Source organism: Sipha flava, unplaced genomic scaffold (genome assembly GCF_003268045.1).
Source record: "Sipha flava isolate LNK unplaced genomic scaffold, YSA_version1 225_pilon_pilon, whole genome shotgun sequence".
NCBI classification, from domain to species: Eukaryota; Metazoa; Arthropoda; class Insecta; order Hemiptera; family Aphididae; genus Sipha; species Sipha flava.
This window is the reverse complement of record NW_020272859.1, coordinates 481618-553706: the sequence shown is the minus strand read 5'-3', so window position 1 is coordinate 553706 and position 72089 is coordinate 481618. Positions and strand designations below refer to the sequence as shown.

The window sequence follows — 72089 nt, the reverse complement described above, 5'->3', positions numbered from 1 at the left end:
TGTGTTCATTCTATGTGACAAGGGCGAAAATAGTAATTGTATGATACTTATAAAAAATTATAATATAGTATATTATAATTATAAAAAATCACTAATACTGATGTTATTTTAATCATTGTGTTCTTTTATCAATTTTTTTAAAATTTAAACTCCCGAAGAAGTCTAATAGAAAAAAAAAACATTTTCTAATGAAGAAATTTAGAAAAATGCTAACGTTTTTAAAAGAAATTTTTCTACAGAACAACTTAAATCAGACATTGATACCTATGCCAAAACCTACATTATCGTCAGAGAAGAAAAAATATCTGTTGATTATAGTATACTTTTTATAAAATATTACATCATAAACTGTAAAATTTATGATAATGTTATTAAGTTCAATCAAGAGTTTTATTTTAAAATATATGTCGGTTCTTTAATTTGTTTTGAAATCTATAATATTTAAAAAATGCACCGTTTATTTTGTATTACATTTATAATTGTTTATTGTTTTTCGATTGTTGTGGTATTAATGACTTGTACACTTACTTCAGTGTTTGTGGCAGTATTGATTAAACAATTATATATAGTAAATCAGTAAATTTAATAACTTTTTTGAAATCACCAGTAGAAAAAAATCAAATTTCTGGCAAGTTAAATGATATTCATATTCTGTATATATATGTTGTACTAAGTTGGTTATTACTTGAAGATAATAAAAAATTATCAAATTTTACAAACTCCTAACCTAGTAAGAAATATAATTTTTTTGTTTAGATTTTAATTAATGTAAGTCTTGCAACAAGACTAAGACTTGAATTGCAAGACCAAGACTACAATGGCTCTGCAAGAGAAAGACCAAGAATGAGTCTGCAAGAATAAAACTACCATAGTCTTGGTTTTGGTTTGCTCATCACTAGTTGAAGTAGTAAAAGGGCTGTTAAAAATCTTATTAATATTATAGACTCTATAATATAGAGCAGTGGTGTCCAACCCGCATGTGGCCCGTGAAGTTATTCTGTATGGTCCCTTACAATTTTCTAAAATAAAAAAAAATTTTAAAAATGTATGAAAAATTTTTTAATTTAAATTTATGAATTCGTTTAAATAATTATTCTAAAAAATACAATTATAATCATATTTGGAGTACCGTCTGTTGTTATGCAACTTAAATTTCCCCAATCAAGCCTAAGATTTTGAAGACAAAGATTTACTTTTTCAAATATATCAGCTCCTGTTGTTCGATCATGCATACTTTCCAAAGAAGCCAACTCCTCTGTTACATTTAAATTAATATCAATGCCACGAATAATTATAAACAGTTGAACAGTATCAGTAACATCGGTACTCTTATCTAGTGCTAGCGAAAAATATTTGAATTCTCGTGATTTGTTCTGTAATTGTGTAACTATGTTATTTCCTATATTTTCAACACATTTGGTAATTGCGTTTTATGATAAACTTATATCTTTAAAAAGTTCTAATTTTCAGATATTATTTCTTCAACCACAGTTAAAATACATTTTTTTATAAAATCACCATCATTGAGAGGTTTTTTTTTTCACTAACTATTAAATTCACTACTTTATAGTTCGCTTGTACAACATTTATTTTAATCGAATTTTGTTGTTTAAATAAATTTAAAACATTTTGTGTGTGGATATTTTTTTTTGAATGCTTCTAATTTAGTAACACGTAATTCTCCTAATAAAATAATATATTGGTACTATATTAAGTTTTTATAACTAAATTATATTGAAAATAATTGCTTACCTTTTAAATGGGCAAATTTATCTTGATGTTTTGATTCATAATATCGTTTGATATTAAATTCTTTAAAAACTGAAACCGTTTAACGACATACAAGGCAAACGGCTTTTCAATTAATTTCAATGAAAAGGTAATTTATAGACCATTTTTCATCAAAAATTGGGCAATATTCAATATATTTGTGTTTTTTCTGTCTGATATTTTCATACGGAAACTTTACAATTACATATCGATATCACCCATGTATTTAAAATAACGTACTGATCAAATTAATGTGTACATCAATTCATATTTTTTTCTATAGACAGTAAAAGATTAGAAAACAAGTCCAATATATATGATTATTTTTGTACTTTTATACTTTGTGGTACGCTTGAAGATAATTATTTACCAAAGTGGTCCGCCAAAGGAAAAATGTTGAGCATCATTGATATAGATGATCATGTTCTTAAAAAGATTGAGAACCGCTGTTCTAGTTGGTTTTTAAAATATAAATTTTTAAAAAAATTTAACATTTACACTTATTTAATTTTTATTTGTAACACATTAAACATTGTAACAAATTAAAAGTCGGTGGCTAATGATTTTTTATATGCGTTTCTTCATAAATTATGAAAAAAATATTAACTCTATAAATGACCAAGCATTTAATTTAAAATATGTGTCCAGGTATACGTTAGACAAAAAGATCCATTGAAGGAAAGTACTTTTGACAGGAAGATGAATTTTATTTCGGCATTTATTTTATACAAAAAACTAATTTTAATTTAATTCAAATGCGTCTTCCTTACTTTGCTACATCCTTGGCAACCACCCATTTCGTTAACCTCTAGTTGCGACGCTGATTATTAATATCGTAATACTATTCCATTAGTAATTAATATAGTTCGAGATTAATAAATTATTATTGTCAACTGATCAATGGACTTCTTACGGATCATTGATGTGGTCTCTTGAGAACTGTTTACACATAGTTATTTATTACTGTATACTATAGCCGATATTACCTTAGTATTACGGCTATACAAACTCTGGGGTATTTCAGAGGGCACAAAATCCCTTTTGGAATTTACTTCTTTGAAAATAGTTATCTTTGGCCTACGTCCATCAAGTGTTCGTGCCTTGTGGGTATGTGTCAAAGCGAAAGTATTGTCAAAAAAAAAATTCAGGGAGGGTATTTTTATAATTAGAATTATTTAATATAAATTTATACTCATAATTCTGAATAAAATATTGTACAATTATGAAACAATCTATATTTTATTTATATATATTTTATTTATATATATATTATTTATATATATATTTCTTATGTATCTATATATTTGTATATACAATTAACATCGTATAAATTGCGGTACAATAGTAAAACATAACAGTAAAAAACTTAAATATCAATATTGAATTATTTTAACGATATTTTCTTCAATATACAAAGTGTTCCAAATTCAAATTTCCAGAATATTTATGACTCAGTTTAAAAGCACAAAACCGCAAATGTAAATTATATTTTCTGTCTATGTTATCCGGATATTTATTTTTAGGCTAAAATAATAAACAAATTTATATACATACATATATTATTACTTATTATATTATAACTATTGTTTATTACGGAATAAGTTATCATAATTTCTTATTTTTGAGACCGTTTAAGTTAAACGATTACCTACTCACAGATAATTAGACAAAATATTATAATTATTCATAAAAAACTTTTTATTGAAAAATATTCATTACATTCTCCCAAGTTGTCAGTTTATTTCAGAGCATGATAATTAACATTTTTTCTATGTACCTATACGTTTAACATTAATATAATATTAATACATTACACATGTTTTTAATCGGTATTTTTGATTGGATAATATTGATAATACTCCCATTGATTATTTTGATGTATAAGTGGTCTGCTTTTAAATAAAATTAACGTTAATCCATTTCGAATATTTATGAATTCAATACCTATGTTATAGAAATATATCAGCAATAAAAGCAGTTAGCTTAGCATAATTTGTTAATTATTATTTTACATATGTATAGAGTGGATTTTAATTTTGTATAATTAACCACTGCAGCTTACAGGACAGAAATGTCTGAACAAATATAAAATGTTATATTTCATAAAATTTGCAGTATCTGATAAATTAATATCATTGTATAAATAATTAAAAAATATGGCAAAGGATAATTTATTATTAATACTGTAAGTAGTTTTGAGTAGTAAAATAGATTGTTATAGGAACAACCCTCGCCATTCTATAGGATTTCATACAGCCCGGTTTATAACTTGTCTACTGAACTTTATAGTGCCATAGTAATATATAAGCAATTAGTGTAACATTGGTTGTCGCAACATTATTTAAAGTCTTAGTTGCTAATAGTCCTTTGTACTCTATAAGTCTAGATGACGGAACTCAGTTGTATGCCTTCGCTAGATATTAGATACTATTGCCAATGATACAAATTATACTCCTGCCAATGATTTTAATCTTATATAATTTACTATCATGTTTTCATTTTTACGTAAAATCATAAGTTATAGTTTCATAAAAATAAATATTTTTTTACCTATTTTTATTAATAATACGAATAAAATACTTTTTTAAATTCATTAGATAGTATACTTTAATAATTATTAAGGTTTTACTTGACTGTGTTTAGGTGTTATTTAAAGGTATACTAATATAATTACTCAAATGTATACCTTATGTATAAGGTATCGTTGGTTTATAAATACATATAATCAAATAATTATAAATTATTAAAATAACAAGTTGTACATATAACCTATAGAATATATAATTTATAACAAAAATTCCACTATTTATTTTATTTCATATAAAAATACTAAAAAAGAAAAATTGAAAGGAAAAACTTTGCTATGTTATTAGGTTATTACTAGGGCTGAGGATTTCTTATGTATTTAAAAATCAAGAAATATGTATTAAAATATGCTCTTAATAATCATTTTACTTCATCATTTTGCCTAATTATAATATTTATATAAACATTAAAAAAAAAAAAAATGATATTATTATTAGTATATTAATCGTCGTCTTTTTGGTCCTTTTGTTTTGGTTTTTCGTTTTCTTCTTCTCCATCTTAAAATAAAATAAAAATCTTTTGTAAACTTTATTTTTATCAACGAATTTGTTCTAAGTTAACCAAATATTGTATAATTTACCTTTAATATTGCATTAAACGACAAGATATTTCCTTATATTTTCAAATCAAAACGAATTTCTATTACCTGCCTACAATGTTTTATATATTGAGAAAGATCGTTTTATATCTACGGAAATTTGGGAGGCATATTTAAAAAATAACAATTATTTGATTTTAAGTCTTTGGGTAAGCTATATATTAAAGTAATTTCTTCATTCATTATTTTTGAAATATTATTTAATGTTTTATAGTAATTTTTAATTTTTTTTTTTAATAAAATATCGTCTATTTTTTGTTGCATTAACTTGCACTGAATCTTAAATAGGAATTTTTTATTATATCAATTCCATCGGATAAAGGAAATTTCCTTGCTTCAAGGAGAGTAATAAAGTTTGATTTTAGATACACCAGAGTTGGAGCAACATCTGGATAATTTAAGTACTTTTGAGAGTTTTCAACATAAACAGAATATTTTTTATCAAAAGGTGTAATAATATCTAATATTAGTTCGTAATTATCGCAATAATAAATAGCTGCTTTCAACCAGGGTCTCCATCTTGTAATGATTGGTTGAGGGAGAAGTGGTAGGAGAGGTGATTATTCTTTTAAACAATTAATGTGATATGAAGCCTTATAAAATACTTTTTTCACGTTTGCTATAATTTTATCAACTTTTGAGTAATGCCCTCTAATTTTTCAGCTACTCTATGAAATGCATGAACTATATTTTAACATGAATCATTTTCGTATAATATATATCAAGCGTTTTTCCTTCTTTTACCATATATGGTACCACGTTCCATAAAAATAATAAAATATCATCATGTCGTACACCTCAGGCCATATATTATGCATATAATTATTATAGAATTTAGTGACTGTAAAATGACTCGATTTCTCTAGTTCTACACAGTTAAATAAAAACACGCGACCTGGGTCGATTTGAGCGTTCCTACAATGACATTTGCGATGTCTTGCGAAAAGTGTAATCTTATCGATCAAAATCCTGATTTTTTTACCGAATTTAAAACTTCTAATTTTCAGTAAAGTGTCTTCATAAATATCATTTATAAAGATTCTACAAAGTATAATTTGATTTAGAATTTTTTTCAATGTATATTTTTCCAAAAAACGACTTAAAAAATGACGATTTAGCTTATTAAATGGAATGTTTGTAGATAACAAAGGATAATATAAATCTTTATTAAAAGAAGACTTTTTTTTGTGTTACCTAAGAGTTGCTGTTGAGTTTTTTGTAAATCAAATTTATTTTGATTTTGTTTCATTTGATAGCTGCCTTATGTTTAGCTGTATCAATGTGTTGTTGAACGTTGAATTTTCTATCTCTACCAATTTTTAACAACATTTACATTTATAATCTTTCCTTGTGTTGTAAATACTAGATCACTATAATCACTTAATTCTGTCACATAACTTTTTCAAAGAAATTTCAATGATTGTTTTTTCCTTTGGCATATTTGATAAATAAAATAATTACACGACGAAAATATTTCACGCAGTGCGTATAATAATAAAATGAATAGGTACGTGACAAAATATGACGGACAACTGAAGTTCAATTCCATTGCGTGTTTTAGTATTATCGGTTTTATCGGTCAATAGTAAACTAACCGTTAAAGAAAATATGATTTTTAAATAATACATTTAACAATTTGTTCTTTTTCGTCTAAGCTTATTTAAGAATTTATTTCGAAAAACGTCAAATATTGTTCTTAATTTTTTTAATATACTCAAATATGCATGTGCATTATGTGCATGTATATTTAATAATGCATAAATGTGTTCTTAATTTGTTTAATATACTCAAATATGTATTTGCAATAATAAAAAAATATGCAAATATATGAAAAATTAAGTTTTAAATTTGATCTCATTCTGAAAAAAAACTCATTTGTTGATCACTAAAATTTTTTTACGATCTTTCTAAAAAAATATAAAAAAAAAAGAAGTCCTCAGCCCTAGTTATTTTGATCATTGTTATTAATATAATTATCGTGTAAAAAATATAGCGTACCGTATATAGTTTATAAGTTATAAGACATAACTGTACTTGGTTATGATCTATACAATTTGGTGTTAATATCAAGTTTATTTTGATAACAGAAAAAGATCAATTTATTCGAAAAATGACATTCCCTATGCAATTTTTGATCTTAAAAGTAATGTAGCATTAAAGTTTAGGTATGTAATTTAGTGCAGATTACTTTTATCACAAAATAGTAATAAAGAGAAGAAAAAACTCGTCTTTGTTGAACAATTAACTAATAATATATTTCTTGTTTTGTTCGGAATATAAAGTTCTGTTAAGATATTTTATACTCGGATTCGTACGTTGATAATATTTTTTTTTCCGAGTAAAACGTAGATATTAATAAAGTGAATGGCAAATAAATGTTGTACGAGTAATTATAACAAATCTACGGGTTTTTTAAAAGCAAAAGGTATCGTATGAGTAATGAGCATAATTTTTTCGGTTTTCAAATTTTTAAATATTGCGCTATTACAAAAAAATAATAAATAAAAAAAAGCTGCACAGACATAAATCATGATTACAAACACACGCATGCACATCTTCAGGACGACGGTGACGCAACGTGCTCCACGAACTCCCTCCGCCCCCGCAGTCTGAAGGCACGTTCCGTAAGCGGAGTTGTGAAGTATAATCAATCGAGGTACCGGGCGTGTGAATCATAACAATTTTATGCGTACACCCATCAATTCACTCTGTCGTGGTAGTAGTCACACGCAGGCAATATCCACAATGCGTGGAATTTTTTTTTTAGTATTCTTGTCTACGATTTTTACGGAAATCTCCGGACGGCCGGGCGTTTGAACAATTTTGAACTAGAATTGGTATTCACCACAAACAAGACTCTAGATTCGACTACATTACGTGCGTTAATGATTCGTAATCATATTAATATTCATAACAGGTTTTTGAAAAATCGTTAGTTAAATGGTGCTATTATAACAGCTGTTGTTACGTAACTAAGCTCTGGAAAAGTATTCGGGCATACCGAAAACATAATATGTATGAAAATATTTAAACCATAAAACAATCGTAAGCCGACCGCCGTTTATAACCATTAATTCGAACCAATCGGTCCTTTAATGAATTTCAAAACAAAACAAGAGGCCATGCCCTGACCTCGATTGGGTAACGGCGCCACAGAATGTCTGTGCGTCGTGTATTATAAAACAAACCACATGGAGTATTAATTTCATAGTTCGAAAATGTTAAGTCGATGTCGCACTTGACAAATTAATTTTCACTTTTTATCGAAAACTCTGAAAATGGGACGTGGGTTTGACGCCACTTTACGTCGAGTACAGAATGTATGTTCCACTCGGGTCGTTTCATCTATCCGATGGTATTCATCGGTTTCGTTACGACCGCGGACAATACTCCGACACCTGCGACGACGGACAAATGATCAAATGCCGACACGCGTGTTAATAAAATACCGGCTGTACGCGTTGGTCATGAAACACGCTGCGGGAAGGCTATGCGGATCGGTGGTATGCGGCGTTCTCTATTATCGTGTGCATAGCAATTCGGTACATTTTAGCGAGATCGACCGCATTTACATTCCGTCATTAAAAAATGACGAATAATAACACTGCGCTTTGTGGTAGGTAGGTACGTGAAATTCGAATGAAAAATATCGTTCCATTGTTCTGGTTAGCTGCTGCGTACCACGCGACTGGATACGGCGCGTGTTGAAAACATCAAACCGAATAATAATGATAAAAATAAAACAATAAGAGAGGGACAATAATAATAACAATAATAATAATAATAATAATAATAATAATATCGTCCTTCTTATATAATTGTTAATATGGTGAAACAATGGAACGGGGCGACGAGTCACCGGCGGCGACGATCACACAATCAGATCGTCCACACACACCGAAAAAACATGTACAAGTGTAGCGCGCCGTCAACGCGACGGTATAATAATATGCGGCACGCATACGTCGCGATCGCTGAGCACCAAGGGAGGTGTGTGTGTGTGTGTGTGTGTGTGTGTGTGACGACGATGACGCGACCCGACCGATAGGAATCGCGTCGTCAAAGGTAAAATTCCGTGGGCGGTAGCGGCGTGCAGGTGTATAACCACGACCACCACTCGGTACCGCCGGCGACGACGAACGATAACGACGGATCATTTGGCCGCCGCCGCAGCCGCCGCCGTCGTTTAATAACACTGCCGAAACACGCGCAAACGCGCACTCCCGCCCTCTAGCCACGGCACGACAGGGGTGACCAGTTTTTTTTCCTCCCCCCCCCCCCCCCGATAGTCTCGTGACGGGACATTGCCGATGTCGACTCGATGTAATTTCAATTATTTCGATATACCTGCCGTACGTGCGCATCGGTCAACGGCAGTCGAATGTCTCGCACGCGTATACCTAGAACAGCCGTCATCGCGCGGTGCATTTAATATAAATTCCGATCGGTAAGCGCGTGTGCGTTTTGGTCACCCCTGGTATGCGGCGATGCGGACACGCGTAGCGCGGCGGCGGCGCATGCCATCGTTCTCGGCAAATACCTACTCCACCGTGTCGGGCGCCGCGGTCCGGGGGGGAGATACTCGCGTACGGTGCGACGGGAAACTAGCCGTGTTTCTGCACCTCGCCGCGCTCGTATTCGGCTACGTTGCCGTCGGTCGCTGTCGCCGGTACCCGTTATTCTTTTTGTTTCTACGGTTTCTCTTCTATGGAATTTCTTTTTTATTCTTCTCCCCGCCGCTCACCTCACCGCTCACCGAAACCGACAGAACTCCACTGCGGTGCATAACACACTCCACGCGTGTGTACTACTACTACTACTACTACTACTACACACACACACACACACACACACACATATCTCGTATTCGTTTGTACATATATTTACATACACACACACGCGCATAAACTATTATTATTATTATTATTATTACTGTATATCATACACATATATATATATACATTATATACGCATAGTACGGGAACGACTACACGCTCGCACACACGCACACGCACGTTCGTCACGGAATGGTCGGACCGTACGCGTAGTACCTATCGTGGTGTCGCCGCAGCTATCTTATTGTTTTTTTTTTTTTTTCGTTATTATTGTTATTATTTGTTATTATTATTATTACGTGTGTGTCGTAGCCGTGTGTGTTCGCGCCGCCGGTACAAGAAAATGATGTTTTCTCGTTGTCGTCGTGTCGACCAGTGCGATCGTCGTCGGGTGTAGTCGGATCACCGCCGCGTTCTCTCGTCTCGTTAAATGATATCGCCGTCACCGTGCAGTCGCCATCAACGTCGATCGCAACAACAACGGCCGCAGACGCATCAAATGCGAGAAACGTCTTTTGCCAGTGACCGTCGTCCGAAGCGATTGTTGACACAATAACAATAACAATCGTCGTCCGCGAACCCGTTGCCGCCGCCGCCGCTGTCACGACGGTCGTGTTCGTGTGCGCGTGTGTTTCGTCTTCTTGGCTTCACCGTCGACTGCGTGTATTGTTTTGTTCGGCTTGGGCCTGTGACAAGTCGTGTCCATCGCGCCGCTGGCGTGTGTCCGAGACGATCCAGTGCGTTTTGGGTCTGATGTCTAATGTCGACATCACCACAGACGTTGTGCAAACGCCTTGCCGGGGAACAAATTTTTGAGTCCAAAGTTACCAGTGGCGTAAGCATCAGTGATGACCCGGGCTCATTGGACTATTACGTAAATGTCCACTGATCGTGATCTGCAGCCATTCGCTACTGCACACTTACTGCACACTGTTCGGACAATGTGCCAGTTGCTATTCGTCTGTTGATGAAACGACAATCGAGCGACAGTGGCTACATCAATATTACCATCAACGGAAAACAGTGAACATGGATTTACAGCACATATTGTTATAGCAAATATAAAAGGTAAACTTTCATGTCTATTCGTTCTTAAACTTAGATAAAATGTTTCACAACTTGTTAAAGAAGCAATGCTATTTAATAATTTTAACTATTATTAGTTAATAGTATTGTTTGTTATTGACATACAGCATTGTAAACCAACATTTTTAAAACTAAAAATGTAATTAATAAAAATTACTATTTCAAACCTAATTATTGATATATGGTCCATAATATAATTAAAGAAGTCTAGTATACATTTTAAAATTATAAATACTCATACAGTGTATGGGTATATATATATAAATTAAAGTTCATAAACCCTATTTGTATTGTGTTTTATACCTACATTAACTAAAATAATGTATATTATTTATTAATGACATTTAAGAGTTTAAGTATTACAAAAATTGGCATACTCTTAAATATTTTAATAAAATTAATCTACTATGTAATTTATCTAAGTATGTTTAATATTGTATAGTATCTTTTAAATTTCAAAATAGATCTACTATTTGTTATTAAATAGGTAGTATATGTAGTTATTTTTAAGAAATATGAGGCCTAGGGTTTAACATATATCAGGGGCCTTTAAATACATAAATTGTGATTTGACTATTTTTTTACAATATTGATTTTTATTATTAGCCTAATTTTAAAAAAAGAATAAAATGTAAAATGATGATATTTTGTATACATATAATTTTTGTAAATTCGAGGCTGTCAAATCCTGAGACTCTTCAAGCCCATTGCTTATAATTTCATAACATGAGTTATTGTAATACTGAAATATGTGATAAATAATATTAGATTTTTTAGTATAGTTTTAATCAGGGATGGAAAACGTTTTTAATTTTTGTTAATTGATTTAAAAAAATATTGTTTTTGTTTAACGTTTTTAAATGTTTTTGATAAAAGTTTTTAAAAACCGTATTTTTAAATAACGTTTTTCAAAATATTATTTTTCTTTATTATTTCCAAATAACGTTTTTGAAAATTTTATTTTTCTAAATTGTTTCCGATTAACATTTTTGATAATTTTTTTTTTTTTTTATATACTTATTTCTTATAGGTACCTAACTAATAATAGTTACAATGAATATTCAATATACTGAATATAGGAATGCACTTAAGTTATAATTAATTATTCTTAATATTTAAAATTTAAATTTCAAATCAAAATTATAGTTTATATTTTATATGAAATTAAGAAGATTCAAAATTTTAAAATAAAACATTTTTACAAAGTGCATTGGTGAAGAGTAAAGACTAAAAAGTAAGTAAAAATTAGTGAAACACTAATTCAGATTTCTATAAAGTCATGTTATTGTTACTATTAAATATAATAGCCAATAGGATAATGAGTAGGCATAATAAATTATAAAACAAAATCAATTCCTAATCAACTGCTAAAATCAATAGATAATAATATAATCATATTATAATAATTGAAGCGGCAACTATGGTATAGATTACACTATCACCATGACCGTCATCGTGAAAGATAATATCATTTTATCGTCTCCACTGCAATGTGTATGTGCCATGTGGACTATAATTAATTATTGTATTATGCTATTAATATATTTTATTTGTTAATAATTACCTATTAGTTATCAAAATTATCAATTTTTTGATAACAGATATATTTTTTTTTTTCGTAATAAATAATAGTATAATACTATAATGTATTTTTGTTTTTATTTTCGATTTCGTTATGATATTTTTTATTTGTTTTTGTTTTATTGATTTTGTTATTATATTTTTTTTGTTTTTTAATTATTTTTGTTTTTCATTTTTTTCGTTTCATAATTTTTTTTAAAAACGTTTTCCATCCCTGTTTTAATATATAAAGAAATATTCCAAAATGTTATATTTCAGTCAGTACCTATTTTTTTTTTAAATATTCAATGTTCTAGGATTTTTTAACCATTATTTTTGCATAATGATTTTTAAATGCATTTATTACAGTTAAATACAAAGTAATTTGATTTATCTTGTAAATATAACACTTAATTGTTATATTTTACATTTTTTGTATAATATACTGGAGTAATATTATTTAATTATTGATAACTTTAGTGTTTTAAAATAATTACCAATCTTAGAGTAAGTTAAAATACTTTATATTAGGTATTACAAATAACTTTATATTTTTTAAACATTATTGCTGTTATAAATATATAGGTACAGTACATTTTATTATTAGTAATAAAAATTATTTTACTCGTTTATGACTAGTGTATAGGCAGATGTATAGGTATTTAATATTGTTATATTGTACACTTCTCTACATTTAATTTTTATCTCTAACTTAATATGATTAACTTATAAATATATTAAATGAAATAATAAAAACCCTTGTTTTTTATTTCTCAATTATTGGAAATAGATTAATTTAGATTATATCTCTGATTATATCATTCATTAATTCCTGAAGTTATAACGGGGTGGTCATAACACGGCGGCAACGAAATCAGCTGCCATTTTAATTGAGGTACTTTTGTTATCAAATTATAATCAGTGATAACTGATATCCGTTATTAATTGTAATTTCAACTATGGTAATTGTTCAATATGTGATCTACCAAACAGTGTGAAACATGGTGACCTACTGGGTACCAAGAAGTTTTTACTTGTGGATCATTTTTTAGATACTATGTCTTCCATAATACAGGACCATGTGCAGAATTTCAAAATGGGAAGTATTTAAAAAAAAAAAAAAATATAAAATAGATTCATCGATGATTAAATAGTATTATATAAATTTTTTAAGTGCATTAAAAACGTTAATATCGATATAATACTATAAAATGCAAATCATTGTTGTAGTAAATTTACTAATAAAATTGTAATATATTTACAAAAACACAATTTATATTATTTTGGTAATGATGGGAGTTTGGGGGTTGACCCATGGTCATACCATAGTATAAGATTTAAAAGCCCCCCAAATCTCAAACTCTTATTGCACCTAATACCTTGAAAAATAATACTACTATTAGTAACATTTGAAAATGCGCAGTAGCTTATAGTAGTTACAGTAGTTTATAATGAATATTACTACAATTTCATGATGGAATAAAATATTACTGACTTCCTACTGTACCTCAAATAAAATGGCTGACCGATTTCATTATTGTCCTATGCTGCCCATGTAATTTGTAGTCAGTGTCCATTCTGTTTTATTCTGTGATTATAACCAGATTTAGGGAACTTATAAGATTGTTTTCATTTTGTTATCTGTTTTAAGTATATATATTTTTTATCATTCCATTATGGTTTCTATAATCCTGTTATATTTTAAAATATGTATTTGATTTAATTGATTTTATTTATCTTAATACCTGTTTAATACATACAATTTATAAGTTAATATCTTGTTAAGTTATGTCATTAAAATAAAATGTTTTAAACAATATTAAGTATATATAATACCTATTTATTTAATTTTCTTATGTAAGATTTTTGGTTGAGTTTTTGGAATTTTTGGTACTGTAAAGTTATCCGTTAATTTTTAAATAAATGAATTTAGGTAGTACAGTGCAAAAAATATTCTGCAGAATTTTCTGTGGTCTCTCTCTCCTGCCATTGTTCTGGTTGCCTATACTTTCCCCCACCTGACCCACTCCATTGAGAGTGTGGACTACACACATGAAAATTCTCTTGTTAGAAAAGGACGTACAAGTAATGATTTTGTTTTTATGGATATAACATTTTCATACAATCATATCAGATATTAATTAATAAAAGTTAAAGTATAAATCTAAACCTGTTAAGAAATGAGTAGTTGATAAAGACATGAAATGAGCTTTTTTTAATTTGTAAGCGTGATATATTTATGGGAGGGAATAGTGTTAGAGATGATGATTATTCAGGGCATAATTTTTTGAACCAGTATTATTTTACAAGACCGATCTCCTGTTAATGACTAATAATGTAAATCGGATTTTTTTAATCAGAAATATTTGTATACCATGGAATCAGAAAGGGACTACTGTACGTATACTGTACCAACTGTAAATAATGTTTTATTTTAATATACTTTATATGCTAATAAAAGAATAATTTGTCTGAATATTTAAGATATTTTAAATAAAATTAAAATATGATAACAGTAACATTTTCTTAAAATATCTAGCTTTAAAATATTTTCTATACAGGTATGAAATTTTATTAGGGAGCAACTAGTTATCAAAACATGTTCAGTATTATTCATTAAAAGTTTTTTAAATTTTTACAAATGTAAAATATTTTATCTTATTTTATGATCATTAATTCTAATTTACGAGACAAATAAAAAAATAAAAATTATAAAATATTAAAATTATTTATTTAATAAAAATATCTATTTACAGGGGCATTTTTACCATAGTTTAAATGCTGGAGTAGCATTTAAAAATTATTCAACGTGTCTAGTTCTACTATTTATAACAGGGGTCGCCAACCAGTTGATTGTAATAAACTGGTCGATCTTTCTAGGATTATAGGTTAATTGCTGTAAAAATTAATTTTACCACTGTTGGTCGATCACATAAAATAATTGGATAATGAATACATTAGATTATTAAGAAAAAACAATAAATATTTATTTTTTGTGGCAGACCTTTTTTTTTTGTCATCAAAAAAGTCTATTCCTAAAGACCTAAATTCTCCTGGATGTCGATCACCAAGGACTTAAATATCAAATGTAGCTCATTTGTTTGAAAAAGTTGGTGACCCTTGATTTAGAACATTAAAGTTCAAAAAAAGAAAAAAATTCTCGGCAGTTAATATCTTCATTCATTAATTTAAAAATTGAGCTTAAATCTAATCTTTTCCTTTTATTATCAAGTGTTTACTTAACCTTAAATATACATACTGATGCATTTAGAAAATCCCTGTGTCTAAAAATTATTCAATATGATTACATGTTTTTCATTTTATTTAACACAAAATAAAGATAGGAAAAATAAAGCACCTATTTATCTAATTAAGTAATGAAAAAACAATTAGGTGGGCATAAAAGTTTGAAATTGTCACTAAAAGTTGATTTTTTGAAAATAACAATGCAAATATTTTGATAACTTACATTGAAATTAAATCAATTTATTATAGTTTGTTATAAAATTATAAACATGTTTATTGAAGTTGTACTTTTAAAAATATTAAAAAATTTTAAAAAAAATAAATAAATGTTTAATGTTTGTTTTTATTAGTTATAATATTTTTATAGGTATAATTTTTGTGTTTGTAGGAATTTAATGAGTAGTCCAATTTCCTATGACTTATGTTAACCTAACCATCATAAAAACAATTTTGTTCTATGAGTATTTTAATATCTTAAATAGGTATATTGAATATAATTTAATTGTATGTAAATAGTTTTATATTTTTATTTTTGTTAAATTGTTTAGATATATTAGATTATAGATTTTTGTAAAAAAAAACTCTTAATATTTTACTAAAATGTAGTTGTTAATAAATATGTTAATGATACAAAATTATAATTAATTATATATATATAATAAATTAATGATACATTATTATATCATGAATAATTTAAGCTATTAATTTCTTACTATTTTCTTTAAGAGTTTTTAATGTGATATTCACTTAGTTATCTCCTCCACATATTTCAAATAAATTTTCAGTTGATGTAACTTTATAGAATGAAAACGGTTCCATTTTCTGCCATTTATACAAGTTATAACTATAAAAAGGTTTGGAATTAAGTATTTTGTAAAAATAAAATATTACACATAGTTTCATAAAATAAAATAAAGACCACACATTTAAGAAATTAATAATTGAAATAAAATAAGAATAGCAGTACAAATATACAATTCATCCTTATAAAATTTTGTAAATAGTAGCATATTATCTTATATTGATTGCATATTTGTTAGAATTTAAATTATACTATTGTAATAAAAATATATGTTAAGAAGTTAAACCAAAAGTTGGCAATTAATTTCTATAGCGGTCTAGATAATTTAAATAAAAAATTTAGAAGGCCAGAAAAAACTTAAACATAATTTTATCAATAATTTTTTTATTTTTGTATTAAAAACACATTTATACTAATAATAACAAAATTGTGTACTTAAGTTGAATGAGAGAAATTACATTTATTTTTTGAGCTAATTTTTTAAATTTTGATACTCTTGGAGAAAAAATGATATGCAAAGTATTTTCAAAGTGGTGATCAGTTAATCTTGAACGGTATTTATTTTTTTAAAAACGTCATTTTGGAGAACAAAGTTTCACTTATATATGTGGAGTCAAACATAGTAGCTAATTTATAGCCAGGGTCTTACAGTTCATGTATTTATCCTAGACATACTTTGTCCAAAAATCTTTCATTATATTAATATAATATATATATATATATGTATACATATATTTAAATTCATTTTATTATATTTTATATAACCTATATTTATCATAAATATAAAATTAGTACATCAATCTATGGAAGTTCTATTTGATGCATTGATAATCATTTTCATATTAGAAAACATTTAATTTCTTATTATAATTGAATTATATTATTTCATTTAGTAAAATTACTTTTTATGTGTTATATTAAATTAACAAACTGAATAATTATAAATAGGTAGTGCTTTATAAATGCACAAGTCATAAAGCTTAAATGAAAAAGTATAAAAATACATTGTTGTTTATGATTAGGCTGGGATATTGAAGCAAATGCATCTTTTTTTTTTATGTCCCAACTTATTGGTCTGTAAGAAAAAAATGTATTTCAAGTGGTAATGATTAATTTAATGCAGTTTTTATTTTGCAATTATTTGCATTTTATGAAAAATTTTATTTTTTTTCATATAGGACATATGTTGCTGTTTTTAGGGCATTTTTCAGAATTTATCTTTATATTTTTAAATATTTTAATAGTTTACTCAAAATTTGCACGTTTAGTATATAATTTACTAAATTAATAAACTAATAAATATAAGCATATTAGACCATGCAAGTATTTTATCAAATATTAAATAATATTAAAGTATTTGAAAGAAATTTTTCTATTTATAAGATTCCAACGACGATTATAATAACAAATTATGAAATAAATTAAATTTAAATAAAGTTAAATAAAATGTAAATAATTATAACTAAATAGTTATATTATTAAATAGTTATATTTTAGTAACATGATTTTTATAATATAATTTTAAACTACAATAAAAACATTCTTTTTACCCATTTTTAAAGTGCATTTTATATGATTTTTAAAGCATTTTTTCATTATTTTAGAGCAGTGGTTTCTAACCCGTGTACTGCGAACGTCCTTGAAGTGTGCCGTGATAAATTTATAAATTATTTTATATGTATATATGTATTTACCAACTTATTATCGATATTTGATGAAAACTGTTCTAACTAATCGTAGATACATATTATTTATTGTAAGTAAGCCTGTCAAAGCCCTCTCGATCGATCGATTGTATTAATATATTTCACAATAAATAGTGTACATATATATGTATATAAAATATAGTTCATATAATATATGGATTGGTTGGATTAGTGTGCTGTGATAATTTTGTTGGAGATGAAGTGTGTCGTATTATTGAAAAGGTTGAAAAACACAGTTTTAGAGCATTTAGAGTATATTTTGCTATTTTTTAAAACATTAAAATCTCAGCCTTATTCATGAACCAGAAATATAACTGCCTTTGATTATATTGATATTGAATAATAATTTTATTTTATTTAAAAATAAATTAATCAATCAATAATATATTATTTTTTAGTGAGTCAAATAGGAGATGGCAAGATTGATGAATAGTGCAAATGTCAAACTTGTATTCTTCTTGTTGGCTGTTTTGTTTTCTGTCACCTTAGCTAAAGGTAAAATATTACATTTGAAAATATTTTTTTTACTATTTTATGTTTTAATAATTATATTTTATAGATACTTCTCGTTATGATACTGTTTACGCCTGTGAAGGAAAACCTCTTAAATTGGAGTGTAAAGATGGTGAAATTATTCATTTGGATAGGGCGATATATGGTAGATATTCTATTACTGTATGTAATGATCATGGCAATACAGATTGGAGTGTTAATTGCATGTCCACGAATACTTTACCTCTATTGCAAGCCAGGTTAATATAATATTTATATTTTTTAGACTTAATCTAAACTAATTATTTAATTTATAATAGATGCAACGAAAAAAGGAATTGCAGTATTCAAGCAAATACAAGTTTGTTTTCTGATCCGTGCCCTGGTACTATGAAATATCTTGAGGCACAATATCATTGTGTTCCTGGTAATATAAAATATAATACCTACTTTCATTCTTAAATTATTTTTATTCTATAAATATTCTTGTTACATTTATTTAGCATCTTTATCAACTACAACACTAAGGCCAAACCCTCCATGGTTTACAACATCACAACCCAGTGTTTGGAATGCGGATAAGTTATTAACTCTTAAACCGGCAACACCAATTCCACCAATGTTATCATCACCACAGTCAGATGATATTGTTGAGTCTAGTGTTGAAGAAGAACCCGTATCAGTTTCAACTACTACAAGTACAAGTACAGCAGCTACATCAGAAAACTCCATTATTAATAATTATAAAGAAAATAATACTAAGACTGATAACGAACAACATTTACGATCAAGTGAGTGATATTTATTTGTTAATAATATTAATAGTTGTTATAAATTTAAAATTATTTTTGAATGTTATATGTTTTATTTTTAATTTTTATATTAACATATATTAGTCTACATTTTGTAAATCTGTTTCTTAGAGAGAAAGATCAGAATGATAATAAATTATTTTTAATCATATGTTATTATTTTAAACTTTTAAAAAAGTTTATAAATGTAAATCTATTGTATATTTTAAAATTAAAAACGAAGTAAACATTAAAAAATGTTTTAATTAATCGAAACTAAATTTATTATACATTAACTGATTTTGTTTTATTTTTTTATTATAATTCTAGTCAAATAATTAAATTAATATGTAAAATTTGTATTATAATTATTATACTTTAAAAATTGTAGCAGGTGCAGTTACGACTGAATGGATTGTACCTACTAGTGATTTACCACCACAGTTAAGTATAATTGATGTTGAAGGAATAGATGATATGTCGTGTTCTCCTGAAACGTCAAGAAGTTTATTTTGGAATTGGACTAAATCAGGAGAAGAAGCTGTTCAGCCATGTCCTGGTGGTGCTGCTGGTGTAGCAAGGTATAATTATTATAAATTATTAATTGCCATTACATCAATATTTAAAATACTTTTTTGTTTATTTATATTTTATAGATGGCGATGTCAGACTTTTATTAAAGGAGTGACATTTAGGTCACCTCCTACTCCAGATCTTTCTGAGTGTCGTTCTGTATGGTTATCAAGCTTAGAAGGTAGACTTCATCAAGGAGATTCTATTATTAATATTGCCAACGATCTCTCTCAGGTATATACAATTATTATTATTACATTATATATAGTTGAATAAAATTCAACTTCAGCATAGTTTTGTATAATATTGAAAAACTTATGTATGAACTGATGTAAAAATTTATTTATATTTACAAAATTTATGAAGTAACTATAATTGTTGAAATACATTGAATATTGTTTTAATGTTATATTTGTTTAAAAGGTGACTGACAGTAAACCTTTATATGGTGGTGACATGATGACAACAACAAAAATGTTAAGAGATGTTGCTCAAAAAATGGAAAAAGATATGGTAACGTTCCCAGACAAGCAACAGCAAGAAGCTATGGTTTTTGATTTGTTACAATATGTTGTGCGGATTGGAAGTAATTTGCTTAATTCATCTCAATATCCTTCTTGGAAGGATCTACCATTTAGTGAACAAATGCGTGTAGCTACAAATTTATTGATTGGCTTAGAAGAAAATTCATTTCTTCTTGCTGATATTTTAATAAAAGAAAAAACAATTACTCATAATGTTCCAAATATCTGTAAGTAACTGAACATTCATTATTAGTAAAATCTCATATTAATGTATGATTAATTAATGTAATGTATGTATCTTTTTTAGTGTTGAGCATAAGAGTTATAGCTACAAACAATGTTGATACTGAAGTTTTTCCACATCCACATGAGAATGGAATTTTTATGAATAATACCTGGTTACAGTTACATAAATCAGCCTTACTTGAAAACAGTGAATCTGGATATATAAGACTAGTTTATATAGCATTTGATAGTTTAGAAAATATACTTCAACCTCAAATGGCTAATGGTATGCGTATTATAAATAGCAAAATTGTGTCTGCATCTCTTGGCAAAGGAAAACATATTCAGTTACATCAACCGGTCACATTATGTTTTCAACATCTTCAGATCGACAATGTTAGTAATCCTACTTGTGTTTTTTGGGATTATACAGAAAAGTATGTATTCATTTTATTTTTTACACTTCTTATAAATGTTTATTATGTTTGTATATATATTTATTAATATTAGTATGTAATCCACCACAAATTACATTGATTTAAAAATAAATTTATTGTTTTGAATGTTATGTTATTAATATTATATATAAATTTGGTTATAAAACTCTCAAAACAAAAAAAAATATGTAAATATGTTATAGATTTATGTTTTTTAATAGTATGAGCTTAGGTTAGTTAATTATGGTGCATAATATAATATTGTTTTAAATGTTATTGAACTATTTATAAATATTATTTATTTATTTTTACAGTGGATGGTCTGAAGAAGGATGTTCAGTTATATATTCTAATCAAACGCATACATTATGTCAATGTAATCATTTAACAAATTTTGCTATACTAATGGACCTCAAAAATGCTGATAGTGAATCCTTAAGAATTGCATCAAATAACATGGCTATGTATGTTAGTTGTATATTTTCTGGAATTTGTTTTCTTTTGGCTGCTATTACTCTTCAGCTAACTGTTAAAGTAAGTATATTTAAAGTTAAATATTTTTAAAAGACAAAATGTTTTTAATGTATCTTAATTTTAATTTTCAGTCAAATCGAACAGTGATTTTGAAAAATGTGTTTTTCTGCCTCTTTTTGGTTGAATGTTTTTTCATGTTTGGAATAACACAAGAGAATATCGTATTCATTTGTACAATAATGGCTGCTATTTTACATATTCTGTTATTATGTTCTTTTACATGGACATTAATTGAAGGTAAATCAATATTAGTGATCAATCATTTTAGTTTAATTATACAATATTGATTTAATATTTAATCATTCTAAAACTAATAATGTACTTAAGTACTTTTCAAGCTTAGGTTCAACTATTTTGGGTTTCATATGTTTATTGATTATTAAATAATATCCGTATTTTGTTCGAACTAAATGTTTTTAAAATAAACTTCTAATAAATTTAAATTTAAATCTTTAAATTTTTATTATTATTTTTGTATTTTATCTTTAGTAATATATTTTTATTGTACTGTGATATTGTCAAGTTGTAATTATATTTGAATAGTTATAAATCATATTAAAATAAATCTTAACAAGTAAAATTTTAGTGATATAATAATTAGAACATACCCATATAATATATAAGTATTTAACTTAATGATTACTTCATTAAATTATCTTATTATTTATAGGATTCCATTTGTATGCTACATTAATTGAAGCATTTGATTCAGAAAAATTACAAATGCGTTTATATTATTTGATTGGCTATGGAATTCCATTAACAGTTGTTATTGTAGCTTGTTATATGGATCCTATTATCTATAGTACAAATAATTCTTTTTGCCTTCAAGCCAATACTATTATTATTTATAGTATAATGTTTGTGGTTGTTGTAAGTAAAACTTTTTATTACTTATAGTTTATAATAATGTTAAAAATGTATGTAATATATATATTATTTTATGTTTTTTTTTGTATAGGTAAATCTAGTCTTTTTATGTTTATCATTATATATAATCAAAAGTAATTCCACTATGATGTCTATCAAATGTAAAGAAAATGTAAAAATAACATCTTTGAAGTAAGTTTCTTTCGGTAATAATGATAAAATATTAATATTAACATTTTTTTGTATTTAATATTTTTACAGAATGTGGTTAAAAAGTGCAATTTTATTGTTTGTTTTCATAACATTAACATGGACTTTAGCATTTCTTTACATAGCATCATATTCTACATTTATGTTGTATTTATTTTCTGCAGTAAATTGTTCACAGGGATTGTTAATTATTATACTTTACTGCATTAAAAATAATTCAGTAAGTTGTATAAATTTGAATGTAATAGTTGAAAATAGAATAAATGTTTATTAACTTTTCTAGGTGTATAAGGTATTTTCTGAGTTAACTATAATTTCATTTTTACCATGGCAATGTTGTTTATTAAATTCTACCCCAGAGTTGGATTTAAATTATAAAAATCAGAGAACTAGTTTGTATGGTACATCAGTTGGTCAAAACAGTCAAGGCAGTATAGCTGAGTCTTCAACCCCACGATCTCTGTCATCTCATCGAATGAATGTTAGTTTAATTAAATTAATAACATTTTTATAAAGAAAAAAACAATTAAAAATATGCTTGGGTATTTTTTTAATTTTTTTTTTTACAGACATTTCATCAACCTCACGAGAGACATGCAGTAACTAAAGTTGTTGATATTCAAAATGAAATAGACCTGCCAAGTTTAGAAAACTCCTTGTCAAATGAAGATCATAAATCTGGCATTTGTGGTGCAACGTTACCATACTCACGTTCTTGTCAAAAAAGTTATACGCGAACTAAATTGCCAAAAAATAATGCTGTTTTTAGTGGTACTCTTCATAAACAGTCATCACTGGTATATATATATATATATATTTATATATTATCTTTATTTTATAATTAATCTATTTTACTTATGAAATTTAATATAAACAATTTTTCGTTTTGTTTAGAGTAAACCTAATATACAAGATAACTGTTTCACTCTAAATAAACCGCCTTATGTACATACTAATCGTGGGGAACCTAAAATGTGTTCACTTCGATGTAATACTATTGGTGATGGTTTTGTTGATAATAATTGTTCATCAAAAAAGTACATTGGTGTGAGTGGCGTTCGAGCCACCAGTCCATGGAACCACACATATTCTGAAATAATGGGTGGTATATCTGCTTCTGCTGGAATAGATGATCCAGTTTATGAAGAAATAGAACGAGAACGTGAACGAGAGCGAGAACAAGCTGCTCTTGTATCTGATTTAAGCGATGAAGATGGTCGACGAAACAGTGATATGAGTCGTCAGTCATCAAAAAGTTATGGAGATCATAGGCCACTTATTATGGCTCCTACTCAAAATCCAGAAGCTCATAATTTCCATACAGCTCTTAATGCAGCATTTAGGCAACAACTTAAAGAACAAACTGCTAGGACGATTGCTGTACTAGATGGGCAAACAGTTGTGTGTCATTTGCAACCTGAACAAAATGATGTGTTTAACCCCCAAAATATTCAACATTATTCGTATGAATGTTGATAGCCTTTTAGGAGGGTACCTATTAATAACTTTCATTGATGTAAATATACTTTTATACTGCTGAACCTTAAACATATTTCCATTAAAGTTACATTAAGGATTTATATAAATGCATTTAATTTGAAATTAAATAGGTTATAAATGATCAAACCCATACTGATTTGTTATTTACAGAAAATTTACTTTTTTAATAGATTCTAATAAGAAAGCATACAATGATATCCATTAAAAACTTATTACAACTACAATTTAACCAAGTGCTCATATTGTATTTAAGATCTTAAAATATGACACAATACTTCTTTATGAGTATGATTTATAAATCCCATAATTTTTATTCTACAACTATGAATGTCTTGATTCTATTGTCTCAACCCATTTTTCAATTATAAATTATTTATTTTGATGTAAATGTATTATATGTAATTCTAATTTTATTATTTCATAAGTGGATAATAAATCAGGCTAAAAAAATACAACACTCAAATTTTATTTTATCAATTTAAATTAGTAAAGGTACCTATTTATTTTTTTTTTTAGTTAATTAATATAACAAAATCTTATAAAATATTGTCTAGTCTTATTAATGATAGCAATAATTAAAGATATTAATAAATAAAATTGATATAAACACTTGCAATAATAAATAGTTGGGTGAATAAAATCATTTATTCATTTAAAATCCATTTTAGTTATATAAATGGCAGCTTTTTTGACAATATTTGTAATTTTTTTTAAAATAAAACTAGAAAATAAAATAAGATGTCATTTATAATAATTTAATAAATTACAAAATTGATTTTCCAAATTTCTCTTTGCATTCGATTTAAATAATGTTATAATGTTTATTGTGTTACCTTATATTTAAATTCAATATTTTTGAAATCTAAACTCTCAATTGTACACATGTATAATTGAACATTTTTTAATGTTTCTGTATTTATTGAACATGAAAGTGTTTCATTGTAAAATTTTATTGCATTATCAACTATGAAAATAAGTAATAATTACTAAAAAAAAAAGCCTAGTTTATTATATATTTAAATTAACCCTCAGAACATGCATTAAAATTGTTAATTTTAAAAAATCAAAATTTGTTTATATTATTATTTATTATTAATAAAGATATTTGACATTTTCATACATTATGATAATCTCAAATAATTTAGTAAGATTTCTGTTAAAATTAATTATAAATTTATGGAGCAAATAAGTATAATATTTTTGGAGAATTTTTTTTTTTTTTAATGAAATTAAATTATTTCTCATAGTTTTTAATGTTAGTGGTTAAAATGTTTAAATATTGATTTATTTTACAAAATTTATAATCCACTATTTGTGCAATTTAAATCCATGATTTAATGATAGCTTATTATTTATATGATTATTTCATAATTATCTTTTAATGCTTCTTTGTAGACTTACTATTCTCCAAAATATTGTGAATTTTTATAATTTAGTATTTTCATTCACATAATTTAATTGAGACTGATTGAGAGTTGAGACTGGCTGTTCAGTTTGTAGGTTTTATTACCAATTACAGCCCTGTAAACATTTCTGTTATTAAAATAAAGTATAAATTATTTATAATAAAATCATTCTGCAATAAAAAATTGTAATACTCATCTTAATTAAATAACTGGTTATTTTTTATTTAAACAATTAATCCAATCACCTCATAAGCATGATCCTCCATTTTTTGTAATGTATTCCATTTTCAAAATTAAACAACGAGTTAATAAAAACAAATTAATAAGTTCTCGAAGATTTAATTATAATTTATGTTATGTTAGTTTGAGATTTTCTTAATATATTAAAAAATTATAATTTTAAATATTAATTATTTTACTTTATGTTTAATAATTATAATGTATTTTAATGACAAGATATTATTTTGATAATTATTTCGAATAACACATTAGAAAGATAATCCATTGCAAAGATAATTCTTATAAAGGAGTATAAAATTGTTGGCGGAAAGAAGTAAATTCTAACACTTGATATTTTGAAATATGGATGGACTAAATATTTTAACAGATTACATGACATTTAAAAAACAATATCAAATAAGTATATACTCATGTACTTTGTTATATACTTGTGCTTTTGAAGCATTTTATTAAATTTATACAAACTTATGAGTGTTATATTGAAGTAGGCTATTTATTCAAATATATAGAAATGTTTAAAACAGATTCTATAATTTTGTATGTGATTTATTTCCCGTAATACTTAAAATGTTTAACATTAAAAATGTTTTTACAAACCTCAAATATTAAAAAATAAATCATTTATGTTATTTGATTATTTAATCTCAATCAAAGATCAATATGTTGAAATGTTATAGTTTTTAAATGCTTATAGTCTTGTTGAATGTTTCTGATTTCTGATAAAGAACTAATATACTTAATACTTTAATTCTTCTTACTTAACTATTATTGAATATTAGAATATATTAGTCTATATTTATAGATTTTATATTATTAATTGAGAACACATTTTAATAATATAATTTTTAATCAAACATGAAGGTGGCCAGTAAAGTAATCAATTATTTTGTTTATTATATTTCAATGCAATTTACATTTCCGGTTTTTAAATGTTTTTTTTTTACAGTTCATAATAATATGTTGATATTTATAAATTGTACAATTATTGCCATTTTTATTTATATTTTATAAATTATGTCTGTATAAGTTATTAAACAGTGTGATGTGTTGCTTTTTTTTGGCCTCCTTTTTTACTTCTAATAAATGCAGTATAGGGTGTTTTTAAAATTCATATATCATGAATTATTTTCTATTGTATTCTAGATACATACTAATCTATTATATTATTGAATAATTGTTAGAATATAATTAAGTCAATGAAATTATTTCTGATTCCTACCAAATTTGATGTACTGGTCATGAACCTTTTAAGACACATAACATTTGTAACATATATGCATTACAATTATAATTTTTAATGATATTAACATTCAGCTCATTTGATATTAATGGTTTATGTAGTTGTACATAGGTTAATTTTGAAAACAATGAAAAATAGGTATCCTTATTACAATAGGTTTGTCATAATTATACATGATTGACATATGCTGTGATCATATACATTAGTATTGTATTAATATTTATAATGTGTAAAAATTTGTACTATAAATGATAAAGTTAGTTTGAAAAAATAAATAAATCTAATTAATTTTGTATTAAGCCCTCTCATTTTTATACTCGTTCTTTTTATTTTTCACGAACAATATGGTAATGTATTGTGTACATAATGTAAATCAAAATGTATACAGATATAGAGTATAAGGTTCCTTTTTGTTTCTTTTTATTTGTATTATTTGATTTAAATACATGAATATGATTTCTGATCAGTTGTATATTAATAAAATATATATATATATATATATCTATAACATGTGTTTCATTTATTTTTACTCTGAAAATATTGACATCAAATTCTTTTTTTTTTTTTTTGCAGTTTAGATTTGGTGTACACAAGTCATTTTTGAATTGTATGCAATTTTACAATGAAATTTATGTTATCTATGACATAGTGCATACTATCATTTACAAAATAGTTTTTTATGTAAAAATGTATATAAAAATACGAGTACTATTATTGGTATTTGGTACTATTATTTTCTTAAACATGTGAAAAACCTCATAGACTGAATATTAGAAATAACCTTTTGCTTGCAAGTGATGTTTTATAAATTACAAAAATAAAAATTTATACTATCTATGATGTTGTATTTTGAAAAACAAAATATCATACTTCATATATGAGATATCGTTTTATGATAAGAATATGAATCATTAGGCAGTGACAGAAATTAGTATTCTAATTTTTTTCTTTTTCAGAATGTTTCTAACTCATTAGAAGAATTCTAGAGAATTCTTATGAGAATTGCCAATTTTACGAGGATAAATGCTTAGAAATATTTAACATTATGAATGCAGTAAATGACATCGTGGATTTACCATTGCATTTTAATAAGATACTTCTTATACAACTATTAAATGAAAAAAACGAAAATTGTTTACCAGACATTTATTAAATTTTCTGTTATAATATATTTATTAAAGTACTATAATGTTTGTATTATTTTAAAATTTTCAAATATATTTAAACGTATATCTTTATACTTACGATATAAAAAAAAATAGTTATTTTTTAGAAATGTGATACCTATAGCTTAACTTTTATGGGGATTTCTATTTATTTTTAGTGTTGCATTTAACATACCAAATTATAAACTTTTGTATATTTGTGTACTTCTAATTTGCTTAATTCTATTTTGTGAAATTTTGAGAGACAAATTCAAAATAGTGGGAATATTAATCTAAAGTAGGCTTTTAACTAATTCAAATTAGTTATCAAAATCCTTATCGCATCAATAGATCGATTTCTGAGTTGGAAATATAAAAATCTGAAACCCCATGTTGCGAGTTTGGTAGACAGAAAGAGAGACTCAAACAGAATAACCATAAAATATAATTTTTTAAAATTATTTTAAGCAATTTTTCAGTAGTTTTTTTTATTAATAAAAGCTGTACTTATAATTTATACATATATGTTAGTAAATTAGATAGTTTATAATAATAATAATAAAAAAGATGATTTGATTGGTTTGAGGATAGAAAACAGTCAACAGTACCTTAATTTAATAGGTTTATTTGAGAAAACAGTTGTTGTTTTTTTGTTAGGTAAGTGTATCTCTTGGCCATTTTTTTCTAATCTCCTTAAAAGGTTGCTGGGCATGGTTGAAGAGGATATACGAGAAATAAGAGGATTTTGGTTTGAATGAAGTTTTGAGTGGAACTTTTGTAGTGTCGAGTTGCTATTTTATTGACTGTTGAGATTTGTAGATTCTAATGTAGTGCGTCGTTGATCATATACCATGGGGCTTCAGTTATTTTTCTTAGATATATAGACTGGAAAGTTTGTATGAGTATTATTTTATATGATTTAACTTGGCTCCAGATTTGAATACCATTTGACCAAAGGAGGATAATAATCTTATATTATTATATCTCGTATATTAATAATTTGTTTATTAAGCTCATTGAAGGAGACAATAATGGACCAAGATGTTGGTGTGTACTTGATTGTTTTCTTTTATATTTAGTGTGTTGGGCTCACGTGAGTCTTTTGTCCAGATGAACTCCTAAGTATTTAGTTACATTTTTGATAGGAATTTGTACATTATTGAGCGATAGCTGTGGGTTAGGTTAAGTTAGGTTATAGTTTATACTAAGAGAACAATTTATTTGAACTGATTTATTTTCATTTATTTTAATTTTCCAATTTTTTAGTCCTGATGGAAGTGTTATTTAAATGGTATTGCATATCATGAGTGGGTATGTTTGGATCTTTATTTAAAGCTAGTATAGCGGTATTGTCTGCATATGTCTCTAGAGTTGTAAGGTTTACTATGGGGATATTTTGATTAGTATACATTATAGAGTATAAATAATAGGTCCCTTGGGTTACGTATTTTTGAGTTATACATGATACCTAGTAGTATACTAGAATGCACTAATTTAAAAATAATCGTTTTTCAAATTAACATAAACATTAATATATGGACGGTAGCAATCAATTTATAACATTATAATTATTCTATATTTATAACAAATAATGTTAATTATTAATAACAAACATAAGTTTTAATGACTTCGAATCTTCAATGAGTATAATGTAAAATATTACATTTGTGTATAAAATACCTAGATACTACAAATTGTTTTATATTATTTTTTTGTATTTATTTATATGCATAATTGCTCGCCTTGAATTTATTACGACGTAATGCACCCAAACTTTAATAATATTAATAGTAATCGAGTAATAACCATGATAATAATAACCAAATATAAATTTTATTTAATATATTATTTGATTATTATTAATTTAGAAGGTTAAAAAGATTTCGTCGCTTCGCAATAGCTTCAGAGTAGCTCAGTATGTGACGATGGGTTGCTTATAGGTAAAGACCAGGTGGGCTAAACGTGGCTAGGTGGGTTTTCGACCAAAACCGTACTCTTTCCTTTTCAATCAAATATAAAATAGGTCGATTTACTTTTCGACCAAATTTAAAATAAACCGTTTCCTTTATTGACCAAAACAAAAATTTATATAACAAATTTAAAATAATAAAATAATGATATAAAATGTTTGGTTATGATGAAAACTACTATAATATATATTATTATACCTATGTATATATTAATGATGATTCAGGGTTTTACTCGCGTAGCGAGGTTTTAGGTTCACATACAGAGTATAATCCCATTTGAAACAGTATCAAGGTTTGTATAAAAACTAGGTTAGGCTTAGACTATAATTCCCCTTGGGGCGAAGCCACATTCCCCCGAAAAGTGCTACACATTGGCACTCAAGTTTGTGAGTGGAGCCGGCAGGTGTAACGGGTGAAGTTCTAACATTTTTAAAATTAAAATTCCGATTTTTCGAAAAAAAAATGCAAACAATTTTCATTACGATAAGAGATCAAAACTAAATACAAAATATAGTTCTCTTTTATATTAATATTTTAATAATTAGGTATTGACAAAAATTATACATTATTATTTTATTATTTTAAATTTATTATATACATTTTTGTTTTGGTAGAAAAGGGAATCGGCCTATTTTAAATTTAGTTGAAAAATGAATCGGCCGAAAAGGGAAGGGTACGTTTTTGGTCGAAAATGGCCATGCTCGACCGGATAAAATATCTTATAATATAAAATATCGTTAAAAATATCTTAAAGTTGCAGTATAAATATGTTAATATTGTAATGAAAAATACATTAAAATTACATAGTAAAATAATATCAAATATATAATCATTAATTACTTACTTAAATAATATCATGGACATAAATATATTATTTAAAAAATGTATAATTTTTCTGAATAAAAATTTATAATTATATACATCTCTAAATTGTGTTCTTGAAAATTGTATTGTCTGTTACTTAAAATATGTTTATGTAATGAAAAAATACGTTCAAAGTCTACACTTGTTATCGTTACATATTTCAATTAATTTAAAAAATTTGGTGTTATAACTAAATTAACATTTTGATTTCCTGTCATAACCTCAGAGTAAGTTTTAATATTTGTATATCCTTAATTTTTTTCTGAGACATATTTTTATTTATCTTTAAATATTTTCTCATTGGAACTGGGAATATTTGTCAAAATATTTTCAATTTTAAAAAATGATACACGACCGTTGCTCCCATCCTGAATTTGGTCCCATGAGAGGCTTATCCGTGCGGTGTAATACCATTTAAATGCACGCGTGTGAATCGTATTGTAAATCGTTTCTACCGCCGCCCCCGTAATGAAACTTTTCCCGTGGGCCAAAGTCCGGTACAACGGCCGTACGTGACCGCGGCAAGGTCAAGGAGGGAAATAATTAGCCACGGGTGGACGCAAACGCAATTACGACGATTACACGTTGTCATCATATTATAATATCGTGGTTGTTTGTCCATGCACCTTGCGAAAATTTGCATATTTCCCGCTTGACCGATACCGCAGGTGAAGTACATCCTTCAAGGGTATGAACGTGCAATGTTTGTTGTACACACTTCGGGTCTTATTCGGCTGTTCATATTTAAACAAGTTAGCTAAATATGCTTTTCATAAAAATAATCAATTTTTTTTTCCGTTAATTTCTTTATATATTTTATTTTGATCATAAACGACAACGTACAAATATTGAATCAATTACGGCAACGGCATTGACGTTATTGGAGGAATTGGCAAAGCCGGATTTAACCATTGTGCCACTTTAAGCACTAAACAAATTTCCATCTTTTAACCCTTCAATGCCCGATTTTTTTTTTTTTTAAATAAATCTTTTTAAACTAATTAACATACCAGCAATTCAGGAAAAATAATGAAAAAAATCACAAACTCTATCTTAAAACTCAAAATTGAGTTTTTAAGTATGTTGCATTTTTGCAACAGTGGGCAAAAATGATATCAATAAATTTTATAACACCTACATTTTTTTTCACATGAATAATTCACTTTTGTCATAATCAATAGCAACCATATATATTTGTATTTCATAAATTATTATGTTAATTGTAAAAAATAATAATTATTTTAATTGTATTATAATAACAATAAATTAAACTTTTAAAATATTAAATAATATATAATAATAATAAAATTAACATAAAAACTTCAACTTTTAAAATAAATTCATCACTTTTGAAATACTTGTGAATTATAAAACAATAACAGAATAACTAAAATAATAATAATACAACAAAATTAAATAACATTTTTATCACAGATTATTCATCATGATATCTATTAAAACATGTTTTAGTCTTTGAGTTGCATAAAAGAATATTACATTTGTTACACTGTATCCAGGTGTATCCATTACATTTTGGGAATTTACATCTTCCTCGTTTATCAGCCCTTATTTGAGAATGTCAAACACCATCAGTTCTAACTGCCCGAGTTGGGTGCATAGCCAAAGCCCTTGTCGAAGTTCTTCTAGTTTCTATAGATATAGAACGACGTCCTCTTTGATTCTTGAAATCTTCTGATTTTGTTAATGAGTATGCTATATTCTTTCTCCAGTCAGCTAGCTCAAACTGCACAGGTAAATTCTGTTCTTCTTTGACCCTCTTATATAATAACCATGAATTTACAACTGTCAAATCAATGAAATGGTAGAACAAACGAATATACCACTTTCTGGAACGCATTTTTATTTTGTACCTCCCTATGAGTGAATCTAATAAATCTACTCCCCCCATATGGAGATTGTATTCAGTTACAACAAATGGACAAGCTACCTCAATTTTACTTTTTGTAGAGCGATTGAATCTTTTTACTATAGTTTCAGGTAATTTTCCAGCATAAGTTGACAATAATGTTACAGGCTTGTTATCTTTCCATGTTAATGCTGATATAGGTGTATTTTTATATGAAGAAATATATTCAACAGATTTTCCTCTTGACAATTTTTTTTGCATTTTTGAATCATTTAATTTACAGTTTGGTAATCGGTTAGTGCGTACTGTGCCTAAGCTCAATATACCTCTGCTGTGTAAATAATCCATAACTGGGACACTAGTATAAAAATTATCAAAATAAATTTTGTAATTTTTATATTCAGGTACCTCTCTTGATAGACGGACTACTATATTGGAGCTTGATCCTAAATCTGGTTCTGAAGGTAAACGAAACCTGGGTTGATTTTCTTGACCAGTGTATATTTCACAATTATATGCATAGCCTTTGTAATCACATAAAACATAAAGCTTGAATCCCCATTTGTGGGGCTTAGCAGGTAAATACTGTTTTAAATATGAATGGGCTTTTGTGGCACAAAGCTGTTCGTCAAGGGAAAGATCTTGGCGATATGGTAAATTTCATCAGTTATGAAAACATGTTTAGTAATATTTATTAAGTGAATTTTTAAATTTTTACACATCAAATTTTTATCTTATTTTATGATCTTTAATTATAACTTATGAGGTAAATACAAAAAAAAAAAAAAAATTATGATATATTAAAATATTTATGTAAATTGCATTGTAAAAAAATAACTGCTTCATTAGATATAAAATTATATGATATGTACAATTTTATAATACAAATACTCTTGAATTAGAATTTGTAGGGTACTATGTATTTTGTCTTAGTTATTTTATTAAGAAAAACTTGGAAAAAATTTGTTATTAAATCGTATTGCACTCGGAATGTGTACTTGGAATAGTACGATAACGTTACCCTTGTAAATGAGAGTCAATCAATAATGAAAAAACACTCTGTACACAGAATGGTTATCACTCGTTCACGCACAAAGCGAAAATATTTTTATAAGTATTATTTAGTACACACGCACGCTCGTAGTCGTAGTTGTTATCGATGGAAAAATATGCATAAAATAATTCTTTTATAATATATTCTTTGTATAATAACGTGTTAAGATTCCGGAAACGGCATCGTCGGTGGTGAGCTAGTGAAAAAGTGTGGTTAAGAGCAGTAGAAAAAAATAGAAAAAAAGAGCACGAACTTCTATAGTAGGTATAGTTATATATTTATGTATAAATACATGGTATGAAGTACACAAAGGTTCTAGACATTTTTGAACACGAGAGCTTTATATTTTTTTAATTTTACTAGGCATTTGAATTAAAAGGGGAGGGGTATGATAGGGTTAGAGTTTTTCTGAATCACAATGTTTGAAGAAGTAGTAGTTTTATATTTAATTATCAATGTCAGAGGGTCAACTCAGTCACATAAATCATATTAAAAATACAATTATTAGCACACTTTTATGCGTTCCTGTATTTTTTCGACTCTTAATTCTGGTTCCCACAGCTGAGTGTTTCTACTATGAACATTAATTTGTAGGATAATATAATTATATCAATGTTAATAATCACTTTATGAAAATGTTTCGAACGTTGTCGGTTATTACTGTAGAATTTAATAAAATGACTATAATAAATCGATTATGGCTTGCAACAGCAAACCGTACACAATATTGCTTATTATTTACCGGTATAGGTCGAAATGTAGCAACATAAATATAAAAAGATTGGATATAAAATAAGCATACCGTCTCTTATTAGGATTAAATAATAATAACAGTTTGAATATTGGACATGCATGTGGGATCGGACGCTCAGTTAATTTAAAATTATAGGCACTTACCAACAAAATAAATAAAACAAGACTTCTGGGATGGTTTAAGACTTGATGTATTGATGATTTAGTAATAAAAGATTTATTGATGTTTGACTAGACCTCGTAATTACAGACAACGTATATCAAAGCAATAGATGGAGAGATATTTGATATCAGCATAGGTCCTGAATGGAGCGTTGAGCTAACGTTATAGTATGAAGTATGAAGTAGGAACGTGATCACTAGAAGTTCAAGTTTCTGATAAAAAATAAAATCATTTATTAGTATTTATCAGTATGACACGTAATACTTTTCTTGTTCACCAGCACTGGTCCAGACTGGATTTAGGTATATTCGCGGTTAGTGGCTTGCTCAAGGGAGGGGAAGTTAGGGGTTATATCCCCTCCCATTGTCTTTTTTCCGATCTACAGAAGACAACTTATTAGTTATCGAAGCTGCTTTAGAGTCATTACTTTCTATTATTTATTAGCAAAAAGTTATTACTTATAACCCACAATAAATATTCGTTATATAACCTCTATCGCTGTATATGTATGTATATATTATTATAATGTTCACTGACATGCGCATGCGCATGGGAAAAATACTGTTATTGAATTTATTTTATTTTAAAATATGTACGGGCTGAGCCCTTTTGAAAATTACAAATAAAAATAATAGGTTAACTTAACAATTAATTGTCAACAAAAAGAAAAAACAATAATAATAATAACAAAGAATTATTAAGAACTAACTATATAGAGAATAAAGATAATGATATAAAAAGTATTATACAATAAAAATCGGTTTCGATGCAGACTATAACAATGCTGATTTATGAAGTAGATGGGTAAATAAGAAAGATAGGGTCCGTATTGGCATTAGACATCATACGTTTTAATGGCTCGTTAGATAAGTAGTTGGTGGTACACAGAGGTACATGGAAAGAAGTCGTGGAACGAGAGGTGCGTTGTGAGACTCTAAAATTAATAAATGAGAGTGAGGTCGGGGAATCTACACTACCAGTTAATATAAATAATATATATAACATATATAATAAATATATATATATATATATATATATATAATAAATAATCCTTTTAAGAAGCTTGCACCCAAATTACATTTGTGCTCCACTAATGAAACAAGGCAAACAATTTAGATCTACTCATAATATCAATGCCTGTAGTATGAAGTAATATTTGATGATACATTAAAAGTTTTTGTTGAATTTAATATAAAGATTTCAAAATTTTCAAAATGAACAATTTTATAATGGTATAGTTGATCATAATGAAAATACCTAATATATTACAGAATTTAAAAAAGAAGAAATTAAGTATTCTTGTAATTTTGTAACATTAGGTGACATTTTTAAATTCACGTTTTAATCAAGTAGGTAACTCAAGAAGTTAGTCAACTCGATATTAGTATTGATGAACTAAAAACTAAAATCAGACTAATAAAAATATAACACAGAATTGCTTTGAGATTCATCAACGGTAACTATAACTTAATAGCTTCAATGGTTAAATAAATCTGAGAGAGGGCACATATTTTTATTATTTTCTATAAAACAATATATTTATTTAATATCTGTCACAGATTGTTCACATTAGTGAGTTTTTTCTAAGCCAAATATTGTAAAGTCTAAACTTCAAACTAGTATGAATCAAGGATCGAATTGTCCGTTCCTAGAGTGCTATGATTTGAATTATAGAACAAGTTACAAATGTACACGATTATAAGCTAGAAACGATTTTGGAGAGGCGTGAAACAAAGTCACTTCATATGTTTTTGGTATTATCACGATAATTATGTACCTATCTATCTGTTTTTATCGGTGACTTTCAGAGGGTTTTTTTTTTTCTCGAAAATAATACATTTAATTTATAATCAATGATAATACCATGTCAAAGATAAAATTATTATTAATAATTATGAGAAAAACTTGACAACGCATTATCATAATGATTATGGCATAATCAATTGCAATTCGGTCAACTAAGACGTAATACTTTTATACTAAATCACATGCATATCTAAAGCAGTGGCGTATTTACGGGGGGGAGATCCAGGGGGTATTGCCCTCCCAGAACACCTAAAAAAAAAAAAAAAAAAAACTAAAAATTGACACTAAAAAAACCCTGAAAACAATTTTCAATTTCTTTTCCTAGAATAGACTTAATGGATTGGCTATGATGTCCATTTATAGAAAAGATTCTCTCTTACCAAAAGACATTTTAGAAGAACTTTGAAAAAAAAAAAAGACGCTTGGATTTTGTGCTTTAAAATTATAAAATATAATAAAACAACTATTTTTTTTTATTCTTTTAATCTATTAAAAAACTATTATACATAATACTATATATTATTATTACTGTTATATTTATAACAGTACTTATATTATGTCGGAATTATTGGACTCCCTCCCACCCATAGAAAAAAATTGAAAATACGGCACTGATCTAAGGAGTAATTAGACCGACGCAAAGGAATTAAACGTAGCTGCGATGTTTTGTAACATTGAATGTTCAGTGGGTACACTCAGGAGCGTGATATACGTAAGAAATATATCCGTGGGATACGACTCGGTCGGTGTTTCGTGCGAAATGCCCATTATTACGTCCGGAGAGCGGGCGAAGGAGAGAGAGCGAGTGGTGCGTTGCGGTGGACGGAGAGCGGGGACCGTTTCGGCGCGTGCTGTTGCGAGCACGCACGGACTGGGTTTTTCTTTTATTTTCCTTCCGCGGTTACCGTCGTCGTCGCTAGCACAGTTCACGGCGGTTCACGAACACGACATTACGCGTCTCGTTCCGGACTGGAACTGACGACCAGAAGACCATTAAGAACGTAACGCGCGCAAACGGTATAACCGCGAACAGCACACGTTATGTCGTCGTCGTCACCTAACCGGTCACCGCGGCAGTCCCTCTGCGCGTCCCTGATGCTGGCCGTCGCGGTCTGCGTGTGCGTGTGCGGCCGCGTGGTCGCGGCGCAGAGGGCCGGCAGCGGCATCGGTTACCGCGAAGCGCCGGCCGTGAACATCCGCCGGCAGGGCACCGTGGCCGGCGTCGAGGTGCCGCTCAACAAGATCGGGCACCGGGCCTGGACGTACCTGGGCATACCATACGCGCGGCCGCCCGTCGGCGACCTGCGGTTCGCGCCGCCCAAAGTCGACCCGCCGCCCTCGTGGAACAACGTCCGCAACGGGTCCGTGCACATGCCCGGCTGCATATCCGACCCGCCCGCTCGGCCGCACCCCGTCAACCGACTGTTCACGTCCATGTCCGGGTCGTCCGTCGATCGGATCAGGATGTCTGAGGACTGTTTGTACCTGAACGTGTACCGGCCCGAAGGTAAGCGCAACCGCGTCCGCGCGTGCACCATATTCCGGATCGAGTTGTCGTCACAGACCTTTCGGAATGAATCGAGTTCTCGATTTTTCGAACGCGTTCCGAACGCGCGTGTATGTGCTCACTGAACACCGATTCGATTTCCAAGCACACCCGCGTATATTTATCTATTTACCACCGGGTGTTTTGTAATCATCCCTTTGAATGGGATATGGCTTTAGTCGACGGAGTGAAATGTGCGAATGTCGATCATTTGATGGGATGTTTCAAAAAGTTCGTTACAAATAAAGATTTCCGTGACAATGGGTCACATTGATTTCATTGTATACAATTTCGGTACCTAATCTCGTGGTCAAATATAAATATATTACATTTATATTACATATTAAGTTTATGTTACATACGTATGCACTATCTACTTTAAACTTATAATTATATCAGAACTACCTATTAGTTTTTATATTTTTTAAGTCGAGAACAACTCATCAAATATCATCAACAAAATTATTCAATATCAGTATTGTTTGTAAGTATGTAATAAGTATACCATTTGGACTTACCAAGATATTGCTAAGATGAGATTTTCACTGTTTAAATTATTTTGTTACATTTATTTTCATAAATAATAATATCCATTATATAAATGGTGTGTTTTATTATTGAATATTATATGTTATGTAATTTGGTACACCACACTAGGCTGTTAATTTTGGATAAAGTTGTACATGCAATGAATAATTCATTGAAGATATTTCTATTATCTATGTATGATTATAATTATTTTTATTATGCGTAGTTTAAAATTTGAATGATTTAAAAAGTACTGAATTTAATTTTTATTATGTTTAATTAAAAAAAAAAATAAAAATAAATCGATCCTATTCGAAAAATGAAGTTGAGACTAGCACAGGATATTCTATAGAGTCATCGAAAATCTATGTTTTACAAAATATAGTACTTAAGAAAAACTGTAGGTTTCTCAAAAATTAAAATTAGATTAATAAATAATTTAAGCACAAAAAGGGATGAACATGCATAAACAATAAGACTATATAATGATTAATATTAAAAATCACTCTATTTTTTTTTTTTTAGTGAATATTCTCAGTTAATCAACTTATAACTAGTAATTCAGTAATTCTTAATAGATTTTTGTTTAAGATAAATAAAAAGTAAAAAATTGAAAATTAAACGTGTGGATCATAATTTTTCATAACTTTAAACAAACGATCGTTTATTTAATAATATTTTGAACACCTAATATCATTAACCTAATATCAGTCTCAATAACTGTATCATCGGCTTAGTACTTATAATAATTTAATCTTTTTTTTTATTATTTATTGTATTTTACTACTTTAATATGCTCCTATATTATTTGTTATATAGTACTAAAAAAAAGACTACCTAAATAATACCTTAGTCACCTGTATAATTATCAATCGTACATGCGTGTTAATGTAATATACGTTGCTCTAAATATTAGGTAATCGGTGTTAAATTTAAATATATTGCGTCAGATGTATAAATATATATATATATATACTCGTATATATTAAAAAAAACAATACCTATTGTTTATCGTGTTATCGAAAATGTAAAAATGTGAAGTAAATTTTAGTGCAAGATTCGATGTTCATTATTGTTCTTAAATTTGGTATTTTTTTTTATAAAAATACTATTATTATCATTGTTATTGTTATTATCTTAATAACTATGACTGGAATATAATTCGATATTATCATACACAAGGTATGCATTTAAACATTTTTACAGTAAATTAGTTGCAAGTATATTTAAATCAATATAAATTTAGTGTTTTTAGTGTTTTTTTTTTAAGTCTTATAACATTTTATAACCCTCGTGAATTAAAAATACTTTTGATCGTCAAACGAACTTCTTAAGAGAAAGTCACATTACCTAATGTATACAGTTATTCAAGTTTTTTTTAAGTGAATATTAACGGTGGATTTAGAGTACTCCGATATAATTTTTTTAAATATATATATAGTTGAATATAAAACAAAATTAAGTAGCTAAAATATCATATTGTGTATTTTTTTTGTGCGTAGGTTACACTTTCCCATTCTCTAAAACACGTCTGTAAATATTGTCGTAGGGTCAACCAACTCATTAATGTCAAAACCTTAGAACTCTGAAAAATCAGTTTTTTTATAATATTATTTAAATTTCTCTAGCACAACAATGAGTCATTAAAATCGAATAAAAAAAGGAAAAATTAAATCTTTATTATCTAGAAAATAATAGCACTACAATTGAAGATTATAATCTTAAATTATAAGCTAAAATCTTTTTTTTTTTTTAATACTTAAGGCACCCTAAAGAATCCTAAAACCTAGAAATATTTAAAATTGAAATATATTTAAATCATAAAAATGCTTAAATGTAATGACATGGTTATCTAATTTTTAATTCGAGAAATTTTGATAGAAAAGTTATTTTATTAGAAGAAATCAAGCAAAATTATTAAAATTATTTACATTTTTAATGATGTTCAATACAGATATTTTTTTCTCATTATGCATTAATTTCGTTTTATGGAAAGTACACAGTAAAGTTAATAATCAATTTTTCATAGGATTTTTTATTTTCATGGGTTATAATTTTCAATATTAAACAAAATATAAATATTATATTTTTTTAAAAAAAAACTGTAATTTCAGTAAAAAAAATGATTAATTTTATTTTTAACTTTTTATATTTAAATGAGTGTTTTTTATGATTTAAAAAATATTTAATCCATTGTTCATCAATTCAGGGCAGACATTTTTGGTCATATAAGATTTTGATGTGATATATACATTGTATAACCATTTTTATTTTTAAAACCACACACAATTAAAATCGTAATAATACTATTTTAACAATTTGATCATAAATTCCACAATAAGTATAAAACAATTAAAATAATGATAATAACGTATTTAATATTAGAAGATTCTAGAAGCAAATTTTTATCGTAATACATTACATTATTTTAATATATACATTTAATTTTTAATGGGTTAGATGTTTTAACTGTTTTCTTATTGTTCTCAATTGTTCGATTTCAACTGTTATACCGACACAGTTGATCGGATTAAAGAAGTCAATGTGAGCCGATGCATTAGTTTCCTTAACTGATCGTGTTATCCGGTACATTACATCATACATTTCTATTGTCTGAACGCCACTAAGTTGTTTAGTTATAGTACAATTGCAATTATATGGTAAGAATATATTAATTATTTAACAGAAATTAATTATTTATTTTAAATAGTATTATTACCAACTTTTTTTTTTATTATTAATAGCTTTTAGTAAAAAAAACTATGATAGCTCAACTATTAAAAATATTAATATATAAATATTTTATATTTTAAAGCCAGCTTCCGAAATAAAAGAGTTTATAATTTTATAGTAGTTTCAAATTTATTATTCTGTATGGAGTGGAGAGTAAAACAAATGTTGTGAATTTAAAGAGAATTTATTAAGATTTGGCGTTTATCTTGAAGAGCAGGGCAATCAAATAAAATATGTGGAAGGTCACAGATACATTCATTTAAATGAAGAGTGCAGAATAGAGTCATTTAGGTCAAGTTTAAATGAGTGACTAGATAATAGGTTGTGTCCAATACGTAAATAATTAAATTTGACAATATATGGTCTATGTAGATGTAATTTATTGAACCATGTTTTATTTAGGATATTTGGAGTAATTCGCCGGTAGGTCATTCCAGTAAGAAGACTATAAATTGGAAGTATAAATTAGTACCTACTTATATTATATTTAAATGAACATAACATAATTTTGAACGGATGAATTTAAATTCCTAAACAAGACCTAGTAGATAAAAAAAATAAATATGTTGGTTCATACATGGCGGAAAAAGGTACATATGAAAGGGCGTCACCTTTTTTGGCCAAAATGCATTGTTCCTTTTTCGGCTAAAACAGTTTTAAAAATTTAAGACAGCATTTTATTGATATTTATTTGCCTAATTCATAACGACTTATTTTATTATTTTTATAGTCTTCAATGTAAAATTCATTTCGTCGTTGTCGTTTTATATTTTTCTTATCACGAGATGTTTTTAAAATGTTAATACTTCTAATTTTGACTTATATATCTGTTTTAACTTTATTAATTTAGACAGCTAACCAGATCATTATCGATGGAGTATATTTATAAAAACTTTGATTGAAAAATTAGTGGAACGATTCGCAAGCTTTAGTAGTTCTATCCAAATTTGTCGACGCATGAGCCCAATATTGAGGTGGAAATAAGCTCTGTTATTTTTTTAATTTGTCAGTTAAGGAGACACAATATTTTTTTCAATTTTCAACATCAGGACAGTCCGACATAAAATAATTTACAAAACATAATGATTCTTGTGGGTTACTATGTGGGTCTAAAAATAATAATCCAATAGTGTGTCTATCCATTGTCCTATTTCAGATGTCATTATTAATTTTTCAATATTTTCCTATATTATAAAGTAAAAATAATGTAATAAATACAAATTTAAATTATAAATTTTAAAGAAAATTGTTTTGTCCAAAGAGAGAAGGAAAAATTTTGGTTGAAAGAGGGACCACACATATGAAAGTTTTTACACAGTATAAACCAAGAACGTAACTTAGTTCTTATAAGACCAGAAAAAAAATCAAAAAAAATCATATAATACATTCCATAAATAAATCTAAGAAAATAATAAAATATAATAAAAATCACCTAATGCGATATTTTATATTTTATGAGGTTTATAATTTATGAGAATAATAATTAAAAAATAGATTTTTTTCTAGTGTAGTTTTCTAGTGTTCTTCAGTAATTTTATAGCGTAATGAAATATTTTAAATCTTGATACTGTTCACTTTACGGTCTTATAAACATTTAAACATAGACGAATTAACGAAATACCTGCTAGTACATATATACAAATCTAAAAAAATAAAAATTATCGATAAAATTAAAATGTATGAAAAACAATGTATTATAACAAAATTTGTCGTTTTTATTTAATTTACAAAAATGATTTGTAGATTATATTGTTCGTGTGAATATCATAATATACAGATACACGCACCTTAAGATTTAAATGAAATGATTGAAAATGATATATAAAGTTTTTTGGAAGTGTAGACAACGTTAATAGTTACTAATTATTTGTCTTATTAATCAAGTTCAATAACATCGCGTGATGCTATTGACGTGCTGTAGAATAGTCATGACAGTATTATAGTAGTTTAAAGTGTTTTCTGGTGTCATACTACGTAAAAAAAAAACATTTTTTAAAAATTATAGTTACCTGTCGTTTATATTAATTTTGTTTATCTGATTTCGTTTTTATTTAAACGCTTTCAGTACTTATTTATTACTATTGTAAGCTAATTTATTGCAAGAATGACGAAACTATAATGTAAATGTATAATGAATGGTATATAAAAGTGTTTAAGTATATGAGTACTACAACTATATAATATATACATATTTTGTTTATCTATCTGGGTTAATTAGTTTTTTAACGTCACAAATCCGCAAATGGGCTAGTATACGGCTCTATTTATTTTCTACTAATGCATAACGATATCGTGATTTGATATAGATATTGGACCAATTTTACCGTTATCGATATGACTAAACTATTAAATATCAAATTTTTGGAATTATATTTTTTAAAATTTCTATTTTATATTAAACAAATGTTATGTATATATCGTATATATAAGTTTTAACAGTGAATCAATGTCAAAGAATGATTAAACACTAACGATAAACAATATGATAACGCTTGTTTAGTGATGCTAATCAAGTCGTTACCAAAAGAAAAAATCGATTATCACTAAATAAAGTCAATCAACTACTTTTTTTGAATCCGCATTTAAAAGAGAAATATAAACCATATAACTAATTAACTGTATGGAAAATATAAGTATTATTAGAAATATATTTTAGCTAAATATTCATACTTATTATTTTTAAATGTATGTATATTTTCAAGAAGAAATTACCAAAAAGTTAGAGATATGGTAGATGAAAAGTAAGTAATGTACCGGTAATTTTAGTTTGATATTTAATTTTTTTTTGTTTAGGATAATATAGTATCAACACTTTTTTTTTAATATAAGAAATATAAATTATAAAATATTTAACAAAAAAAAAATCGGTATTTTCCATTAATTTTTAATTATTAATTAATAATTATTCTTTTAATCATCTTCATTGTTGTCTTCTTCAAAATAATTGGATAATATATAGATTTAAAGATTTTCAAATTTTAATGTACGGTGGTTAGATTTCAAAGTTAACTCGTAGTGGCTGAGGCTGCATTCAACGTCAACCGAGGTTAATGGGGCATATTTTATACCACATATATCAGATGGTGTTACTTCAATATAATTTGACATATTTTCATTTATATTAATAAAATTATACCTAATAACTAGGGAACGGATTTGTATGTAAATGCATATTTTTATTAAAACGAGATATTTAAGATTCGACAAGAAATGTTTATGATTTAAATCATTCCTATTAAAATTATGATACTTTTATTTTACATATTTTTACATATTTTGGTATAATTACATATTTTTACATATTTCACTAATTTTCAAATATTTTTAAACATATTTTTATCATTTCATCATTCATACATCTTTTTCACACGAAAATACAAAAAATTATTTCAAAATTAGATCCAGAAACTTTTATCGCTATTGGAAAAGTTCAAAATATTATGCAAAATGAAACATTGAAAATTATTTAATTTTAATTAAAAATAATTTAACAAAATTATTAATAAAAAAGATGTCCTCAAATGATAGTATGCAAATTGTTAAATCAGCCATTAAAACTCGTAAGCGGACCAATAGATGTCGTAAAAAAGAAAATTCATGCTGTTACAGAAAAAAATTCCAGGCAATATTGATTTTAAAACAATCAATGACATAATGAATGGCAGACAACCTTTTAAAAATTTGGAATTATCGCCTTCTGATAGTATACACTTCAAATATGCTTTTAATACATCGGTTGATGTGAAACGATAATTTAGCCGTTTTAAAAATATTTTGATACCTAATAGGCGATATTTAGCATTTGATAATTTACAAGATATTGCAATAATTCAATGCAACAAATCTTTTTGATAATTTAATAATAATAATCACTTTTTTTTTAAATTTTTTTTTCCCACATATTTGGATGTTTTTAGCACATATTTTATAAATTATACTTACATACATATGTACATATTTCTGTATTTTTATTACATATAAATCCGTGCCCTACTAATAACCAACGTATTATGCAGTACGTAGTTTAATTAATTTTTATTATAACTCCGGATTCTCCTTGAACTTAATTTCATTGAATTTCTGCATTTTCCACTATCACGAAATTTTCAATTATTGTTAGATTCAATGTTTTTAATATTTTATTATTTTAACCGAGAAAAAATTTTTTTTGGAAATATATGCTAAATTATTTTGCAAGTTATTAATTTACATAATATCAGAAGTAATAGCAATTGTAGTATCTAATCAAGATTGAAATATCTTCTTTCATTTAATTCCAGTATAATAATTGTAAATTAAATAAAAACTGTATTGAAATGGTATGAAAATGTGAAATATTTATAAAATATGTAAATATTAATGAAATATTTAAAAATATGTATTTACATCAAAATATGTGAAAATATGTAAAATAAAAAAGGTCTCATATTATTCAGGGTGTTATAAAACGTGTTTATTTTTAATTAGAATTGAGAAATTCACATTCAATAAATATATGTAATTACATAAAAATTCGCGCCCTAATCATTAAGCATCAATAGTATTTACAATTTTATACGCTAAATACATTGAGCATATTATTGAAAACTACATTAGTAAAATAGTAACTTTATTATTTTTGGATCATAGCAATATTTTTGTTAGATTTTAATTAAAAAATTTATTTGTTGATTTTTTTTAAAAGTTTTGATTTATTGAATTTTATGAATGCATTCAATTTACCCTGAAGATATAATGTTGAATTATTAATGTCACTTATAAACCTTCAGAAATTCGGATTGAGAAAGACGACGTGATTTTTTTTTTTTACCTTATTATTTATTATTTTTTACTTTATTATATTAATATTATTTTGCGAGTCATTTATTACGAATTATCATTTAGAGTGAACTTAACAATATACGTATACGTTTTATAGAAAAAACATAATAACAATAAACCGTAGATAATAATTCGTTTGTGCTGGTTAGATTACTGTTTATTTAACGTACATGAAAACGAAACGATAAACTGTCTAAATTGTCAAATCGAATCACGCAAGACAACTAAAACATAGAAAAAATATCCTAGGCCTTGTTTATTTTTTTGTGCACGCACACACTAAATCCATAATATCGTAATAAAAGAGTTGAAATACCTTTCTTTGTGAAAGATTCTTAGCTTCGACATTATGTATATTTTAAGTATAAAATATGCAAGCTCGTGAGAAATAAATTAATACCTAACTATTATGATAAAACAACTGTATTTTCCGAGGTATTTATTACAATGTTTGGAAGCAACGAGTTCTAAAAGGAATGGATTCCTGGATCGAATTTATTTTTATAAAAAATAACAAGGACATGAACAGGTTCTTTTTTTCGGGGAAAAAAGAACGACATATTTCGTTCCTTTCGAGTTGAAATTTGAAATTTAAATATTTTTTCTTAGGATGTTTAATACACATTGTGTATTAAATTTGGTAATCGTTTTTGTGTATCAGCTATCGATTTTAATGTTATTTGTTTATCATTACAATAAAGTCATTAGGTAGTCATTTTATTAATATTTTTTTTATAAGTTATAGGTAGTATATATTGAAGAAATGAGTATATAAATAAGAGAACAAATATAAATATAAATCAATATATTTTAATATGTATATTATATAGTATATATATATTATTCATATATAATATAATTTGTTGTCATCGCGTCTGAATATAGTATGTACAGCGAACACTGAATATTAACATTTATGATGCAGATTGGGACTTGGTAGTACCAAACTAATATCTAATTATTTATAATAAATACTTATATGTAAATATATAATTAAAAAATTAAGTAACTATAGTATATGAATAAAAAATTATTGATGGTTAAATAAGAATTTTTATTTTATTTTAAACTAAAAAGGAACTCGTTCATTTTTCAAAGGAACAATTTTTTTTTTTTAAGTAACAAGGAAAGGAAAAAATTCCTTTTTATAAGGAACTGGACTGATTTATTATGATGGAATAACCGAATGGTTTTTAGTAAACTTTGCTATTTATAAAATATTAATAGTTTTAATTTAGTTTTTGTTTTTGAGATTGTACTATAATGGTGGTAATACGATTATTTAAATTATTATAAAATAAATAATTGTAAAATAAAGTTTAAAAAAATAAGTGAACAACACAACATTTTTTAGCAATAATTAATGTTCCATTATTTGGCATATTTTTGAAAATATCATTATGAATATATATCATATACATAGGTATAATAAATGTTTATTTATATTTTACGTACCTACAAATTACTGTATTGACCTTGAATAAACAAATTTTATTCAAGTTAATATTTGTTTATGTGGTTCTATAGGTACACGTAAATTATAATTTGTTGTAAAATCACATTTCTTAACTCAATTAGAAAACTTATATACACGTTATACGTAAATTATATGTAATAATACCTATGTAAATGTATGGGCATTTTAGACGTGTTCGTGCTTTCCTTTGAAATAAGTGCCTTTCTGAATTTCCAGTAGAATTGTAAATGTAAATGTAATTGTTTAGTGTATTTATTTGCAATAAAATAAATAATATATAATTCCCTTTATTTAAATGTCTTGTATATGAAAAATAGAAAAAAGGCTCCGAGGAACACTAGAAAATGAACTGATTCGCGTTAAAAGTGTGTTGAGTTTATATTATATTATTATTTATGAATTTAATAGAATTAGGTAGTATATGAATTGAGTACATTTTTTACGGTTGTAATCAGTGTTGGGAAAATCGTTATCTGATTAATGATCAAAGATTAGGATTACAATTTGTAATTATTAATCATAAGATAAATTAATGTAATCAATAATCACAATATTAAATTATTTTAAATTATTAAAGTAATAATGTAATCAATGGTTACAATTAAAAAATATGTTAATTTGTAATTATGATTCATTCTAATTATTATTGATTAATAATATTTCAATAACGGTTTTATGCTGAATAATAGCTATAATTTGTAATACCAAATAATTTTAAAAATATACAGTTTATTGAAGATTGTAATGTATTTTATATGTGATATTCTTATTGTTTATAAGTAGGATATTGTATAAAATCAAAAAAAGAAGTTAATTAAACAATAATATATGTTATTATTATATATTATGGGGAAAAATAACGAATAACAATAACAACAATTTTATTTTTAGTAATAACTATTTCTCAATGATGAATGAATTAATTGTACTTACAATAATTATATTCATTTTTTATAATAAATTTAATTAATTTAAATAGGTAGGTACCTCAGTAATAATAATCTAATTATGACAATATGATTCTGCAGTTAATAAAAAAAAAAAGGTGTTTTAAAATAATTGTTAAATTATAAATTACTACCTAAATCAGAATTGCAATGAATTATTCAAATTTCTTTGATATTTTCAAATAATAGAGAACGTCTTTTATCCGTCAGCAGGTTCTTATATTGTGAAAAACTTCGTTCGACATCCACTGACGTGATTACTGCATATTTGAAGTAAACCATTTCACTAGAATTCAAATTTCTCAATTTATCAATTTCGATGTTTTCATTAGTGCCATTTAAAATATATGAAATTACACGAAGCGTATTGAAACCTTTGTTTTATTCTATTAATTTTTTTATGTTTTTCCTTTACTGATTTTATACTCTTTCATTGTATATTAATTATGTTCATATTGTCAATAATTTTATTTAAAATGTTAATTGAATCCGACTAGTTTTAATCCATGTTATTCAAGCTGGGTAATCGATTTAGATATAATTCTAAAGTTTGCTGTACGGAAACCCGGTTTCCGTCTAATTGTTGATCATCCAAACTTTTATTTTTAATATAGAAATGAACCATCATTCAACTTTATAAAAACATTACGAATGCTTTGTATATGTTTTCAATAATAGTCTGTTGTATCTAACCACGTCCCCCAACGAGTAATTATAGGTTCAGGTGGTAGTATGACTTCAGGAGCTTCGTATCTAATCGTTCTTATAGACATAATAAATACTGACCATTAAGATAAAAATTTATCGTTATCATCTTTATAAGTTTATAACAAATTGTTAACCTTGATTCATGAAAAATATTCACTAAAGCGCTTGATTTTCGATAAACTATCAAATAATGCACTAAAAGCTTAAAATATGCTCTTATAATCAAAAATATGTCCCTTAAACTAAATAATGTCCAAATATGCACTAAAAACTTTTGAGTATTTCATCACAAACGTTATGTAATAACGTATATATATATACAGTGGTTGAATTGGAAAAAAAAATAAAGGTGGACTCTAAATGTAGCTGAACAATTAGCGTTCCAAAGCAAATTAATCTAAAAAAAACCGTGGGGGACTTTGTCTCCCCCACCACCTAAATGCATCTACAATATAAATAATTAAATATATCTAATGATTAACACAGATATCTATAACAAATAATAAACAATACTAATAGGTATTTATTTGTATTAATTCTATCAACACAGCAACACGTCTAGCAAATTTAAAATCTAAAATGTAAATATATAGCCACATGATAAAATTAATTAATCAATTAACTTTCAATTTAAAATAATTCATGTATTTTACTGTTGCCTACAAAAAGTAAATATTAAATTTATAGATTATAAATGTTACTCTTTAATTAGTATATTAATTTTTTTTTGACAATATTAATTTTAATATTTGAAGTTTAATTTTAGTCAAATAATTTATTTCATCCCATCACATTATTTTTAGGACTAAGATTTGCTGAGAGTTAAATAATAATTATTTTTATCATAGTTATGTATATGTATTGCTTTAAAATGTATGACCAAAAAAATTTAAGGAACTTTTAACTGTATTTATTAACTTTTTTTTTAGGTAGGTACTAGGTACTTAAGTAAAAAGGGCTAATAACTTTTTTTGGAAAATCAAGTTTTTTTTATAAATTTTATCAAATTACAAAAAAATAAAAATTGCCGGGACTGACGTTCATTGATAATCAGATTGTACATCAGTTTTTCTAATAAATTTTATTTCTACTTACTTATGTTTTGTATATCTATTTTTTTTTTTTAAGGTGAGATTTATGAGGGTGGATTATCAAAAAAAAAATAAAAGTACACCGGTAACAGGAATCTGCGCACGCCTATGATTTATTATTAAAGTGTTTTAATTACCTTGGTTATTGTTTTTCTTTTTATTGAAAAAGTCCGATATGGACAATTTTTGACGTTTATTCATGTTTATTTGTTTATTGCTGACGTGACATGTAGGACTGTAGGAGTGCGGTTGAGGTGTTTACTATTTTCAACAAAATTATAATTTATAAATTACATACGCGAGTACGCGACAAGCTAACATAATACTGATTACTCATTCGTGGCGCACCTCGTTTCCAAATAAAATATAAATAATATTTAATTTTCCTTGAAAACGATCACCATTTGTTAATCGTCGATAACTAAAACAACGGACGGATTCTCAAAATACGGAGTCAATATATTATTATTGTCAATGGTTTACTATAGATCGTTATCGTCGGTACACCCAGGGAAGTTTTCATAATAGTTATATTTTTAGCAATTTAGCAGTTTATACCACGAATTAATACGCAGTGGAAACACTTGAAACGTGTTACATAAATTATATAACATTATTATATATTTTATTATTGCGTTCCTAATATACATATGTGCTATTAATAATGAACAGATTACGAACTAATACCAAAAATTAAATAAAATATTAATCGTTTCCAATTTTTTTTCATATTTATTTAATTTTTCTTAGAAACAAATTCATATTCATATAATTGTTGAAGGACGCTGCGTCCCCTGCGTTCCTTGATGAATTAAATTAAGGGGTACGCTATAATATGAAGAAAAATGAAGAGTAGCTCAGACCCTCTGCGTCCCCCCCCAATTCAACCACTGTATATATATATATATGTAATATGTATAATATGAAATTTATTTTGTACTTACCAAACATACGATAAAGTTAACCAGAAAAAATATACAAATGCATGAAAGTCTTTACTCTAGTTATTAGTTATACCTATATTATATTATATATTTCTTGTATATAATCTTGTTCACTCTTTGTCCTTATAAGAACGTCGGTAAACTTATTATTATTATTATTATTATACATTTATCAACAAAAAAATTAAAAGGCAGAAAATACTTTTCATCTATTAGAAACAAATTTAAATTTTGTAATTATTTTTGAAATGAATTGGACAGATATTGACTGTCAGTATTACAAAAAGTTACAAAAGCCACGTTGCAGTCATATTAAATATACAAAGACTTACTAGGGTTGGTGTACGTTATCGGATGTTATTATATAATAACTAATAAACACGCGCAATAATGGAGTAGGCGAAGTTATGTTTTTAGGTAACACGAATACATACACAACGGGGTAGCATAAAATTATGTTTTCGAAGAAATATTTGAGGTTGTCGACCTTGATTTTGCATCGTATGAATAATGCATTAGTTTTAAAATAATATATTTTAATCGCTAACTTTAAATAAAACACGAATGGGAAATAATGTCTACAATAATATGGAACCTGACTATATAGATTGCTAAAATGTTTTAAACACCATAAAAACGACGTTGCGGAATTAACAATTAATCAAGTTTGAAAATAATTTTCACAGAGTAAATTTAAAAAAACTTTAGTGTTAATCTAAAGCAGGTATATAACGACTGCCAATATGCGGTATCCTGTGAAAACGCACGCAATCTTTGTACACAATTTACACTTAACTGTAGTATTACAAAGTGAAATCACACAACGATAATGATTAAACTTATTTATTCTAAGACGCTATTCGTATTTAGTCGGTAAAGTCATTAGAAATTAAGTCTCGGTATATCTTGGTTAGTTAAATTTTTAATTAATATTACAATTTTTTATTTTTCGCAAAAAAAATATATATTTCATTATTTAATTTATTATAAAGTTTTAAATAATTCAATTATAATAAATAATTGATATAATCTAAAATATAATGTGCCTAATTAATTGTTTATGTATATCCTGATTGATAAGGACTTGAGTTAAAAAGCCTACTTTTAATTACATTTTTTTTAGTATGAAGGAAATATTTTATGATAGACTAACTTAGCAATGCACTGATTATCATAAATCAATCAAAATTGATAAATAAGTACTTTATAGTTACAAATTATAAGCTATAATTTTTTAAACATTTGTACCTATACAAGATCAGAGATTTAGAAAAAGCCTTTGACAAAGTAGATTGGTTCTTGCTGTTTGGTACATTAAAAAAAAGAGATATTGATTGGAAAGACAGAAGGATTATCTTGAGATTATATAAAGATGAAGCAACACTAATACGTATAAATGGAACCATAAAAGAAGCTAAGATAAGAAAAGGTGTGAAACAAGGCTGTCCCTTGTCGCCCTACTTGTTCAATCTATTCATGGAAGAAGCCATTGAAGAAATGAAAGAGGTAACCAACGGCGTAAGAATAAACGGAGAAGAGGTACGCAGTATAAGATTTGCGGGCGAAATTGCACTGGTGACAGAAAGTGAAGGCAACATGAATCTAATGCTTAACACATTATCAAGGGTTATGGACAAATATCATATGAAAATAAATGCAACCAAAACAAAAACAATGACAGCCCGAAGAGATCAAATATATACCAACTCAGTTATAAAATTAAACGACACGGTAATCCAAGAAGTCGAACAGTTCTCCTATCTGGGAAGTATAATAACATATAATAATACATCCACTATTGATATAAAAAAAAAGAATAACTTTAGCCAAACAAACATTCATAAAAAAAAAACACAGTCTATTAACTAACAAATACCTTAATATCGAAACAAAGAAAAAATTCATTAAAACATTTGAGTGGAGTGTGTTACTATATGGATGTGAAACTTGGACTATCAGGAAGAATGAAAAGGACCGCTTAGAAGCAATGGAAATGTGGATTTGGAGAAAAATGAGCAAAATAACATGGGTTAACAGGAAAACAAAAGAGCGAGTGTTAAAATATGTAAGCGAAAAAAAGAATATAATAAAACACATATTAAAAAGGAAAACGAAATTAATAGGGCACCTATTCAGACATAACACATTTATGAAAAATATCTTTGAAGGAAAGATTTTGTTGAAAAGATTTAGAGGAAGCCCAAGAACATCATATTTCCAAGACCTCAAACATCTCATGGAGGTCATAACATATTCCAAATTGAAAAACATGGCAAAAGATAGAGACCTATGGTTATCACGACAAGGCGAGATCTTTAGATGATGATGACCTATACAAACAGAAATAGGTTTCATATGATGTATCTTAATATTCAATAAATGCCAAAATATTGTTATAATTATTATAATATAATTGTAATGAATCAAAAGTTAAGATTAATTATCATTGTATTGTTGATAACATAATCTTATAATACAAGTCAAGAATTTTTGGCTTAGTTTAATAAGAATTATAAGGGACATGATTTTAGAATATCTATTATATTTTTAACATGTCTATTATAATTATAAAAATATATGTTCTATTACAAATTAAGAAAAGCAGGGTTGAGTTTATATATGAAGCATGAAAGATTTAATGATGGAGAGTATGAGTATTTACTAATCCTACCATTTATCCCAAATCTTCCAACTTTAGTTATATATATTAATATAAATCCTTACCTGTATACTGTAAGAAAATAAACTTTTATTAGTTTCTAAACATCGTTGGTCGAAGCTTAAGTCTGCCTGGAAATAGCGTCAACTGACGCGACTATGCTTCACGAATTGACACTCTTTAGCCAGACTCCACACGATTCAACTCATTTTAAAATGCGTTTAAGGTATTTTATAGATACCGAAGTGAGGTTGTTGTTGCTCTTATTTAATGGTTAATTAATTAATTGACTTGAATTATCACTAACTTACTATAACTTATAACAAATTTAATCTATAATTGTTGTGACCTAGTTTTGTTATTGCAGTATGTAATATTTTAATATTATTTAATAAATAATGTTTTAATTGTAACTGGAGAATATATTGCATACACTCATGTGTAATTCTTATCTAAATAATTTTATAATAAAATGATTATTAAATGTTAAAATAGATTGCTTAAAAATAATATCTTAATAATATTCAATTTTCATATAAATAATCTAATATTAAAATTACTGTTAAATGTTAAAATAAATGATTTAAAAGTAATATTTTAACAGTATTAAATTTTGATATAAATAATCTAATAATAAAATTACTGTTAATTCTTATAATTTTTTGTTTGTTAATATTAAATTAATATATATATATATATATATATATATATATATATAATTATATTATTGTTAATTATTAATAATTTTTTTTTATTATTATTGTCCATGAAAAATCTAAAGAGATTTAAAAAAAGCAAATTAGAACTTTTTCATAGTAAAGCATTTGACTTGCTAATCAATAACTATACTAAGATAGGAATAAGCAGTTATAAAACGCACTATGTACCTGACGTCAAATATGTGCGGAAAAATAACATTTAAGTAATAGCTGTATTCGGTGTTCAATCCCTCCACACCGCATCACGTTTATATAATTATTATAGTTTGATATTATCAGGAAAACCTAATTTTTCGTCTGCACGGCATAAAATAACAACATAACACATTTTCTATCATAACAGTAATCATTGATAATAACGTATTTTCATAAATTTAAATAATAATTTATGTGGTAATTTAATTTTTGTTTTTGTTTATCCTCTGCAGGTGCGGTGCCCGACGAAAAGTTTCCAGTTATGGTATGGTTTCACCCTGGCGATTTTCACTGGGGTACGCCGATGTATTGGGACGCTTCAGTTTTGGCTGCTAGACACAAAGTATGTAACAAAAACATATCCTGCAAATCCGTGGTTCTAAGCAGACAGTGTCATGTCAACGAATAGAAATGTAGAAATCGATTGACCTCGAACTGTTTTAACGTCGTCACATGAATCGAAACACAATATTATAGTATTATAATCAGAGCTCGGGACTTATAGTAATTGCATACTTTGATTATTCATTGTAAAATATAGCAGTGTACGAAATAAATAAATTTTTCAATGCCATGATTTCAAATCTAAAATTTGATTGTGCATATAATTGCATATTTCATAGATTTTGCAGGTGGTTATTTGTACTTATTTTTATACTTATTTTGCATATTTCGATAAATTATTCAGACTTAAGAATTAAAAACTATACAAATTTCCAACGACCAAAGAAATAAAATATTAATGCAATAGTATATATCTACTTATTTTCAAATATATAATTCACAGCTCGTTATAATTTTTGTATTGAAAAATAACTTTATTCTTTGAAAATATGATGGTCCGTATCAGCTGTATTGTCTGATATAATTATAAAACATTCATGTGGAACTAAAAAAAATAGTCTGAAAGGATTTTCAATTTACATAGTTATAACAGCTAGCAGTTGAGTTTTATTTTTACTTTATCGATATTTATCGAAAAAAAAAACGAAAAAATTGGCAAAGCCTATTTCATGAAATTGATTAATTTTTAAACAAATTAATAGTTATAATTTTTTTTATCAAGTATTGGAGATATAAAAAATAGTATCTAAATAGTATATTAAATAGTATCTAGGTGTCGGTGACCCTATAATTTTTCCTTCCAAAAATGCATTGAAGTATGTATATAAATAAATGCAATTAACAAATTGGATAAGAATTAAAAATCGATTAAATAATTTAGTAGATTTATCAATTATTAAATTTATACATTTGGTTAGAGGATAATTTATTCCATACATTGGTTATATTTTTTTTATAAATGTTCTAAATATTTTGTTGAAAACTATAAAATAGTAATGGTATTGAAGTTATTAATTTCACTTGATAGTTGAAGTATGTATTTTGACTTAAAAAATTACTGTCATTATTTTAAATTTCATCCCTGGTAGTTATCAAACGTGTAAAAATTGGATTTTTATTTAGATGAATGTATTTAGGATATTATATACTATCTTACATGACTTGATGTCATGTAAGATAGTATATAATATCATCAATATCATCAAACAAAATTGATGTAAAATGTATGTTTTATGATGCAACTAAATCGCTTATAAATCAGCAGCCAGTTTAGTCAGGTTCGTTTGGCTTTGTTCTTCTATAAAACATATTGTGAACAAAATATTTATACCTACACCAAGATGAGAGAAAATAGACTGAGATGGTTTGGGCATGTGATGAGACAAGAGGAAACAAATGTACTCGTAGTAAGAGTTATTATGAAAATGAACGTTGAAGGGAAAAGAGGAAGACTAAAAAAAGAGATGGTTGGATACGATTGAGAATGATATGAGGGCCGTTGGTATGTGTGTGTGTAGGGGATGAGAAAATCGAGATGAGTGATGGTTTAGGATAAAGGTGGCTGGCTCTAAATAGTTAGGAGAAAGGCGAAGGGGAAGAGGATACCTACGCAGTTCACTTTTTCAAAAATAATTCTTGATCATTTTTTGTTCTCACAAGAGTGTTTCCAGACGTTGTCTAAAGAAGGAGGGAAATAATAAAATAAATTATTATTAATTTACATGGAAATCAGATTCCGTGTTTATAGAAACATTTTTTTCATTTTTTAGAATTTAGAACTGGTCTTCTCAAAAAAAAAAAAAAGGCTATCTATTATTTTTTCTAAATTTAATGTAATATGAGTATGTCTGTAAATATGCAAAATTGCCAAATCTGTTATTCAAATTTGGCTTATTTAATAATTATCATATTATTTATGTCAACAAGATATCTGGACTCCATTGTATAAAAATATAAAAAATGTCAAGTAATTTAATATTGACCAATTTCTATGTAAGTTAGCCCCCCTCATGATAGGAACGATTGCCCCATTACCCCTTCCATAAAGATGCCTATGAATATTTTTTCAAGAAAAACACATATATTTTAAAAATATTATAAACGAAAATGGTTATTTTATAAAAATAAATTTAATATTTTTTCATATTGGGATAATCATTAAGATTTTAATATCAGAAAACTGCTGAGAAAATGAAAAAATTAGACTTTTTTAAAGTACTGCTGGCAGTGTCTTATATTAAATTCAATAAATCGCCACGTAAAGAAATTCGTTTACATATTTTTGCATTTTAAGCATTTGATTATGCATTTCTAACGTATTTTTTGCATTTAAATACCAACTTATGAGTTTATAACGACAACGGTCAATAAAATATCATGCAATTACTTCTTAATGCGTGTAACGTGTAGGTTAAATAATGTATACAATTTGTATTTGAACAATATAAATATTACAACATTATATTGTATAAACTTATAATATATTCTATTATAAATAAACAAATAATATTAATAACGTCATGCCCTATGTAAATTAAAGCAGTTGAGCGTACGGCATGATGAGTGGGTAACAAAAGTTTTTGTTTTCATTGCGTGTGACAAATATAGCGAATTTATATAGAAAAAATTATTTCTTTCAGAATTTTAGAAAGGAACCAAGCGTTGAATTAATTGCATACATCGGAAGTATTTAACCTATTCAAATTTTTACTACACGTGATATATATAACTTTCTCAAAATTTATCACTTTCCATTTGTCACTTTTTCTTCGGTTTCGATTGTTTCATTTTTAAGTCTACTCGTAATAGAATTCGACATTTATTTTCGACCGTCGACAACATAGGTAACGGTGAATTTTATAATTATCCTTAATTGTGAAAAACCCCAATGTAAACAATAAAAACAATTCGAGCAGGAATTGCTTGATAAAATGTTTAACCTTAACATGTGTAGTTTGTAGTAGGGTATGAAAGGAAACGAACTTTCGACGGTACATTTTTGATACAAAATCATCGGAGATTCTGATTTATCAGTAATTATTTGGAGAAACAAAAAACATGTTACTGAAATCCCAATTGAACTCTATCTTAAATAATGTACAATTAAACAATACACTACTTGCATCTATATGATTCACGTGTTGGTGGAAACAAAATGAGCTATGTTTAGGTACATAGCGTTGCGTTTACACGAACAGAACGCGTGTAATGCTGTTTAAGGACCACCTAATCAGCAATCGTTTTGTCGCAGGTGATCGTGGTGACCACGGCGTACCGGTTGAACATATTGGGCTTCTACACGGACAACACAGCGGGTGCGTCAGGCAACTGGGGACTGATGGACCAGGCGGCCGCACTGGACTGGGTTCAGCGGAATATTGACAGCTTCGGCGGGTCGGCGCAGAGCGTGACGGTGTTCGGGCAGGGTGCGGGCGCGGTGAGCGTGGGCCTGCACGTGGTGTCGCCCGGTTCCCGGGACAAGTTCCACCGGGCGATCAGCATGAGCGGCAACGCACTGCTCCGGACGGCCGTGGCGTCCGAGGGCCCGTCCGATGTGCTGGATGCGCTCGCCGACAAGTTCAACTGCTTCCGAAACACGTTGACCGGATGCCTGCGCAACGTGGAAGCTGAGACTCTGGTCAAGGGGGGCGGATCGCTGACTCGCTGGGGCCCGGTAATCGACGGTCCGGCGTTGGTCAACGACAGCAATGGCCGCGAGCCGTTCCTGCCCGACGCGCCGGCCGCGCTCATGGACAACGGCCGGTTCGCGCAGGTCGCGCATATGATCGGCTACAACCGCATGGAGGACGCGTTCGACGCTTTCGACCGGACGGATGGTGGCGGCGGTGGTGATGATGGCGGTGACGGTATCACCAGGGAAAAGTTCGAGACGTTGGTGCGGGACATGTTGCTGGACGAAGAGGCCGAAGACCGGAAACTGAGGCAGCAGCAGCAACAGCAGCAGCAGCAGCAACAGCCGGCGGCAGCCGCGAGCGAGGAAGCGGCCGGTTCGTCTGACGGCGGTGATGGTGCGAGCGGTGATGCGGATGGTAACGACGGTGGCAACTGTACGATGAACGTGGACTTCGTGACGGACACGATCGTGTTGCGGTACGTAAAGCCGACGGACGACGCGGAAACGCTGCGTCGCAACTTCGTGACAATGTTGGCCAACAAGGTATACGGGGCCACGAGCTATCGGGTGGCCGCGTACGTGTCGAAGTACAATGTGACGTACGTGTATCGGTACGAGTATAAGGTACGCGCGGTCAAGGCGCTGCCGGCCGCGGCCGAGTGGATGGACGCGCCGCACGGCGCCGAGCTTCCCATGGTGTGGGGCATGCCGTACTGGCCCGCGGCCGCGGCCATTGACTGGACGACTGCGGACCGGCGCATGTCGGACACCATGATGGCACTGTGGACGAACTTTGCCAAGCACTCGGACCCGGCGCACCGCACGTCCTCGCCTATCAACTTCAGATGGGACGAGTTCCAGCCGCGCATGCCTCGGTTCATGGCACTGGACAAGGTGCCTAACATGTCACTGCCCGACCAGGAGTCCGATTTCTGGAACCAGTATTATCCCAAAGTGCTGGCCATATCACAGCAGTGCTGTCCCAACTTCACCGTAGATTCGGCCGCCATGCCCGCTATCCCTCGTCCCTCCACGTCCGTCGCGTTCCTATTGCTGCCGTTTGTCGCAACACTTTCATCGTCACTCTTGTAAGCGATCGTTCCACGTACCGGTGTGCTGTTCATCTCGACATCCACTACGGTTGTACCTCTGTACGCAGTTGTAAATCACATAAAACTACCCTACGAAGTGTTATTATGGTCTTAGTCGCGTTTCAGTCCTCGCGGGTTATCACGACGTTTGCGCGGATACATCCGTTGTGGTATTATTCAAAATTATATCGATATTAGAAGTTGGTTTCCGTTATAGATATTAGTTAATACGGTTTCATTTCTTAGTCGAAATCGAGCAAATCGAGTTTCAACACTTTTGGATAAAGTTAACTTTCGATCACGTCGTAGACTTTTGCGGATAATATAGCTCGACTTTATTATTACTGGTACACAGGAATCGCAAACGGGTTTACGTTTGGAATTTGAGAGTTAGTATCCATTAAATTATTATCAACCCCATTAGGTAGTTCGACTTACGTAAGATTTATCTCTACTCTTCTTCGTGAAGTTGATGTACAATTATTATTATAATTTATGTAAAATTGTACACCGAAATTCTAAATTATTACTGATAGTATGTTAAGTTTAGAATATTTTCTAAGTTATTTAAACTATAGATACTTATTATTATTTTTAATTTAATATTGATTTAAATATTTCTTTACGCCCCCTCCGTTACACATTTTAGAACACGCAGACAGCCGTTATCGGATCGAAGGAAAACCGATTTCGTTATGCTATGTGTTATATTAAGATATTATCAGTACTTACCATTTTATACACATATTAAGGAAATTATGTAGAATATTTTAAAAATCGAGAAATGTTAACTGCAAACTGTATATATCTGTGGTGGAGTAAAGTGTGGAAACGGAAAAATATGAAAAAAACGGTGACGTTTGGAAATTAATTTTAATTTCTTTGAGCTTATATAATATTTTATATTCCATCGTATAAATATTACGTTGTTCTTTGTTATTATGAAAAAAAGGTTGGACATGATATGCAGTGTGTACGTTAATAATACACAAATGTTAAATTTTGGTTGGGTGATGGTAAAAAGCTTCATTCCGTTGGCGTTATTGCAAACACCACAATTTTTTGTTTACAAAAAACCCCTAAAACCGTTTTTCATCTTTCAGAATATATTATTCTTGTACATTACGATAAATTTAAACAAAAGTCACTGACGAAGTTGGCAATAACACCTGTAGTCCGTTTAATTTGGAATAATTTTAAAAACGTATTTAAACGACTTATGTCAAATAACAGAATTATTCACCATTAATTGATTGTGTTAAAACATTTTAATGATTTAAATAAATAGCAAATATTTAGTTATTAATTACCGTAAGATATGGGACTTCAATAATTTTATTAATATTGTCAAGTATTGAAATCCATTTTACTTTTTTAACACGTACCATAATTTGATAAGTTTTCCCCCTGAAATGAAATTTAATACAACCAAACGTACTTGTTTCGTTTCTAGATGCCTTACGTAAACGGAATATTTTATCGGTCACTTGGATTCAATACAGTATTGATGTTTTGAAAATTGTACTATAAAATATCTTGATAATAATGTAAAATTATAACTTTAATTGCTATTGTTTTTTTCTAATTGAAGTTCCATAACTTAATAACAAAATATGCTTTTGCTCAATTAAGAAATCTATAATAATATTGTGTAGATTATAAGTTATAAATGTATTAGCTGTGATTGATTTATAAATTTATTTGTATTATATAACTATATAGAACGGTATTCAATCATTTTTAATAATATTTCTATAACATATTTTTCAATCGAAGCAATCTGCATACATTATGTTCTGTTTATTAGTGTATTTATTCGATTGAAAAATGAACTGTAATTTTCATACTGGTTACAGTTATTAATAAATATAATATATATATTATAATAGTTATGATATTCAAATTACAAGTCATAACTTATGACTAGAGGGTGGATTTTTATGCATTTGCATATTTATTTTGGTTGGTCTTATGATAAGCTAAGTTAGCAAAAAATTAGTTTCATGACATAACAATTTAACTTTTTTAGTGCATTTTTTGCATATTTTATCTTTTAGTGAATACTTCGATATTTTTTTATTTTGTTTTTTTTAGATATTTTTGAAATATTTACTAGTTATTGTAATATAAGGGGTAAATCTGTTTTTTAAAAAAATTTAGAAAAGTAGTTTTTCTTTCATATTTTAACGGTTTAGTGCAGTAAATGTATTTGTTCATATTTAAAATGTTTTAGCACATATTTGGTTAGTTTTTAATACAAATAAATCCGCACTTTATTTATGACTTTTAGTAATATACTTTAATAATATTTTAGTAATATGGCATGCTAGTGTTCGGTATTATATTTATGCAGAAACTATGACAATTTATAGTTGATACACTTTTTTAAATGTCAACTAATGAACATATTTATACAACGATACGATTTATACATGATGTAATTCTACCACTGAAAAATAAAATTCCTTCTATGTAACAACGATTACTATGGCACTAACTTATAAATATATATTTATAGCTACTTTATGTTATGTTTATAAGTGTATAATGGGGAGTTAACCTAATGTATAAGGCATCTAATTATAATGTATTACCTTGTTGATCTCATAAATTAGAACTGTGAAGATAAATATTCTCTTTAAACACTATATATTAGTAAAATGTGATATTTCGTACTTGAAATCATAGAATATTAAAAAAAAACATGTCAAAAATAATAAACATACTAAACGTATTTCGAAATTAAAATTATTGAATTACAATTATTCGTATGAAAATATTTTATTTTTTATTCTTCGTACGTTATACACATTTTTCGATTAATTATTTATCGTTAGGCTTTACTTTTCACTGCGACACTTATGATTATTTTTAAAAAAATTGTATTATATTTAAGTACTTTTTAATGGTGAAAGTTTTAATATTTTTAAGCACAATTTATAATCATTAAACATGAACACATTATATACATTATGTACTTATCTACTGTATTAAATATATGAGATATTTTTAAAAACAGCATTAAAATTATAGAATATACTTATTACTTAAAATTGTTTGTTGATTTTGTTATTTTCCTTTATTAAAATCTAATATTGACAGTGAGTATCTATATTCAAATGTTTAATCACTAGAGACGATTGAACTTCATGACTTTTTTGTGAGATAAGATGTACCATTTAGTATACTTACCGTGTCATCTATAATAGCCGATATTAAATTCAAAGTTTTGCCTTAGTTACGCTAACTAAAATTAATTTCTGGATGATAAATATAGACCTTAATGATAAAACGCAATATATAATACCTATGTATTACAATCTTCAATTAAATTCATGACCCTGATTTTTAAAACTTATAATTAATTTATATTTGTTCTAACATAATATGTTTATTAGATAAAATATACAAATACAAGTAAATAGGTTAACAGATAATTTTTAATAAAATTGTGTGTTAATATACTTGAAATTATACTATTATTTACTAATATCTGTTCTCATGTCATATATTTGTATCAAAAGTTTGTAAAATTTCAAAAAATATTTATCGTTCAATTTTTAATTAAATAATTAATGTAGAATAATTATCTTTGATTAGCGTATTATAGTTGATTTAATTGCCAAAATAGAGTTTTGGACATTTTTGTAAATCATACTTTATGGAATAGGAAAATATAGCACACTGTTAAAAACTATATACACACGATTTATTGCAAAATCAATTCGAACTATTAATTTTCAACCATTATATAATATAATTATAATAACTGAGTAAAGTAGTAATTTAAATTATTTAAACTCTACAGAAACTTTATACACGTTTAAATAACTTACCAAGCAAAAATTAAAAAAAAAAAAATGTACTATATTGATAGCTGGTAAAATTGAATTTTCTTCATTACACGTCAAAATATCAACTAATAAACTAATTACTTAAAGTTATACTATAATAATACAAATTTTAATTTTATTTTCTTATACATAGAAATCAAATATTCAAACTATTAAAATTATTTAAATGCTTAAATTAACAATAATAATATTTTAATTACAGTCAAATTTCTCTAAGATAGAACCACTTTCGGACCTTTCAATTTTTCCGTTTTGACGGGGTTCACAAAAAAAAAAAAAAATTGTGATTAAAGATTATTTTTTTTTTGCTTCAATGGGTATTATGTATTATTTTTATTAATAGTAGGAATAACTTTCAATATAAATTCAATATATACAATTTTATTTGCCAGTATGTGTATGATGTATGATGTACAACTTATATTTTAAATATTTAATAAATTGTCCGTGTTACCAGGGTTCCATCTTAACGAGGTTTTACTGTGTATTATATATTCTTATAATATCTATATACAATTAAATGTAATGTATTTACAATTATATTAAATTAAGTTCTTATTCTAATTTAAATGTATCGACTAGTTGCTTTATAATGCATAGCTAATAATTGTAAAAATATTTATAATCTAGATTTACCTTATGTATAAATCCAATAATATTATAAGTTTTAAAAAATTAAGAAAGTTTTTATAAATTATTTTCGACCATAGTTTAGCATATATTTAAAATTCAAATTTCGTATTATGAATTTATATACCTAATTACAATTTATATACTTTCAGTCGGTATCATATAACACATTAAAAAATAAATTCAAGCACATTAAGTATTAATTAATTAAAGCACTGAATATTTATGTTAACATTTCTTTTTTGTCTAATAAATAAAAATGTTAGGTAGTATAATAGAGAAAATAATTCAAGTCGATTAAATAGCTTAAATTATACCAATAACAGCTAGGAATCTACAAATAAAGAGGAAACTAAATTAATTTCTAGATACATTCCTTTAAATATGAAAAGTATATAATTAATTATTTAGGTTTATTGTTACACCATTTTATATCGTTATATACTTTTATCCATAAAAATTATATTCATTCACAAGGTTTTGAAATTTATATTTAATTAAAATCTGCATTGATTTTATTTATTAATACTATAATTATCTGTTTTTATTGATTGATAGTATTATAATGTTATTATTTTTAAATAAGTTGACTACTATTAACGTGCATTAACGTACTTTGGCTGTAGTGCCTACAATATATTCCTGATTATCATTACTTATAAAAATATCATCGTATGTATTTAAAAATGTAATGTTAATTAGTGAAATACTGTTCTGTTTTAGATTAAGAATATACTTGTTTTTATTTGTAATGAAAATTCAAAAAAGATTCAGTTTTTGAATCTATCGTAATCTGTATTAATAGAGTCTAAAGCACTTTTCTGCAGTGACGATGACATGGCGATGCGACTTCAGAAAGAAAATATTAGCCTATTTTATTATAAATTTTAATAAAATATTAGATTTTTTCAAATACATGATGGAAATATTCATAAATCAAAACTCTTTTGTATGATATTCAAACTTGATTACTTTATAACAGAAATGAATATTTCTTTTTGCGTTGATCTAAAGTTGTAGTTTTTTTAAATAATGCCATACTGTAACAATAATTTCAAGTAAACAAAAAATATCTCAATCATAGAACTAAATGCAAATTGTTCATATAAATTAATATTGAAAACCATTTAAACACAATAGTTATTTACCATAATGGTACCAATAAGAAAAAATAATAAAACAACTCATTTTAGTGTAGGGTCTTGCAAATAATCTATATATAATACACTTAGAACTGGCTTTGAATAACGCAACAACTAATTTTATATATATGCTTTGATACTATTTCTCTGTTTTAAATCTAATTATGAAATCGGTTTGAAAAAATATGAATATTATGTTTAAATAAGATTACAAGTCTATTATCTCTGTTATAATTAACAGTAAACAATGTTGTTAATACAATTAAACATGTTAACTCGTTTTTAATGTTTGAATTTATCTTAATATCATTGTTACAATTAAATTAACTTAGTTATGCGTACTCATAAATTTAAAATTTAAATATGATTATAAAATTAAATCAATACAGTAGAAAACTATTTTATAGTCTGGAAATATAAAAATAAACTCTCTTAACTCCAAGTATAAGAACAAGAAATGTAGCTAACATATTGTTCGCAAAATCCTACCCTAAAATCTGGGTTACAATATAATTTACTCTATTGGCACTAATATGGCGCTAAGTGGCTCAAAAGTCGTAATTTATCAAAGTTGAAACATCACCATTTTATAGTCTGGATTGAATGTTTTTGTTTATTTTAAATTCTTGTTTGGGTATTCAATGAAAAAAAAATATACAGAAAACCAATATCTGATTATTCTAATATAAAACCATAGATTTATATTGAAAAATAAAATGTTTATACTTTAATAATAGAAGCATAAAATAGGGATACAAATGAAAAATTATATAGAATCATATTATACGCTTAAAAGTTTCCAGAACAATAACATTTATTTCACTGAATGAAACCGGGAATACTTAAAATCACTTTGTACATTGTACATTGTAATCCTGCATTATTATTTATTATAAAATTCAAAATTTTTTATTAACTAAATATCTACCTTCAAGTCATGAAATCTAAAAAATGTATGAGTTTTTCAATAAGAATCGTAGCCAGTAGGAATATATCATAGTTGCCATACATGTTATTTATTGTAAAAACAATATATATTATTAAGAGTATTAACTCTTGGTAAAAATTTTGTTTTGATATATAAAAAATAGTTGCGCAAAGAATATTTTTTATATTACACTGTTTACTAATATAATTACTTATTTAAATATGTTTTTACAACGACTTAAAAATATTAGGTATCTACCCTGTACGACAACCTCTTCCATGCTTCGCCACTGAACTCAAAAAAAATACATCATTTATCTTTCTCTAATTATGTTAATTTATTCTTTTTTACGTCCAACCGCCTTTTACATAAATCTTCTACAGAAATATATACTTTTATATTATCTTGGACTAAAATAGTTATCTATATTTTTTCGAATAAATACTTTAGGACTGAAAATATTATTGTTGCTCTATAGTTTAAACCCTTAAGGATTAGAGATTTTAGAAACATGTCAGAAAACCAAGTTATGCAGTAATGTTTAATAATTATTTGTACAGATACTAAATTTGCATGATTATATAAATTTTACTTGTAAAAATAAATTATAAAATAACTTATTAAATTTAACGTAGAGGAACATTGTTACATTTGTTTTCGGTGTTATTGTAGATACAAAGTTTTTTCATAAAATGTTTGTACTTAAACACGCATGTCTTTGGTATTATTTTGATATTTACAAGAGAGTAAAATAAATGAACCCACATAAATGGAAAACAACAGTAAATTAATTCATGATATAAAAACTGATTGTACGTGAAATTTTATTTTTGAAATTGTCAAATTTGCTATAGTACAATTGATAATAAGTAATAATAAAAATAATATTAATATAAATATAAATAATAAAAGTATTATCGTTTGAAGATAACATTAGTACTTGAAATTAATGTGTAACGAGTAATTTTGAAGTGATATTTGACAAGTTTCATATAGGATATGGCACAAATTGTTGAAATTTGACAAACGATCAAAAAACTTTTATTATTACTTTATTATATTAATGGTTAAATTATTATTATGCTATATTCGAAAAAAACGTTTCATGCACTCAAATATTGTACTTAATAGATTATCATATATTTTATGGACAGGGAAAATCAGGTTATTCTTTTTTATGTTTTCTATGCACTAAGTAATATTTTAAGTAGTTATTTTGAACTGAATTTCTAAAGATCGTAAATGAAATATGTAATGAATTCGATTGTAAAAATAGATGATCGTTTGAACAATCAATAAATTAAGAAACTACATAAAATAAAGCTTTAAGTTATCTAAAATAAAATAACCCGCGAGTACAACGTCGTCAAAGTGCTATAATAATATGGTTTTTTATATTGTTTACAATTGTATATTGTTCTGTTCAATATTTTAAATAAAACAAAACCGATATATTAAATACATTTATTTTAATCAGTTTATTTATAAACATTTGTGAATTTTACACTTCATTTTGATCGTGTAAAAGAGCTTATTTTAATGTAAGCCGAAATTGTGAACGTCTTGAAAATTGTAATAAGACAATGTGAATAAAAATTGTTTAAACACTTAGGATTAATAACCCTCACGCCAGTCTCTACAAAAAAATATGCTAACCTTATTTCCAGTACTGACTTCAATACGTTTGCGTTATAACAGTTATGATTAGATATGACAGAATATTAATATCTTCCATGTATCACGTACCAACTGTTTGAGAGCACGGTCGAAGTCTCCGCGTCTCAGACCACATAAATGTTTTATTATTGTACACAAGCTATAAGCAATATAATTGAATAAATTAGTTTTTTAAAATTTTACCCGAATTATACTGTAAAAATATATATGAATGAGATTATTATAACACTATTATCAGTTAAAAAAATGAGAATATAAATAATATAATTACGTCAAAAACTGTGCCCTCATCGAATCCAACGACTAATGATGTGTTTCAAATTTGCCATCTCTCGTATGAACTTTGACGAGAATAAAATAATAGCCATCAATAAACTATTTATTCCATTGTGGCATAAATGACATTAATATTAATTGACAGATCTAAAAACTTAGATTTTTCTTTTGCGCATGGGAAGAGACCTTCATAAAACGTTATAGCACAAGTTATTATATTGGAATTATCACGATCTAAACGGTCAATGATTTTTATAATTCAAACGAACTTCATAAATCGTATAACGCTGCACGCGGAGAGGAATAAAAATAAAAACGGTGTAAGGAGAAAATAATTTTCTGATGGTTTGGTTGGGCTCCAATCAAATAATTTTCGATGCATTGTCGCCGCGATCGAAGTGCAAATGCAGTTGTTCGTGAATTACAAGTTAAGCTTCGCGGTTGTGACGTCCGGTTTGTAAGGCTGAAACAACTTGTTCTTAGTAAACTCCTTGTGATAGACGTGCTTGTGAACGGCCAACGAACATTCAGCCGACTGTAAGTCGTCCCTGCCGGTTTCCGGTGCACCACCGGAAGTCATGAAAAACGACTGCACGGAAGCTGGTGGCGGTTGCAGCGGCGGTGGCGGCAACCGATCGACTGTGGCCGGAGGTGTTGACGCTCCCATACCACCGCTACCACCGATACCGTTGGCCGGCTTGCCGTTAGTAGTCAACACGCAGTCCACTATGCCGCACTTGCAACTCGTACCGGTGGCCGCACCGGTGAAGTCCGTGGCATCCGCGGCCGACGACGATGACGACGAAGACGTCTTGTTACTACTGTCCACGGTGGTCATCGGCGTCGTAGCCTTCGGGTCCGCGGCCGCCGTGGTCTTGGCACCGTCGTAACCAGCGGACGTCACCGCGTGATGGTGCCCGTTGTTGCACTCAGCCGAGGACACGTCCGTGGCCGCGAACTGATGATGGTGGTGATGATGGTGGTGGCCGATGAACGGACCGAACGGTTTCTTCATCATTTGCTGCAGTGAATGCGTCGGTGGTCCCGGTCCCGGTCCCGGTGGCACCGGGCCGACGTAGTGCTGCGGTTGGAACTTACCGTAATCGCCGGCACCACCGCCACCTGTACCGGCGGCGCCGTGGAAGTACGACGGACCCGCGGCCGCGGCCGCTGCGGCTGCCGAGTACTGGTAAGCGTTGGCGATGGCCGCTATGTCGGGCAGCGTGCCGTTGGCGTGAGCGCTAGCCGCAGCCGCTTGCAACACTGTGGCTGCGAATGTGGGGTCCGTGTACACGGCGTATGGCCACGCCATGGCAATCCTTTGACGTTTATCCTTCATCCTTCGATTTTGAAACCAAACCTGGAATCAGTATCCGAAAAACACATATAAATTACATTTATTTGCAAAAGCTTGTTTTTCTTATCAGCCGGAGGAAGAATTGGCCCATTCAATGACGTATAGATGCACAACTTAAGAGTGTTATAATATTGTGTCATCAGGGAAAATTAAAGTTCGTTATGAATGCAAACGTACATAATATACAATATAATTACATGATAAATAATTATAATTATAAATAATTCCTGTTTACGTTGTTAACAGTAAACTATAGTGAAATGGTAATAAAAATTAAGATTAGAAATTTTTATGATAGATCAAGTTACCACTTAAATTAAACGAAAAAAGGAATCTTTAAATTATTTGATTATTCTCATTGAATTTAAATCAATTAAATTACAAATTGTTTGGTAGTTTTTTTTTATGTGATTAGCTACTTATTTCTGCTGTTAACATTGGTCAACGCACCACAAAATTAATCACGTTAAAAAACCAATAGAAAAATCCGATCCCTTAATGTATCTGAACATATGAAGCATCATAGAACCTTATTATACTTTATTTATATATTGTAATTGTAATTTTATTTATATTTACACCAAACGACAATTAACAGAGTAACATATAACAACAGGTAATAAATATATACTTATTTTAGTTATATTTGAACTTAAGGAGAATTATTGTTCAACTTATACTCTTTCGGGATGAGTAAGGAGTGTTTAGCCTAAAAAATGTCCACTGGACGCAATTATATTAAGCCATAAAATTAGATAAATCAATTTAAAATTATTTATGAGCATACCAAGAATATAGAAACTTTTATTTTAAAATCCCCGTCATATATACTAAATGCATTACCCATATGTTATCTCAATGAATCAATAACTATTAATAATCGTTCATTATGGACTGAAAAATATGATTTTGTTGTAATTATATGTAATATTCATGTAACTTTTTATAAAGGGTTTCTAAAATGAAGTTTTAATATACAAATGCTATCTGGTCAATATTCAATACTTAAATTTTATGATGTAATAAATTGTAATTAATTCGTATAAGAAAAATCGTATTTCCATGTAATCGGATAGAATTTAAAAAATTAAATCAACAATATCTAGTAGGTATCTGTTAAATATATAGCTTGACTTTGAATACAGTTATCATCGTTATAATAGTATTAGATTGGTAGATTTGCGATAGGTGATAGTAATAATTGCACTTAAATAGCACTTAGTACCTATTTCACTACATTGTTTAGACTAAAAATTGTACGGCAATCACACATACCTTTATTGTCGATTCGGGAAGATTTAATTCAGTGGCCAGCTCACATCTTCTTGGCCGGGACACATAATTTTCTTTGTAAAATTCTTTTTCTAATCTGAGTAACTGTTCTCTAGTGAAAGCTGTTCTGTATCGTCTAATGGTTTGGTCGGTTGAACCATCTAATCAAAAATTCGTGTTTTAATTATTATCACTTTATAATATTTAATTATATATTTTATTTATCATAATATTTATAGAAATATTAAAACAATAGTTTAGGTTTATTATATTTTATCATCATTTATTCAATATCATAACTAATAACTACTGTAAATACTCGTGCATTACTATTAAAATCTTACATATATAGTAATACGATTTTCTAAGGGATGGTGGTTAAGATATGGAAAGAAATGTGATAAACATAATTAATTTGTATAATCTAAAATATGTTCAGTTACTTTTTTAATTCTGAATAAAAGATATAAGTATAATTACAAATTGAACACAAGAAATAATTCAAGAGAAATGTTGTAAAAAATAAATACAATGAAGTTATGATAACTTTTTGAAAAATGTCGTTCCAATTAAAATAGTTGTATGATTTTAAGTGATTATTTTTACTTTATGATTACAACTTATTTGATTATATATCTATGAGCCATTAAGTAGGTATTTAC

The 72089-nt window shown here is 27.5% G+C and overlaps 4 protein-coding genes across 4 annotated transcripts in view; 2 read left to right on the top strand and 2 right to left on the bottom strand.

Moving 5' to 3' along the window:
- The first annotated feature begins 9919 nt into the window (after positions 1-9919).
- LOC112683380 (latrophilin Cirl) lies at positions 9920-24667 on the top strand. Its single transcript, XM_025554402.1, has 17 exons — positions 9920-10857; positions 18588-18684; positions 18749-18941; positions 19002-19108; positions 19185-19472; positions 19864-20053; positions 20129-20279; positions 20469-20796; positions 20877-21231; positions 21546-21765; positions 21837-22002; positions 22436-22638; positions 22727-22827; positions 22897-23065; positions 23129-23326; positions 23415-23642; positions 23740-24667. The coding sequence occupies exons 2-17, from the start codon at positions 18603-18605 to the stop codon at positions 24319-24321; spliced, it is 3561 nt and encodes a 1186-aa protein (XP_025410187.1). The 5' UTR covers positions 9920-10857; positions 18588-18602; the 3' UTR covers positions 24322-24667.
- Positions 24668-32789: 8122 nt separating this feature from the next.
- On the bottom strand, positions 32790-37243 carry LOC112683408 (piggyBac transposable element-derived protein 4-like). The gene is made up of 2 exons (XM_025554444.1): positions 37234-37243; positions 32790-33718 (listed from the first exon to the last, which is right to left on the bottom strand). The coding sequence occupies exons 1-2, from the start codon at positions 37241-37243 to the stop codon at positions 32790-32792; spliced, it is 939 nt and encodes a 312-aa protein (XP_025410229.1).
- Positions 37244-37666: 423 nt separating this feature from the next.
- LOC112683411 (liver carboxylesterase) lies at positions 37667-60840 on the top strand. The gene is made up of 3 exons (XM_025554447.1): positions 37667-38360; positions 55455-55564; positions 58817-60840. The coding sequence occupies exons 1-3, from the start codon at positions 37895-37897 to the stop codon at positions 60290-60292; spliced, it is 2052 nt and encodes a 683-aa protein (XP_025410232.1). The 5' UTR covers positions 37667-37894; the 3' UTR covers positions 60293-60840.
- Positions 60841-68740: 7900 nt separating this feature from the next.
- Positions 68741-72089, bottom strand: part of LOC112683431 (segmentation protein even-skipped) — a 14053-nt gene continuing 10704 nt past the window's right edge. Inside the window, exons 3-4 of the mRNA XM_025554478.1 lie at positions 71431-71588; positions 68741-70158 (exon numbers count right to left, since the gene is read on the bottom strand). Of these exons, the coding sequence (XP_025410263.1) occupies positions 69220-70158; positions 71431-71588 (1097 nt within the window). The 3' untranslated portion in view covers positions 68741-69219. The remainder of the gene's footprint in view (positions 70159-71430; positions 71589-72089) is intronic.

Excerpts from the sequence above, each read along its gene's own strand:
- LOC112683411 (XM_025554447.1), top strand. The coding sequence starts at position 37,895 with ATGTCGTCGTCGTCACCTAACCGGTCACCGCGGCAGTCCCTCTGCGCG. Across the intron at positions 38,361-55,454 it reads GAACGTGTACCGGCCCGAAG|GTGCGGTGCCCGACGAAAAG; the intron begins GTAAGCGCAACC and ends TATCCTCTGCAG. Across the intron at positions 55,565-58,816 it reads TTTTGGCTGCTAGACACAAA|GTGATCGTGGTGACCACGGC; the intron begins GTATGTAACAAA and ends GTTTTGTCGCAG.
- LOC112683380 (XM_025554402.1), top strand. The coding sequence starts at position 18,603 with ATGGCAAGATTGATGAATAGTGCAAATGTCAAACTTGTATTCTTCTTG. Across the intron at positions 20,054-20,128 it reads GGTGCTGCTGGTGTAGCAAG|ATGGCGATGTCAGACTTTTA; the intron begins GTATAATTATTA and ends TATATTTTATAG. Across the intron at positions 23,327-23,414 it reads TGTCATCTCATCGAATGAAT|ACATTTCATCAACCTCACGA; the intron begins GTTAGTTTAATT and ends TTTTTTTTACAG.